Here is a 72,089-nt window from a genome sequence, read left to right on the forward strand (position 1 = left end):
TCATCTAGTGCTTGCACTGTTGTTGTGTCTTTTGTATACGGTGCTAAGGTGGGTGGTGGTCTTGTATATAGTGTTTGAAATGGAGTCATTTTAATGCTGCTGTGGTAGCTTGTATTGGTGCAAAATTCTGTCCACCCCAAGTATGACGTCCAATTGGTTGGTTTGATGTGAGTAAAAGCCCTTATGTATTGCTCTAAGCCTCAATTCATTACTTCTGTCTGCCCGTCAGTTTGTGGATGGTATGATGTGCTTCTCTTCAGTGTTGTGCCACTTAGTGTGACCTTCAAAGTATGTAACTGTAATTGCTCAGCAATTTTGGGTTGCACAAAGTTATGGGTGCTGCCACTATCTATTAAAATCTGTAACTTTCGGCCATTAACTTCTCCCAAAAGTTTAAGCGATCTGGGGTTACCCGGGCTTGCCAATGAGTTTAGACTGGAAATATCTCCTGCGATTATGTCATCTTGCCCATGCACTATGGTTTCTTCTTCTAAGATTGGATCTTCTGTGGTTTGCTGTGTCAATTTTGATAATTTTCCTTGGGAATCCTCAAAATGAGACTCGCCGAACCGCTTTGTGATATTCTGTAAAAATTCCTTCCATGTAGTTAACATTCCATTCATTTTCATCCATTGATACCACCCAGAAGCATTCCCTTCCATTGTGAATCCAGATATTCGCAATCGCTGTGTGTCGGGTGTATCATAAAAATAAAAATATTCTTGAGTTCTAAATATCCAACCATGAGGGTCTGAGCCATCAAAGCGAGGTAACTCAAGTTTCATATGAAATCGTTGAGTCCCTTGGCCACTCTCCGGTTGCAAAGATGGTTGTAGATGATTATCAGGTGGAGGCCCTAAAATTCCATGTTTTTGATGTAGATAGGTTGTCTGACATAATGAAGTAGGATTACAGTTTTGAGTGTGTAAAAGAACAAGAAAGATGAGTTCGATGCAATGAAAGCACCAATTGATACGGACCAGTATCAAGCCGGCACCGCTTTGAGTGGATGCAGACTCCAGAGTTGGAATTAGGGGAGGGGAAAATCAGGGAGAGAGGGAGAGAGAGAGATTTCACAGAAGGAAGATGATAGCAGAGAAGAAAAAGATAATAATAATTCGCATGTCTTTCCGCCTAGCATGCAGGGTGATTATATACTAAATTACTCCTATTATGTTTAGGACTATGATTCCTAATTAATATGATATAATAATGTATTAGGACTAAACTAATGTATCCTATTACGAATAAACTTAGTCTAACAAATGTAATCAGCCATCCATGCCGGTTTCCTTCGTTTTCTCCTTGGCCTAGTAGCATGGGATGTTTCTTTTCTTTCTCCCAATTCTTGATTTTCACCTTCTTCTACTGTGGATATACTCGTATCAATATATATATATATATATATATATATATATATATATATATATATATATATATATATATATATATATATATATATATATATATATATTATCCACAAAGGCTTAATGAGTACTATTTCAGAAGGATTATATTGAAGTATATAATTCTGGTAATTTTCCTGCTCATTTTATAAAAAATGAACTAAACGCACAAATACAATTTTTTGTTGTGTAGCTAAACATCGAAAAAAAATATTTTTGAAAATATAATTCATTTTTTTGAAAATATTTTTCAGAAGTGGTTTCCATACTTTGTAAATGGAGCCTAAATATCAAAGTATTTTGGTTGATATAATTTTGTTAGATGCCATTATGGCGTTGGGTGTCACATAAGACGCCGTACGTCAGGGGAGTTAATATGGTAAAAGCATATGAATGCAGAGTGTGATGATGTCATATTAAAATCCAGTGGCGTAGACAACCAATAGGAATCGACAGGGTTTCTGAATGATGATATACACTGCTACGTGTGGGGGTAAACTGGTCACGAGTCATAAATTGGGAAAACGACCCATTTTGGGGACAAGGGCGTCTGAACTCTGAATCATCAACAATACTTATTTCGTTTACTATTTATATGTGCTGTGATTTTCATCCTATATATAATAAAGCTATATATGCTATATATTCTTGTGAAAATTGAATGTTGTATTTAATTTTCACAAGATCATATGACTTTAAGATGTGAAAGTCTTGTGAAAATTAAATGGGTTTTAAGATGTGAAAATTAAATGGGTTTTAAGATGTGAAAATTAAATGCAACATTTAATTTTCACATCTTAAAGCCATATGTAGGGGTGTGCAAACTTCGGATAATTTTCGGTTAATCGACGGAACCGACAAAGTTCGGTTAACCGTTTCCGAACCGAACTTTTTCGGTTCGGTTAATGGTTAAAGGAATTTTAAAATTTCGGTTAACGGTTAATTCGGTTCGAAAGGAGTTTTTGATATATATACAAATAATAATATAAATATAAATACTAATTTGAAGTTATGGATGTTTGGAGTTTATAATTCATGTTTTTTATATTTCGTTATAAATTTATTATGATATGTATTTTATTTTAATTGGATTTATTATTTTAGGAATTATTTTTAGAATTTTAAATGTTAACGTTAAAAAGTTTGGTTAATCAGTTAACCGACCGATTAACCGAAAAAAAATTCGGTTCGATGAATTCGGTAGAGCAAACTTCGGTTCGGTTAACGGCTAAAGGAAAAAAAACTTCGGTTAATTCGGTTCGGTTAAAACGGTTCGGTTAACCGAACGGTTAACCGATTGAACACCCCTAGCCATATGGCTTTAAGAAGCATGCATGCAACCCCAAAGTCCATAAGTTTGAAATTAATATATAGCATAGCTATGTGGCTTAATATTTAAGATTGTTGATGTGCATATTGAGGACTACGGAGACAAAGATGCGTTATTCGTGGATTCATCGGATACTATCCAACAACACTCTCCAACTTAATTGACGTGAAGTAGGCTTAGTAACATTAAGATTATATTCTCGAATTATTAGTTCTCATCTTTTATTGATTACACACTTAATTCGATAGTATTTGGAAGAAAAAAATCACTGTTCTAACTAAGATTGTGATTTTGGTCTTTAAAGGTCAATTGTATGTTGCTACATCTAGAGTTAGAAATCTCAAAGGTCTAAAAATTTTGATCTGTGGTGACTCTAAAATTGTAATTCAATTACTATTGTAGTTTACTAAATTCTTAAATTTATGCATTCAAAAAAAAAAAAAAAGTTCTTAAATTTATAATATTAAATATTATGTACTAAATTTTTAATATAGTTTAAGATTTGTAGTAATCACCCACCTTAAATATTATTTTAATTGTAAATATATTTATGTTCATAATTTTATCATAGGAATTCACACATAATAATTATTAAATAACAAAAATTTTATATATGAATAAACCTCATATAGTGTATATTTTTATAACATATTTTCCGTGCATCGCACGAGACAAATACTAGTATACATAATAGGGTAACTGATAACAGTCGTCTATCAAAATTCATTAATAATTGAGGATATTAGTAAAAAAATAATAATATAAAATCAATTTCATACTGATCACATCTATTTTCTCTTTATTTTTCAACTCTCAACCATTGATCTCACAAAGTTGATAGATCAGATTAGTGTTTTAGTTTTTATCTCGGATCATATATATATATATATATATATATATATATATATATATATATATATTCTACTATATCTATAGTACTGAATATTATCATTATTGAATTTATTGAGCCTATTGGGTGCATGTTGAGGAGGGCAATGATTGAGTCTTTAACGCAATAATAACAATAGTTGAGAAGTAATGAAACTAAATAGAATAAACATTACTTTATTAGTTGTATTATTTTAGTAGCGTGAAAGTTTGAGGAATGTTAACAATTACGAACACAAGTTTTACAAAATTTTACTATTCTCGACATGGATTGTTTACTTAAATTTACAAGCTAAAGCAAAGTCACTATTTGTATGGAGGGAAACTTTTGTATTCTTCCCCCAACCAATAAAAGTAGAGGGAGACAATTTGGGCAGGTATAACCTTTGGTCACTATATACCTCCTTATTCTCACTATTTCTTGGTGACTTGCTCATTTGGTAAGGGGACATGTGTGATGTGTCCCTTCCTTGGGGTTTTGGTCTCTATTTGACTATTTGTTACGAACACCCTTCTCCTTGCTTGATGCCCATGTTTGCAAATGGAATGGGCAATGTTATTGGGACATAATTGATGTAGCAAATATATGATAGGGAGTGTACGAATGTATAATGTCGTATTCAAGTTAAGAAATTGGGGTTAGATGTAGCAAATATATATATATATATATATATATATATATATATATATATATATATATGATAGGGAGTGTGTGGGTGTATAATCTCGTATTCAAGCTAAGGAATTGGGGTTAGGCACATAATATATGTAATAACGTACAATTAATTAGTCACTAGTCTTAAGAAATTAACAAAAAACTAAGTAACCGTAAATAAGATAGAACAAACACATATAAACAAGAGATATTCAAAAAATAAAAGAAATATGACGTACTCAAGTTAGAGAGCACAATCAACTAGATGCAACAAACCTATAGGATAGGGAAGATCACATAACCGATAAATTGAGGGGATGCATGTAGGAGTTCTAGTCTAAAAGTCACTCTCGTGATCATCTATACAATAATTAGGACTATAAATTGTTTCAATCTCGTGATGTATCAACATCAAGTTCTTCAAGCACACAAAGCATCAAAATTCTCATATTTTTCATAATTTTTAGTGGGAAATAGGGATTATGCAAGGAGTGATTCAGAATCTTGACCCAAGTCTCATTGTTGTCAATAATCCTTTAAAAAACATGATAATTAATGTGGCCAATCAAACATTAACAAGACTTTATCAAAAATCCTTCAAATCGATCTCAAAGAACCCTAGGTCGTTAGGAAATTCTACCCACTATGCAATAATCACAAATAAAATATCTAAATAGATAATGCAATCCTAACCCAAGCCAGACCATAAACTAATGATCGCACTGCAATATAGTGGATTGCGGAACAAAAAAAAAAAAGTTTTAGATCGTCCTCAGGGATTGGGGTTTGAATAGCCAAATAAAGAACTAGGCACAAGGATGAAGTATTTGATGGAAGCTAACCATATAAATAGATGGATGGTGGGGGGGTAAGCAACGAGATAAAAGTAAAGAAATAAAGACAAGAAATTAAAAACAAGGATTGGAATGGGTATATATTGGTCTAATGCTGTCAGAACAAAAGATTGAGGGTTCTGAAACTTTTTTCAGGTTCGAAGACTGCCAACAACAATCCAGTGTACTAACACGTCACTCTCGTGATGCAATGTTCGACCGAATCGGAATATGAGGGTTGTCCCACTCTCATGACGCTACCAATTTCCATCAATACGTACAAGTAGTCTTGACCTTCAACGTTCCCTACTCTCGTAAGTAAACCTAAAGGTTGTGAGATGTGGTCTCAGAAAAATTGACAATTGAGAGACGAGTTTAGGAGTATTCTAACTCGTGGAGTCATTGCTTGAAGTTATGAAACAATTTCACATTCTGAATGTATAGTTATGAAGTTATAGATGTGTAGTTATGTAATTCTGAATGTATAGTTCAAATTATGCACAACATAATGCCGTTAACGGCAATCGAAACTGATTTTTTTTCTTTAAGTCGGACGTCAAAACGACGTCGTTGCAACTGTGTGCCGTGTGCACCGTGCATTACTTTTCATAGCATAACGCTCCATTTAAAGGGTCTTGGGCCCTATTAATCCAACATTACTTTTCATATTCGTTACTCAATTTTAACCCGGTTTTTATAGTGATTTGTTTCATTAAAATCTTTTTTTTTTTTTTTTGAAGGTCAATCTTGCGATTGTATTAATGAATCAAAGCCGAAATAGCGTCAGGTGGGATAGCATCCCAGTACATAGCTTGATCCTGAGTAAATGCTAACGTAGCTAAAGTATGCGCATGTAAATTAACCTGCCTAGAGATGTAATCCAAAGTAATACGATTAAACAACGACATAAACGTTCTGCACTGGTCAATCGTGACCCCAACGTACGAATGGATCAGCGTGTGATGGTGCCTGATTATCGCAGCCAATTCCATGCAATCCGTGAGCAAACTTACTGATATGTTGTCCCGGTCAAGTAGCCAAGACAAAGCCTCCTTGTATGCCTGGGCCTCCGCCATAAGTGGTGAAAAACAAATTGGTAACTTGCCATTCCTTGCTGCCACAAACGAGCCATCTGGTGCTATAATAATCATGCCGTAAGTAGCCTCGCCCGTGTCGTGCCGGAAACCTGCGTCCACATAACATCGTAGACCACCCTCCCCTAGATCGTTCAAGTGGTCCGTCGCCAGTGCCGGCTCGATTCGGCGGACATGGGCAGCGCCGTACGCCTGCAGTGCTACGGTGGCTGCTCTGACCAATTGGGTAGGCCGCATCATTGATCCCTTCCAGACAGCTGAATTCCGGGTTCTCCAAATATAATATAATACTGCTGTCATTAACCGGGTCTGTTCCTCCGTCAGGGCCGCCATAGCCCCTTTTAGCCATGATGTAAACGAGTCTGCAACAATATTAATAATAGGCAATTGTGTTATATTCCAAACTAGTCTAGAATATTCACAGAGCACTAAAGCATGCAACACATCTTCATGATCCAAACCACATATAGGGCAAGTTGGGTCCACCTCCACCCTTTTAAATATCAAGTTAAGGGTTGTTGGCAAAACGTCACATATGGCTCTCCACAAGAAAGTTTTCCATTTAGGGGGGACTTTTATTTTCCACATTGCAATCCACTTATCAAAATTCGCTGGGTTATTCTCATAATCACCCACTATATGCCTATAAGCATTTTTGACTGTATATATCCCCTTTGGGTCACTCATCCAATACCATGAGTCCTCATACTCAGGACTAACAGGGATCATATTTATTCGCTCTACATCCTCAGGATTAAATAAATCTGACAAAATATGCGGATCCCAGGTATGGGTCTGTAAATCAATTAGTCCTGCAACTCGTGCCTCTCTCAATTGCTGTGGCATTTCTGTTTGAATCAATGGGCTAGGATTATCCCGTAACCACGGGTGCCCCCATATTAAAGTTGTCTGTCCATTTCCAATCCTCCTTCGCACCCTGAGACTACCATTGCATGGGCTGCCATTATACTTCTCCAACAGTAACTTGGGCAATTACCAATAGTTGCATCTGTAAAACTGGTTGTGGGGTAATACCTTGCCTTATAGATTTTAGCTACGAGTGTTTCTGGGTCTGTTAAAAATCGCCATGCCTGTTTACCCAACATTGCCAGGTTAAAAGCCCTCAGCTCTTTAAAACCCATACCACTATACTTTTTTGGTATGCACATGTCCCATGCCTTCCAATGTATTCCCCTTTCTCTTCCACTACCCCACCAATATTTATTCATAGTTCGCTCAATTGACTGACAAACTGTCTCAGGTAACAAAAAAACGCTCATCGAAAAGGTAGGCATAGATTGCGCTACACTTTTCAATAATACTTCCTTACCAGCCTGAGAGAGTAACTTTTTACTCCACGAAGCAATTCGTTGCCTGATTTTTTCCTCCACATACGAAAAAACAGCTCTCTTATTTCTCCCTACAAAAGATGGTAGACCCAAATATTTCCCAAAATTGGGTGCTTGCACCACCCCCAGACAATTCGCTACCTGTGCCCTGTCAGCCTCCTGGGTACTTCTGCTAAAACATATATTAGATTTATTATAATTCACCACCTGGCCTGACAATTTTTCATACCTTGCAAGGCAGTGCCTTATTACTCCTGCCTCCTGAATATTTGCTTTAAAAAACAGGAGACTATCATCCGCAAAAAATAGGTGTGATACAGGCGGCGCCCCCCTTGCAACTCTGCATCCATGTATTGAACCTGCCAACTGTTCATACTGTAATATCATCGAGAGAGCCTCTGCACAAATAATAAATAAATACGGAGAGAGCGGGTCTCCCTGCCTGAGTCCCCTGGTTGGTTTTACATGCCCCCTGCTATACCATTAACCATTACAGTATAGTTAACAGTCGTTACACACATCATAATGAGCTTTATCCACTTCTCACTAAAACCCATAACAGTCAGCATCCTTTCTAGAAAGCTCCACTCCATTCTATCATAGACCTTCGACATATCTAACTTCAATGCACTCCATCCCACTACACCACATTGCTTTCTATTCAGATAATGCCCCACCTCTGCTGCCACCAGGATGTTGTCAGTGATTAGCCTTCCCGGGATAAAAGCACTCTGGGATTCTGATATCAATCCTCCTATCAGTGTTTTCATTCTATTCGCTATCATCTTGGCCATAATTCTGTAAAGGACATTACTCAATGCTATCGGCCTTAGATCTGCAACTATCTCAGGCATCTCCTTTTTCGGTACCAAGACAATGTTAGTATCATTCAATCCCTCAGGGAATACACAGGAATTCAAAGCATTCATTATAAAGCCAGATACATCTCCTCCCACTATCTCCCAAAACTGCTGGTAGAAACCCGGGTTTAAACCATCCGGACCCGGTGCCTTATCCGGATACATTGAAAAAAGAGCCTCTTTAACCTCATTAGTCTCAAAAGGGCGGTCTAGCATCATATTTTGCTCTAACGTTACTCGTGGGGTTAGGACTACAAACAGTGGATCATCACAACTCAATCCATTAGAGGCAAAAATATTTTCAAAGTAATTCTGTATAGCAGTATGCATATCATCCCCCTCCACCCAGTTACCAGCATCACATTTAATAGTAGAAATAAATTTTTTTTTTCCTACGTGCAGAGGCATACCTGTGATAAAATTTAGTATTTGCATCAGCCCCACGTAGCCAGTGCTGCTTGGCCCGCTGCCTCCAAAACACATCCTCCTGGGCCTCTATTCGTCTCATGGTATTCTCAATCTGTTGGTACTCAGCTAACGCTACCATATCTTGTCTATTCCGTATGGCATCTTGTCTCCGTTGCAGGTGGTTAATTCGTTTTCCGAATCTATGAAACTGATCTCCACCCCACTGCATCAACTTTTCTCCACACAACTGCTGGCAATGCAGCAATCCCTCCGTTCTCCCTTCTTGCCAGGCTGTTTGTACTACTTCTTTGCACCCCTCATCTAATAGCCAAGCCATTTCAAATCTGAACTTCTGCGGCCCCCTTCTCCTCGGCATGCAAAACGCATTAATACTGAGGAATAGGATCGAATGATCCGAGGCCCGGGTTCGAATATTCTCCAGCCATGCATTCTCATTAAGTAGACCCCAATCATTCGTTATTAATGCCTTGTCCAATCTTTCCTCTATCCAATTCGGCGTTCCCTTTCCCTTCTGCCACGTATACTGGTGGCCCCTCATTGGCATTTGCACCAAACCACAGTCATCCACAGCATCTCCGAAACCCCTTAACAGATTATTAGGATACGGATTTCCCCCCTTCTTCTCATGCTGGTATAGTAGATTATTAAAATCCCCTATCACCACCCAGGGCAACAAGGATCTAGTCTTGAGAGTACCAAGTAAATCCCATGTCTCCTCCCGCCTGCCACATTCGGGGATACCATAAATGCATGTCATGCGCCATATCTTATTAAACAAGCTTACCTCCACATCAATATGACTCTGTGAGTAGCTTAACAGCCTCACCGTATTATTCTTTTTCCATAAAAGCGCCATTCCACCACTCAAACCATCGTTATCAACATAAAACAAACCTTCATAACCAAGCATAACCCGGATCCGTTCTGCATGTATCCGTGGTACCTTGGTCTCCATCAAAAACACAAAATCAGGCTTCTTACTGGACGCAAGGCCCACAATCTGTCGAACTGTGCGTGGATTGCCCAAGCCACGACAGTTCCAGCTCAGAGTACTCATGATGATGGGCGGGGCTGGACACCAGCTCCCGCCATGGACAAGTTTTTTGAAACAGTTGCAATTGGTACCTCATCGTTTCCACCATCCTCTCCCCCCTCCGTTCCATGCCTACGACGCTTTGCCGTAGCCACCACCACCTCATCCTCAGACATACTTGTGGGTGTGACACCCCCGCTTCCCTGTCCCCCATCCACCACACGTGGCTTGACTCCCAATGGTCGTGGTTTCCCGCCTACCGGAACAAGCCAGCTATCCCCAACCGCTCTAGGAGCGCTCCGGGATCCACCAGCTCGCAAATCCGGACCGTACAGGTACCTTTCGACCGGAATTCCAGCCTCCCTAGCGTGTATGCAGAACGTATGCAAGTGACCCATACAGCCACAAAAATAGCAAAACTTATGCAGCCGTTCATATCTAAAATTTACCCATGCTGTAGTCCCATCTCTCTTCATCAACCTCATTCTCCTCCTAAGCGGCCTATCAACCGAAATTGACACCCTAATACGGTGAAACGTTAGCCATGGCGCCCCCTCAAACCGGTCATCATGTTTAACAAAAGAGCCCAAAAAAAATTCATTAAAATCTATTAAATGCTAACGGATTAAAAAATTGACTTGTAAATAACTTGAATTAAAACTCAGTAAACGAACTTGAGAAATGGGAGAGTATTAAATAAACACAAAACTTCAATTCACAAATAACATGTCTTACATTTCGACTTATAATACGTATAACACTAACTTTACTTATAATACTAACTACTGTATAGTATCAGTGTATCACAAGTATAGCAAGCTGAGATGAATATTCAACAAGAAAATAAGAGACGAGTTAAATTATATGATTAAAAAAAATATTATTAAGTCATGAAGGAAATAATAATAATAATAATAATAATAATAATAATAATAATAATAATAATAATAAAGGCCCATGTCTACATAGACTCTTCACTATTGTGGGCGGCCACTTGTAAACAAAATAGGCCCATGTCGGTTTTCAAAAAAATAAAAATAAAAAAAGGCCCATGTATACATAGACTCTTCACTATTGTGGGTGGCCCAATCCAGTCCACACTAGAATAGTAGAATATTGGGCTCAATTTGGTTCAACTCGTTTTTTTAACAATAGTTATGCTGTGGAACCGTGTTTACCATTGTGTGAAACATGGTCCATATAGTGTTATGTGGATCATAATAAAATGTATATTTTTAATATACTAAATGTATATTATTTGTGTACTGTATGTACATTATATAATATAATATACACTCAATACAAAAATAATGTACATCCCTTAAATACAATGTATATTATTTTTGTATTGAATGTACATTATTTTACAGTATAAAAATATGGTCTATATAATTTGTATGGACCATGGTCTACACAATAATGATTGTGGTGAACACGGGATAGATCCATAATTTCTAAACTGTAGACTTATAATTTTTATACTGTAGATTCATAACATATATATTGTAGATTCATAATTTCTAGATTCATAATTTCTATACTGTAGATTTATAATTTCTATGTTGTAGATTCATAATTTATATACTGTATATTCATAATTTATGTACTGTAGATTCATAATATCTATACTGCGAAGACGAAATAATGCGGTTGCGAAGAGAGAAGCGTCGTTTAGAACAAATAAAAAACAAAATTATGAATTTACAGCATAGAAATTATGGGTCTACCCTTGTGTTCACCATGCGCATGGTGAACACGTTTCCACATACACATGTACTAGGGTCCACAGTGCACTGTGTACCCCGATCCATGGTATAAGGATTGGCTTGTTCAAATATGGCCATATGGGTGGCAGGTGGATGAAACTAAAGCGCAAATTATGTTGTGCAGCTGTGTGCACAATGCATGGTGTACATGATTGCAAAAACAACGTCGTTTTGATTAAAAACGACGCATTCGATTTAAAAAAATAATCATTTTCGATTGCTGTTAACGGCGTTATGTTGTGCTATATATCCATAATTGATGAACTATATATCCAGAATTAATGAATTATATAATCCAGAATTAGTGAACTATATATCCACATAGGTTACTGGTATTCTATTTTGCCTTATAACAGTTCACTGTTGATGGATACCCAATATTGGGCCCTGTTGGACTGCCTAACCCCGACTGGCCCATCTAACCCAGTTAGACCACCTAAACCCGGTCCAACCTCTAAACCCCTCCATAACCCCCCAAAATAAATATCCTATTAAACTATCCATAAAACCCAAATTATTACCCCATGTTAATCTCCTAATTATTACTACCACTTAATACCCACTAATGACCTATTTACTATCATATTAACCCCTTATTAAAGGCCTCAACGGCTATAATCTTAACCTTGGATAGTTATAAAAAGGAGAAGAATACAAGAAGAAAGGGGACATCTCATTCACCCTCACATGGAGAGTAATCTACTCACATCACTCTCATTCATCCACATGGAGAAGACCACATATTCACTTTCCCAAGCACTATTCCCCCATTTACTATTCTTTCTCTCATAAAAAGACATATCACTCTTCCACAACCACTCTCCTAAGAAGACTCCATTCCACAATACAACAAGAGAAGACCACATACTATTCTCTCACCTCCAGAATACTCCATCACTCTCCCGAAGAGAAGGCTTTCTTCCACAACCACTCTCCACTCATCTAAGCAAGAAGACTCTACCATTCTCCCAACAAGAAGATCAAGAGGAAGACTCCCTCTCTATATACAAAGTATATATCTTCCCTTACACAATATTTCTATATACAAAATAACCATACAACTTGTACAACACAATCTTACATAATAGTGAATTTAGGCTTGACATCGCTCAAAAAGGCCCGTGATTTTCACCTTTCGATTTTCACGTAAAAATCATTGAGTGATACTTCTTATATTTTAGTAGCTTTATTTTTTGTGGTGAATCCACCAACCACGGTTGTGTTGGACCTCCTTGGGCCCAAAAACCCTAAAACCAACAGTTGTATCTGTGTATTCAGAATGAATGAACTATATATTCAGAATTTATGAAATATAAATTAAGAATTAGTGAACTATATATCTAGAATTTTTGATTGGTGTAGTTAAACAGTGCCATTAACAGCACCGTTACTCCACCATAGTAAAGCAGCGTCGTTCGCATGGTGCACACGGTTACACAGCATACCGATTGAAACTAAAGGATTTGGGCCGGTTTAAACGATTTTGGACAAGTTAAAGCCCTGACAGCTGAGGCCAATATGAAAGACCCGGCCCATCTAATTGAATCTAAAAAATTTCTGGTTTACAACTAAAAGTTTTAAAAACGATTGCATTTCAAATTTGGAGCCCAAAACGCAAAAAATCGCCACGTCATCTATCCTCATAAATCCCTTAGGCTCTTATCAACCGTCCGATATTTTCAATCATCGGCACTGAACTTCCCATTTACCACTATCCAGATCGAGCACATAACCGACTTTCCACTACGTCATCGTATAAATACTGCCCCTTCACCCCTTACCCGAATACACTCTCCATTGTCGTTGCATTGTGAGCTCGAGGTCATTCTTCGTCTTCTATACATTTCTCAGATTTAGGTTTGTAAATCTCTTTCTCTTTCTATATCTCGAATGTATGCATCGATGTGTATTTTCTTATCTCCATTTATTTATATTGATTTGCGGTTAGATATTTTTGAACCCTAGGGTTTCTGTTAATTTAGTGATATATATGACAATCAGAGAACAATGGATTCAGTATTGTGAATGTACTGTGTTTTCCTTTGAGTTTATTGAAATTTGGTTGAAATTGTTACAGGAATTTGTAGAGTGTCGGTTCAGAATGTCGGGTCGGGGAAAAGGAGGCAAGGGATTGGGAAAGGGAGGAGCGAAGCGTCACAGGAAGGTCCTCCGCGATAACATCCAGGGTATAACTAAGCCGGCCATTCGTAGGCTGGCCCGTAGAGGCGGCGTGAAGCGTATCAGCGGCCTCATATACGAGGAGACTCGCGGCGTTTTGAAGATCTTTCTGGAGAATGTGATTAGGGATGCCGTTACCTACACCGAGCACGCCCGCCGCAAGACGGTTACTGCCATGGATGTGGTGTATGCGCTGAAAAGGCAGGGTCGGACTCTTTACGGGTTCGGCGGTTGAGCGTTTTGGGCTGAACCGTTTGTACTGGTTTTTGTTATGAGTCTTGCTGTCAAGAAAATTAGAACTGTCAACAATGGCTCTCTGCTTTCTGACTTTTTTGTAAATACTCTTCAGTGTTGGGTATTGTCTTCTTAGGTAGGTAGTAGTTTGTTCACTTTACTGGTGATGTTGAATGCTTCATGTTTTGTTTCTGGAATGGGAATTTTGTTGTTGAATTTATATGCAGACAGATTAGTCTTACTATATATATGAGTTTTCAATTTCTTCTTGCAAGAATGTTACTCTTTTCAAATAATTTGGTTTGGATGGCTAGGCTAAGGATCAAGTTTGACTTCACATTTGCTTACTTGTAAACATGCTCCACATGGATTCTACAATCTTTCCTAATCTATTTCGTCACGTTTTCAAGTCAAATTAAATCACAAGTTTACAATATCCTTGTTCCATACCCATTGAACAGAGGTGGTTGTGGTTTAATTCAATCGGAGGATCAAAGTTGAATCGTACGCTATTTCACTATTTGACATATAAAAAGGTTATGGTTAAGGTTTAATTTTGATAACTATGGTTAAGGATAAGGTTTATATGTTTTTGTGAATATATATATAGATTTCAGCTTAAATGCGGTTAGGCCTTAACGTGCTGTTCGTATGAAATGTTCTAATGTACCATTAGGTACGCATAAATGCACCATTAGATGTGGAGAGGTATGTTGCATTCTTTTGAGTGTGTGGTGCACTAGTTCAGTTCATTGTGATGTATTTCCTAACACTATTGGTGCATTTTTACATACCTATTGGTGCGGCTACACTGACCACACATTAAGCTCTGACCATATTGGAACTTGGTTATATATATATATATATATATATATATATATATATATATATATATATATATATATATATATATACACACACACAATTATAATAATATTACTCTTAGGGGGCGTTTGGTTCAGGTCATCTTAGATTACCTAGGTAATCTGAGTCTGGTAATGTTATATTACCTTGTTTAGTTCAAGTTATAAGATTATCTGGTAATGTTATATTACCTGAAAGCTGATGTGGCGGTAATGTTTCAAGGTAATGTGATTACCCCCATTTTTTTAGGTAATCTTAGATTACCTTGAATTATTCCAACTTTGCCCTTGTTAACTTTTTTTTTTTTTGAAAATTTGCCCTTGTTAACTAATCCTTATATAATAATAATAATAATAATAATAATAATAATAATAATAATGAAATTAATATATGTTTATATAATCAAATATACATGTGTATATTTATATATTTAGTTTTTTTTTTTTAATATTTAAGCATTGATATACATTCATACATATAAATAAGGAATAAGGGTCAAATTAGCCACTGAACGTAACCTGAAAGTGCAATTGGGCCATCGAACGAAAAAAAAGTGCAATTACATCCTTCAACAAGCTAAATATGTTCAATTTCACCTCACAGCCGGTACTCATCCATCTTTTCCGGTAAACCTGCTTAGCTGGAGGGTTACGTGGCATTTTCTTTCCTATTTTTTTTCCTATGCATGCAATTAGGTTGAGTTGGCATTTCTTTTTCTTATTTTATTTTCTTTCCTTTCTTCTTTCTTCCTTTGCCTGACTTTTCACTGGCTCACTGCAGAGCTCTTTCTTCCTCACGCAGTCACGCCATCGCCGCCTTCATTTTGTTTTTTTTTTTTCTATTTTTTTCCTATTATATTTTGTTGACGATGTTTCCACCTGCTTAGCCATTGTTGCAGCCCTGTTCGTGGAAATGGAGTTCCAAGGTACGGTTTTTTGGCTTTTCGATTCTCTCCGTTCAAGTTCCGTGCGTGGTCCTTCTTTTTGTGCTTCTCCGTCGTCTTTTCCGATTTGATTTTGAGAAAACTTGCTTAGATCTTCAGAAATGGCGAATTAGGGATTCTCTGTCGACTTCTTCGAATTGATTTTGAGAAAACTTGCTTTGATCTTCAGAAATGGCGAGATATCGGCGAGAAGAGCTCTGCAGGTCCCTGAGTCATATTATTTGCAATATCAAGGAGCCAAAACCCTACAATGAAGGCGGCGATGACGCCTACCTTAACCTGGCCGCGATCGGCTGAGCAGCCAGCCAATACTAGCGGAGAAACCGATGACAAGCACGGCGATCATGATGGAGACGGTGCCGCCAAGGATGAAGGGGCAGCGGCTGTCGAACTTGCTGATGCATCGATCGCTGAGGACTCTAATCAGCGGCTGAACTAGCAGGCCAGAAATAAAATACGAAAGAAGAAAGAAGAAAGGAATGAAAAGAAAATAGGAAAAAAAAAATGCCAACTCAACCTAATTGCACACATAGAAAATAAAATAGGAAAGAAAATGCCACGTAACCCTCCAGCTAAGCAGGTTTACCGGAAAAGAGGGGTGAGTACCGGCTGTGAGGTGAAATTGAACACATTTAGCTTGTTGAAGGGTGTAATTGCACTTTTTTTTGGTTCGGTGGTCCAATTGCACTTTCAGGTTACGTTCAGTGGTTATTTTGACCCTTATTCCTATAAATAAATACACACACATTATATATATATATATATATAATTGAGGACATTATTGTAAATTGATCCATATAACCTAAAATATAACCTTAAACCAAACAAGGTAATATTATATTACCCTATCCAAACCAAACACACAAGGTAATCTTACATTCCCAACATCTCACATTACCTTCCTAGAGGTAATCCTATTACCTAAGGTAATCCAAGATTCCGTGAACCAAACGCCCCCTTAAGATGTAAATATATGTTAGATGTAGTACTTTATACTACTAATAGTCTTATAGACTCATTATTAAGTATGATGCAAACTTGAATTAATTACATTGTGCAAAATTTGAAATTAAAAAAAAAAAAAAAGTTAACTAGAGGTTCATGAACCGGAGCCGTCAAATCATGAATTGTTAATAAATCGCATATTAATGGTTCAAGTTATGATTCATGCTATTTATAAAGCATGAATTATCAATTTAGAATAATGAACCGAACAACCGCCACCTCTACTATTGAATGGAATTGCCCATCCCTCTGCTTTAACTTCTTAAGTTACATATAATTACGATATAGTTATCCTCTATATATGTAATTGTTAATAAATCGCATATTAATGGTTCAATTTATGATTCATGCTATTTATAAAGTATGAACTATCAATTTAGAATCGTGGACCGAACAACCGCAACCTCTTCTATTGAACGGAGTTGCCCATCCCTCTGCTTTAACTTCTTAAGTTGCATATAATTACGATATAGCTATCCGCTATATATGTAGATTACCACACAATTGATAAGAGTTGTGTGAAACTCTAGAGATTGGATGACATCAATCACCTTTTCTTTGAGTCAATTCGTTCAATAGAAGTTATAAATCTTTACTACAATTTTATTTTTAGGACTTTTAATTTAGAAAATTAACAAATGAAAAATATGAATAGACAAAAAAAAAAAAATCATGAGAATGATTAAAAGTGTCCAAAAAATAATAGTTTGAGATGTTAAATGACAAAAACGATAGTTTGAGACTAAATTTGAAATTGTCACCAAAGACAAGAGATCTTTGGTGAAATTAACCCTTATTTTATTATAAGATGATGGATTCCAAAGACCATCTATATATTTAGTGGAACTTAAAAAAAATTAAAAAATTTACCGCCAAACACTCCATTGCGAATTTGCAATCAAACGTCTTTACTATTTAGGCGTTAATCGTCCCGCCCAATTTTACAAAATTTCGTTTACAATAGAAGTCAAAATCGAATGCGTTTCAAATTTGGAGCCCAAAACCCAAAAATCGCCACGTACCTACTATCCTCGTAAAATCCCTTAGGCTCTTGTCGACCGTCCGATCATCGGCAGCGATCTTCCCATTTACCACTACCCAGATCGAGCACATAACCGACAGCCCACTACGTCCTCCTATAAATACTGCCCCTCTACCTCTACCCCTACCCGAATACACTCTTCATTGTCGTTCCAATTTGAGCTTCAGGCCATTCTGCAACAACTTTTATACACTTCTCAGTTTTAGGTTTGTATATCTCTCCCTCTTTCTTTCTCTTCTACGTATATATCGATAGATATTTGCTTATCTGCATTTATTTAGATAGTGATTTGCAGTTAGATGTTTTTGAACCCTAGGGTTTCTCTTAATTTAGTGATATATATGATAATCAGGGAGCAATCGATTCAATTTCGTGAATGAGCTATGTTTTGCTTTGATTTTTATTGGAATCTGGTTGAAATTGTTACAGGAATTTGTAGTTGGGTGTCTGTTCAGAATGTCGGGTCGGGGAAAAGGAGGCAAGGGATTGGGAAAGGGAGGAGCCAAGCGTCACAGGAAGGTCCTCCGCGATAACATCCAGGGTATAACCAAGCCGGCCATCCGTAGGCTGGCCCGTAGAGGCGGCGTGAAGCGTATCAGCGGTCTCATATACGAGGAGACTCGCGGCGTGTTGAAGATCTTTCTGGAGAATGTGATTAGGGATGCCGTTACCTACACGGAGCACGCCCGCCGCAAGACGGTTACTGCCATGGATGTGGTGTATGCCTTGAAAAGGCAGGGGAGGACTCTGTACGGATTCGGTGGGTGAATCGTTTGTACTGGTTTTTTGTTATGAGTCTTGCTGTCAAGAAAATTAGAACTGTCAACAATGGCTGGGCTCTTTTCTTACTCACTTTTTTGTAAATACTCATTGTTGGGTATTGTGTTCTTAGGTTGGTTGTAGTTTAGTCACTTTAGTGTTGGTGTTGAACGCTTTATGTTTTGTTTCAGTAATGGGAAATTTGTTGTGGAAATCACTATTTTTGCTCCTGAAAAGATTTAATTGGTATAATTTTAAATAATTTGAGTATCAAATTGGTTGAAATTGAAAATTAAAGAATACATTGATAATTTGAAAATAATTCAGAATCAAATGGTGATTAAGTCAATAATATCTTATGAAAACAAACTCAATAATTTAATTGCATGTTTTTAACAACTTACCACTAGAGAACATTTGATAGTGTTGTGTGAGATTATGTTTGATGGCTTTTAGCTTCTAACGGATGAACTTTGCAAAATTGATAATATTGGAAAAGGAGAAAGAGAGAAGGAAATATCTAAAAACATAATAAGTGTTAATACAAGTTATGTCCTTGATTTTTGTCCCTTTTTTATATGTTAATAAATATATATACATTTTACTTTAATTGTTGTACATTCATTTACATTGGACAAAATATCACCCTTATATTGTTTTAACACCGTTAATTTTTAATATATCTACCAATCTTACTATACACTTACATCTATCATATCTTTTTTCTATTTTTAATTATCATTTTATTAAAATTATCATATAACAATTAATTTAATTATAAATTATATTTTAATTAAATATTTATATGAATGTTAAATTATATATGTGTATAATATATATATATATATATATATATATATATATATATATATAGATATAGATATATAATGTATGTATATTATTTGTGTATCCATATCAATATATCATATATGTGAGTGTTAGCTTAGTATTACTTGTAAATTATTATTATATAAAAATATAATTTTTTTTTTTTTTGTTTTGATCACTATATTATTAAAATATATGATAATTCAAAAGTATCATCACTTTAAGAAATTGCAAAACATAATTTTAACTAATTTTTTAAATTTTGTTACTTACAAATATTTTAATATTGGGCATAAGTTTTCGCGCATTGCGCGTACAAAATGCTAGTATAGAGATAAAGTGACAATTTTCATATATATATATATATATATATATATATATATATATATATATATATATATATATATATATATATATATATATAATAGACTAATAATAATGACAACAATAATGTTGACCGTTACATATTCTAATTATAATGTCCACACTTAATATTATTTAAAACACTTATCCTTGGACATTGTCTTATTATAACCCTGCCTCGTTAAAAACTTCACTAGAAAAATTACGTGGGAAAAATTTAGTTGAAGAAAAGAGTAAATGATATTTGTAAATTCATATATTATACTGATTGTCTCGTTAAAAACCTTAACTTAAGAAAACCTCGTGAGAAAAACTTAATTAAGGGAAAAAAAGTACAACCATAAACTTTCAAGCATAATCTTCAGAATTTTGGGGTTTGTCTCTTTAAGTATTTATATACAACTCCCCCCTTTAATATATCATACTCATACCTCGTTAAAAACCACACTAGAAAACCCATTGTGAAAAATCTAGTGAGGAAAAGAGTACATGGTATGTATATGCTGCAAAAAGTATAACTATTAGTCCTTTTAAGACCCATTCTACAGGATTGACTCGAGTGAATATATATGCTGCAAAAAGTGCAATTATTAGTCTTTTTAAGACCCAATCTACAAGATTGACTTGAGTGAATGTACTTTTCGTCTCCCCCTGGAAATAACAATGAAGTTCTAAATAGCTTAAAGTAAAGTCATTTTTCCAATAGAGTGTAGAGAGGGGATATAGTACAATCTTCAGGATTGTCATTAGAATTTATCATATTCTCTCATTATCATCTGAACCAATGAAAATATTTATAGTTTATATTTTGTTGGTCCCCCTAAATATAATAATTTTTCTTTACCTACACATATCAATCTTATGGATATTTTGTAGGTATACATTTGCTAACTTGTCACTAGAGCAAACTTTCTGAACAAATATTTTATCACTCTTCTAGCTTTCATGTGGATCAAGGTATTTTATATCATGAAAAACTATATATGTTTTTATCTGTAGAAAGTATGATGATTTCATGCCAAAAAACATCAATACGAATATTTGTACCTTGATTTATCTCATCTCATAACTTAACATCATCAAGCTCTTTATATATTTCATTGATGTTTACACCATAAATATTGACTGAGATAATAAATAAGTCCATTATCAACACTTTATTGAGCACATAATAGTACATATTATTCCTTCTATATGAGGATAATAACCCCATTCGCAACTCTTTAAAGAGTAAACAATGGCACATAATAATATTTAAATAAATTCTCATTTCGGGAGTTATAAATCCATTAGGGATTTTTTTCAAGATAAATTTAACTGCATATCTAAATTTATTATTTTGTCAATTGTATTATATAGCGGAACTTAATGCCATTTACCGTGGGAGAGTATATTTGAAAAGGGTCTCTGCATGAACCCGTAAGCTACAAACTCGCTTCATAATATATCCATTTTAGCGAGTCGAGCTATGCCTTCAATTGCTCTCTTTATACGTTAATCAATCTAGGGGCTTCTGGCACCTGGCTCTGGATCCAAATTCTCGTATAATATGAGCAATTTTGAAGGCAATTGTGTTGTCGACAACTTATAACATTTTTTCAATAATTTCTCCCATATATATATAAAAGATTTTCAAAATTAGCCAGATTATAGCCATTTCCAGGATATTTATATCTGGTTGTTCCGCAACCCAGTATTATGAATATTTGGTGCACCTATAATTTTACTGGGTTTTTCTCGTTGTTTGGACGATCGTCTTAAAGATATAACTTTTTAATATTTCAAGAGCTCTAAGAGTTTTCAAGGGTGACAAAAAAAACTTTACTAGTCTATTTGTTTGTGGATTCACTTCTGACGTCAAGGAGTATCGATAGATATATATGGTCCAATTTTGGGGAATGTGTATGGGACCTAGTCACTCTTTTTATGAAATAGATTTATTTGGCAGATTTCTTTCTGAACTTCAAGTTCAATCTAATTGGTACGTGGGTTTAAGTTTTGAAGATCATTTTATTTCACGAAATTTCTCGGCATTCTATTTCAATTTTGATCATATATCCCCCTAATGTCATGAACCAGTCTTCACGCAGTCAGCGTATCCATCGCGTCTCTCTCATGGGCTTTAAATATTGGAGACAGTAGATGGAGGTTTAGATGGATACGCTATAGTGGTTATGTAATAGATTTGACTGCATTCATAAGAATAGAAACACAGATTTGGGAAATGTTTGTTTGAAAACCATGTATTAGATGTAAGGAGAATAAGGATATGCAGTGTGCCGAAATAATTTGCATAAATATTGCATTTCCCCACCAATAATTTGCATAAATATTGCATGGAGCTTTAAATAATGTTTGTCCATTGAATATATTTATAACAGATAGCCTTTTTAGCCATTTAGTTTAATAAATTTATAGTTTCGGTAGATATAAAACCAATTGTTATGTTGTGAAACCGTGTATATATACTTTGCGACATAGACATGGTTATATGTTTAGAATTATTGAATTTTATATTTATAATTATAAAATTCTATATTTATAATTTTTGAATTTTATATATTCATAATTATTGAACTTTATATTCAAAATTACAAAATATGTTCATAATTATAAAATTTTATGTTCATAATTTTTGAACTTCATATTCACGATTATTGAACTTTATATTCACAATTATAGAATTATATGTTCATAATTTTTGAACTCTATATTCACAATTATGACAATTTTGAAACCGTGTCCACCTTGTAAGGTAGACACGGTTCTACAGCATAATTAAGTTCCCCTCGGCCTTCTTAGGTTTTTGGTCTTGACCCAAAAGTAATACTCGTAGTTTGGTCGGGCTAGGCTTCGCAAATTATGCCCTGGAAATGTGTTCACCGTGAATGGTGAACACAAGTCCAAACGACGTCGTTTTTACACAAAAAAAAAAAAAAAATCGCGGATGTGGAGTTAACGGCGCCGTTGGATCAAATTATGAATTTTCTGTTATGAGATTATGAATTTTCTGTTATGAGAATGAGATTATGAATGTAATGTAGATTCATAATCTCATAACAGAAAATTCATAATTTCATAACAGAAAATTCATAATCTCATAACTGAAAATTCATAATCTTATAACAGAAAATTCATAATCTCATGGTTCCAAAGTGAATGTGTAGGCATGGTTCCAAAGTGAATGTTCAGGCATGGATTCATAATTTATGAATGTCCGTGATTTCGGACGGGAATGTGTAGGCATGGTTCCAAAGTGAATGTGCAGGCATGAATTCATAATTTATGAATGTCCGAAATCATTGCTCACCTCAAATTAAAGTGAAACCGCGAAATGTGAAAATGAAGAAGAAAAGTCACGCAATTAATTAAGAAAAAGAAAAAAAAAAAAAAAAGAGATAACGGTGTACTAACACCGTTGGAACCGTGTTCACCATGAATGGTGAACACGGTTCCATGGCATAACGATTGGCTAGGCTTCCTGATAAGTGTGGACCATTGGCCCAAAATATAATGACTTAAGAGTTGAGCCACAAGCATGGTTGCAATAGGCGCTAGGCAGTAGGCGCTAATCAGGCAGTAGAGTAATGCCTAGCGTCTAGGCGCGCGCGCGCGCGCACACACACACACACACACACACACACACACACACACACACATATATATATATATATATATATATATATATATATATATATATATATATATTTATATAAATAAATAAAGATAAATATATATGTCATATAAATGAAAAAAAATTAGCAAGGCCGAGTCGGCTAGGTTAACTCGGCTAACTCGACCGAAATGGACGAATTAACTCGACCGAGTTAGGCGCTAGGCGGGCGCCTAGGCGATCGGTCATCTAGGCGGGAGCCTAAGGGAAAAATCGCCACGGTCTATATATATAATTATATAAATAAATAAATATAAATATATATGTCATATAAATGAAAAAAAAATTAGCAAGGACGAGTCGGTCAGGTTAACTCGGCTAACTTGACTGAAATGGACGAGTTAACTCGGCCGAGTTAAGCGTTAGGCAGGTACCTAGGCGACCGATCCTCTAGGCGGGAGTCTAAGAGAAAAATCGCCACAGTCTAGACGCCGATTAATCGGTGCCTATAAGAAATTTTTGCAACACTGGCCATAAAACATCTTTAATTATGATTATAAAAATTAGACATATCTAGAAATTATGTTTTGAGAAGTCCTTACACTTGAAGAAACTATGTGGCCTAAACCTTGGATGCCAAATCATTACAATCTTGGGAGCATCATATATATGATATGGGTAAATATCTAATATACTCATCGATTATAGTGATTTTACTCAATTTAGTTCTAAATTACTTTTTATGCTTAATTTAGTCATCGATTTTGATGATTTTACACAATTTAGTCTTTTGTTACAAATTCTTTTGGGCGTTTGGTTGGAGGGAGGGAATTATGTGGGAAAGGAATTGTAATTCCATGGGAGTTGAATTACTGGGAATAAAGTGGGAATTTAAATTCCAGTGTTTGGTTGACAGGAATAAAATTACTGGGAATTGAAAGGGAATAAGTAGTATAAAGTCAAAAATGTCCATTATTGTTGTTAGACATTAATTTTAGGTTAAAAAATGAAGGAGTAATTTTGACTCATCACTATCTTTTTTTCCCAGGAATTAAAATACTAGGGGGGACATGGGATTTTAATTCCATGAAAATGGGGGAATTGCAATTCCGGAATTGCAATTCCCTCCAACCAAACTACGGAATTTAATGGTCTTTGGAATTAGGTGGGAATTAAGTGGGAAGAGAATTTAAAATCCCTCCAACCAAACGCCCTGTTAGTTGACTGTTAGAAATAGGATATTAATGGCAATTTCTCATCCTTCATCCCATTTGGGATGATTCCTTATGATCTTCTTCCCCTTATTAAGCTTCATTTAGAAATGGAGATATTCATCTGATCTCTAAATCAATTTCAACCCTAAATAAATAAATATTTGCTTATAGATTTTTTTTAGTTGGATTTGGTCATTTGGGTGCACAGCCCTTAGAGAAGCAATAGAGAAGTAGCAGGGAAGCAACATTAATGAGAAATTACCATTAGGACTTTATTTCTAACCGTCTACTAACATAATTTTTAACAAATGAGTAAATTGTGTAAAACTATCAAAGTCAAATACTAAATTGAGTATAATTAGAACTAAATTAAGTAAAATCAGTATAATCCAAAAATATATTGGGTATTATTAACATATATATATCCGCAATCGCCACCAAATCCAAATGCATAAAAGCATAGTATTGACTCCTTCAAGACCCCAAACATACCCTCCCCCTCTGATCCCTTAGCTTCTCTCCCGTCTCCACACACCCTCGCAACCCCATCATCATACGGACAAACTTTTCTTCAACCCTAAGTTTGTTCCTTCAATTCTTTCGTTTTCATTCTTATATACAATACATACTATTCTGTTTTAATTTCCTCACTGAAATCTGGGAAAAAGGAATAAGAAACATGACATCTGTTTGCATATCAAATTGTGTGAAAGATGCCCGAGTCCCCGTCAGAGCCACCTACGTAAACCTCTACAAGTGGCCGGAATCCGACGCCGAGTTCATCCGCTCAATGAGCTCTAACATGCGCGCCGCCGGCGACGGCGGCGTCCCCCACCCTAGGGTGGTGGATAGCATTTCATGCAGGCAACTATACCTCAGAAGCTACACTTTCTCCCGGGAAGAGAATAAGAAGGAGGAGACGGTGAAGTGCTACGGGAGAGGCAGAGAGGGGGTTGGGGAGAAGCGGACAAGGAGGAGGAGGAAGTCTCGCGGCCGTGAAAGTGGCAGCGACGACGGCGGGCGTCGCCGGAGAAAGAAATGCGTGGGGTTGGGAAAGGTAAAGGAAGTGTCGTCGGCCGTTGTGGTTTCCATCTTCCGGAGGTTGCTATCTTGCACTACCAAAGTTGATGTGGTTGGTTGACCACTTCTAATTTTCTTGTAATATTAATTACGGAGTAATTAATTAAGGTTGCCCATTTTCCCTTTTCTTGATTTTATTTAATCCTTTTGGTTTAGATCACCTGAATCCTGCGTCCATCAAAGTGCTTCTTTTCAATTATTTTAGAACATATATGAACATTATATTATGGATAATATATGTACGATAATGTATGCTTACGTTGATCAAATGTTATTTTTAAATAATAGGTATATATAAGAGATTTTGGGATTGATTTTTTTTTATTTTTATTTTTGTTCTTAATACTTACATATTCTGTTGGGTACATTATGAATTTATGAGGAAGTATAGAGAATCAATAGCTCCAAGGCATTTTAGTTTCCAAAAACACTAACATTCTTATAGTGCATGCTCGGCTTCTATGTAAAAGACAAAAAAGGAAAGCAAAAGAAGAATTGGCATCTCTAGACTATTTTTGTCCTTTTTTTTTTTTTAAGGTGACGAAAAAGATCTGCACCCAGTGAAGGTGTGCACTAAATTTCGCTCATGTATAATAACCCACAAACTATATAGGAAAGGTAAATTGAACAATGCAGAATTTTATTGTCCTTTTAAAGTTTATTGTTCTCTTCTTAATCCAAAGTTGAGCAAAACTTAATTAAATACTAAGAAAATAAATATTCGAGAACGTAACGATCAATTACCAATATTAATATTTCTCAGAAACATTATTCAATAAGTTGAATTTAGGCCAAACAAACACCAAGATTGGTTTAGAGTGATACATTGTGACTAATAACAAAACAAACTGTTAATCTAGCTTACTCTGAATTAGTTATTCAATTGAGTTGTGTATTCGGGGGCGGAGTTCTTAGTGGAGAGTATGATGGAAGGGAAGAAGTAGCTAGGCCGAAAGAAAAAGATGTAGAAAAGGGACGGACAGATCAGAGAAACGATGATCATAAAGCTAAGTTCAAATTATGAAAAGAAAAAAGGTTAATTAATATAATGTTATGTAGCTTACAATGTAAGTTTTCTTGTGTACATCGCCACTGTGTGGCTGTGTTCATTTTATTCTGATATGATCTTATCTTTTCTGTTTTTCACCTTCCAATTCATAATGTTGTGCCACTGCATGCAACATGTCAGGATATATCATTAATACTTCCACGCAACAAATTAAATCATCATACAGGTCCATGTCCACAAAATATATATTAATTCCCAACAATAATATTATATAAATCTTGATTATATAATATGATATATCGTCTTAATTATAAAGTTTTTCCAAAATCAGTGTTTGGAATATATAATTTAATGATCTTATATTGTTCTTAAAAAGTTGAATCCCCAACTCCAAAGATATGGATTTGTTCTCAGATTATTGTTCTTATATTTTACCCCTCTGAGCAACTGAGCTGCTCATACAATTATAAATTGATACGAAGAAAAGTCATGGTAGAAGTGTTTTGTTACCTATTTCCTTTTTGGCACAAGTGCGTTGGATAATGATGCAGAGAAGAATAATTGTTGTCCTACATTGGCTAAGAGCACAATTATTTACGCACTTGATTGCAGTGGCCAAACTATTTGCCCACGCCATCATGCTTAATAAGTGAACTAATACAACCTGGCCTGGCTACCTCACAATATAATGTGTAACACCTACCTCATGTGATTGGCGGCAAATTATATCGTGCACCGTGATACATAATCGATTATGCACCGAGTTTCAAAACGACGTCGTTTTGTTTAATGAAAAGAAACGACACTTGTTTCGCGCCGTTCTGTAAAAAGTAACTCTGTTATTCAGTTTTATTTTGTATATACAACTACAGTTTCATTTCGACACAACTACAGTTTCATTTCGATATAACTACAGTTTCATTCGATATTTATACACTCAAATATGTGAAAATGTTATTTAATTTTATTTTATATACACTATAGTTTCATTAAAACACAACTACATGATCATTTGATATAATTACAGCTTCATTGAACAATATACACTGAAATATGTGAAATGTTATTCAGTTTCATTTTATATACATTGCAGTTTCATTTCACCACAACTACAATTCATTTTGATATAACTGCATTTCATTTGATAATATATAAAATAATACGTGATGCAGTGTCGGTTTAGATACACTGTAGTTTCAGTTGATAATTAATACACAAAAAAAAAATGCGCGCTCTATTAACAGTAACGGTGCGTCGTTTCTTTACTTAAAGAAACGGTGCCGTTTTAACCGCCGTCCACGATATAATGACTGTGTGATTGGCATTGTACGTGATTAATGTTTGACTATATAATTTTTGTAAATATATAAAATTATTCTCACCTAGTACATATAATTATAATGAATCACAAAAATCTATCATATATATATTATTGTACACTTATAAAGAATCGAGGGTGTCAACGTTTAGTAAAAGTATATTGAGAGTTCAATTAGAAATATTTATATTAGAGAAAATGACTCCTTTTGTCTCTTAATTATACCATTGTTACTTTTTATCCTTCAATTGTCAACAAAGTAATTTTGTATATATCTTCCCGACAGAGTATGTTGGAGAATGTAAATCACGGTGACTCAATGGTTCGTGTCTTTCCTCTACTTTGCTATCTCTTTCTCTATAACTTTCTACTTTTGTTTTCACAAAATTTTGTTTGACAGTGGGAGTGCGTTACTTTTTGTTCTACTATGCTCCCTTTTGCTTTTTTTTTTTTTTTTTTTTTTTTTTTTTTTTTTTTTTTCTTTTTTTTTCGAATATTTCTTGGCCTCTGAGGTTTTATTGGTCTGTTGCTTCGTTCTGTTTGGCCCTTGTGGGTATTCTTTGAACAGATCATGCCTCAACGTTGGTGCAAGCGGTAAGAAATTGCATCCTGGCCCGGGCTGAACGGTGGCCGGGTAGGGGTTCATCAAATCCGTTGGCGGTTTGTCCAGGCTTGCTGCTGGCCCATAGTAGCTAATCCCGTTAGGGTTCTAGTTACTGAGTTGGTGTTGTGTTCTTGTTTGGTCATATGAGACTTTATTGCTATTGGTTGGCCTGCGTGTCATTTTTTCGGGCCTGCGTGGCATCTTGCTTTATTTTGGCATGTGTGCCCTTTGATTGCTTATTTGGCAGCCTGTGTAACCTCTTTGTTATGTTTGGCAGCTATTTGGTCTTTTGGGGCTCCTGTCTAATTATGGATAGTCCTAGAAATCGCCGTTATGCTGCCGGATTTTTGCAAAATTAGTGCACTGCAAGATGATGAGCGTATTTTAGCCCGCCGATAGCCTTACGCCATGAGGTGACATACTGGTAGACCTGAAGTTTAGAGGAGGATTGTGCATCACCATTTCTGCAACTTTTTTTTTTTTTTGGTTTAGACTTGGCCTATTATTTGGGCTTGCGACCATTCTTTTATTTCTTTCATTCTTTAATTGGACCTGAGCTGTTACTTGGGCTTTGGTCCATTCTTTGTTTAAGTTCCTCTAGATTAGTATAGGCCCCTTCTTGGGGTCTCAGTATGTTTTACACTCACTTTTTGGCCATCATTTGTAAGAACTTTTAATTCCTTTGATTAATAAAGTGTTTTGTTTGATAATAATAATAATAATAATAATAATAATAATAATAATAATAATAATATTTAGGGTTGAAGAGTTATTTAGAAAAAAATAATATTTATGAGATAAAATGTACTCTGTAATATTTATGAAAAATTTGACCCTATGTGAGCCAGTGTCATAAGATCGATTTTTTTTTTTTTTTGCTAGCATGTGTTTAGCTCACTGGTTCAGTAGGAGTATATGGGAGAAGAGACCAAGGTTCAACCTCGGCTGGCAAATCCCTTGTGCGCACCGACGTTTGGCCTTATATGCCGAGCCATTGAGTTACCATGATTTATATCCTCACAAATGTTCTGTTGGACCGGGTAGAAGATCGAATTTTTGTCTTAATAAATTACATATAAATAAGCGTTGACTTGGTGAATTAAGCAGGTAGACTTATTCAAAGTCAAATGAGTATAGAACAATGTGCATATCAGCAAGTGGCATTATGAAAGAAATATATAAGCTAAGGCACATGGTTTCCCAAATGTTATGCTTTGACATTCTGTCACCTCTCTTAGCAACGAAGAATTTTAATTTAAAGCCAACTCACTCTTTTTTATATCGTCCCAAGTCTTTGCCATGATCTCTATATATAAACGCATGCAGCTCCTACCATTCTATACTCTTGTATCAACCCCTCGTTCCTAGCCCCGACCAGCATGGATTACCATATCCTTATACCCATTGTAGCTCTCCTTGTCGTGTCCGTCTCAGCTTTGAGTATGCTCAATCTTAACTATAATTAAATTTTTTTTTAGCATTATACTTATAAGTACTGTGAAACTAGCTAGTGTCCTCATAGTAAGGCTATACAAAAAGGCCTTTATAGCATTAGAAAGGGTGACCAGTAGGTGAAACATGATTCTCGTATCTGAATACTCACGTGTTTGATTGTGGCCAACACCTTCTAGGTCGAACACTACAGGCTATTACATAGGGTAACACTACAACTATTACATAGATTTGGGCCCGATCAGCTATGTACAACTTAAGTTAGTTTACCTCTTTTTAATCTTTTATCAGTTAGAGTCGACAAAATTTATCCAGTAATGCATACCTGAATAGTGGTTGCAGATTCCCTCGTGAACCAAAAAAACCTTTATTTTGAGTTGGGGTTTAGGTGGATTGACAGTACCTACAGTATAGACTCTCGGATTTTAAACTTTTTTGTTTGGATTTGTAATGCAGCTTCTGTCAACATCGATTGTGGCTCATCGTCCTCCTCGCACGAAGACGAAAACGGGATTTCATGGTCGGGCGATGACGACTTATTCCTGCAGAGTGGGGGTTCGCAGGCGGTGCAAGCTACCAACTCCATTAACTCTCCAGTCCTGGACTCTCTCAGAGTTTTCACCTCCGGGAAGAAGAACTGCTACAACGTGGAAGTCGTCGAGAATTCACAGTACTTAATACGTGCGAGCTTTTACTACGGAAACTACGACAGCAAAGCCTCCCCTCCAACGTTTGACTTGCTGCTGGACGAGAATCTCTGGGCGGCAGTTGTGTTTGAGAAGGATGAACCGGTTCATGAAGAAGTTATCTACGTGACCAAATGGCCCATTGTTAGCGTCTGCGTTGCTCAAACGAAGCGTGGCCAATTTCCATTCATGTCAGCTCTTCAAGTTAGTAGCTTGGATTCATCCATGTATGCTGGCTTTTCGTCCCCATCTTTTCTTCAACTGGCAACCAGAGCTGCTTTTGGATCCAATAAGACTATCAGGTAAAATATTATGTGTTAGTAATTATCAAGTTATTTGTTTACCTATAGAGACTGTTTGTTGAGCATATAATTATTAATGTGCAATCCAACTATCAGCTTAAACTTTTAGTTGAGATGAAACACATGTTTTAATTTGGTATCAAACCAGACCAAAAGCTAATGTTTTAATTCTGTTAACTGTAAAGACAGAATGTGAACAATTGGACTAAATTTGATAATGATGTCTGTAGATACCCAGATGATGCTTATGACCGAATATGGGATCCTAATGGCGGTAAAATGATCCTTGCAAACAATGCTCCCTCCATAGATATATCCATCGCCGACAATCCACCGGAGGCGGTTCTGCGAAACGCGTTGACAACCTCAAACACATCGATCCGGACCGCCATTCCGGCAGTGCCCTTCCCGCTCTACATAAACATGTATTTCTCCGAAGTGGCTGAACTCAGATCAACTCAACAGAGATCCTTCGTGATGTACTTGGGCAAAGAACCCGTCTCCGACACCATATCGCCGCCCTACGGCGGCGTACATGAAGAGAGTTTCAACTTCACGGTTACTTCCGACACCGTGCTCTCCCTGTCGGCTACTTCCGACTCCACTCTCCCCCCTCTCGTCAACGCCATGGAGATCTTCTTGGTTCGCCAACAAACCCAAGATTCTACCAGCATAAGTGATTGTAAGTTATAAGAGAAGCAAATGCGTTTATACTTTATAATGCCAATTTGACTAGTTTTAACTTGTTTATTCAGATATGAGGTGCTAAATAATTGTTTAACTGATTGGGTTAGTGAGTTTGACTAGTTGATATCTAAATTAGTTGTTAGTTGATAACTGATTACATACAAAATGACTTTCTCAAAAAGCTGATCAAAAAATCTGCTTTGGAGCAATAAGTTGTTACAAAAAACTAATTAATCAAATACTCATATTGGTTGTTTAACCAAGTCAAACAACTAATAGTGGTCAAGCAAACAAACTAAAATTGACTGAAAAACTAACTATTTTACCAAATAGAGCAATGATAAATCTGGGCATGTGATCTTAGTTGGTAAATGCATAAATCAACATAGATTGTCTATAATTAACTGATTCAAATAAAAAAAGTTAATAAGTCACTCTAACTATCGTAAAACTTATGGTTACCGGTAAACAATCTGACCAATTTAACTGTATTGTCCCGATACAATCTTAAATCTTAACACTATTATGTTGTCTTGTCTGTATCAGGGACAGCATTAGTAGCCCTGCAAAAGACATTCGCAGTGCTGGAGGAGGGGAGTGATCCATGTCTCCCGGCGCCGTTTTCTTGGGACTGGGTCAACTGTAGCACCGACGCAGAACCTCGTATAACAGCCTTGTAAGCAAACCGGAAACCTGGCTTGCTCTCATTGGTCGGCTCTAAATATTCTTGTACAATTAAATCTTTAATTACGCGTCTCTGATCTTGTGAAATTGCTTTGTAGGCATCTTGCAGGTTATAGATTGTCAGGGGAACTTCCAGAAGATCTTGGTACAATGGATGCCCTTGAATCAATGTGAGTTAAATATATTTTATATGCATGTATATATGTATCACCATTTCTGTGCTTCCTCGGATCATCAAGTATTCATAAATTTTCTGGAAAACACAGAGATCTTGGGAATAACAGTTTACGTGGTCCTATTCCAGAGTTCCTCGGCAACCTGCCAAACCTTAAATATCTGTAAGTGAATATGCATGAGATTATGAACTTTCTCCATCAGTTTATTATTGATTTCATTCTTGAAAATTACTGATTGGAATTTCTTGCTCTTTTAATAATCTGCAGAAATTTGGCAGATAATGAGTTCAGTGGTCCTATTCCTGCTTCCCTGTCAAGCAACAAAAACTTACAGCTAATGTAAGTAATACAGTTAGCCTTCATTCTTGTTAAGAAAGTAAAGAACACAAGATTTATGTGATTTGACAATGTGACAATGTGGCTTCTGTAAACGTAGACACATTGTCACTTTCAGTCTTTCATAGTCTAACAATAATGTTATTGGGTTTTCGATTTTGTAGAGTAACTGGAAATCCAGATACGTGTGCCACCGGAAAGTCTTGTGAGACGAAAGATATTCCGGCGTCTCCTGGGAGTCCACCGCCGGCTAAATCTTCTACAAGAAAGAAGAAAAAGGGTGGGAATAAGCTTGGACTAATACTAGGCATAACAATTCCGGTAGGAGTTATAATCTGGGGTTTGGTGCTTAGTGTCGTTATACTGCACTCGAGGAGAAAAAGAGCACCTGTTTCAATGGCGGCACCCAGCACTGAGCTTGCTAATCAGCAAACCTCACAAAAGGCATAGTTGTTTAGTCAAATTTGTTTAGTAATTTGTAATTTCTTAATTTCTTTACAAAATATTTGATTATTATAAAGTAGTAGAAGTGAAGTTATTGGATCAAACGTTTACCAATATAACAGTTAGCTCCACGTTCCACTAAGCCAAAAGCTATAATTATTAGCAAAGACACAACTTCATTTCTTTCTACTTGCTCAGAAATCATAGCCGTATTTAGATGACAGAATGCTGGACTGGACCCTCCCAGTCACCGCGGAACAAAGTTGATTAAGCAAAGTGAGCAGTCAAGAGAGATGAGATATATACATAAATGATGTCAAGTAAAGACCATAAACATCCATGACCCCAAAGAGCAAAATATGTGTTGGGGCAGTGATGATGATGATGATGATTATATAGCATACATTTTCCTGAAATCATTGTTGAGAATTTCAGAATCTGAAAGAGCTGATACAGAGAAGGACCTGGATCTGCTGTGTTGAGAGTTCATTTGGATGGTCTTCTTGTTTGCAGACTCAATTCTATGCATAATCACCCAATAACACATTGTGCCCAGAGTGGTAGCCAAGATGGTTGTGCCTATTACTGTCACCACTATTGCCATCCATCTTTCTTTCTTTCCAACGACCACGAATGACAGAGCCAAGAAGGCGACCGATATGAGCACACAAGCCAGCCACATTAGCTTGTTTATCACGGCCATCAACTGCTTCTTCGCCTTGCTTTCGATCACTACAACCGAGGTCTGAACCACCACGACAGCCAGGGATATGAATAGAGCAATGGAGTCGAAAACCAGGAAGATTATGAACGGGGCCTGTGGCGCTATGTTGGCTTCTCCCAGGGACAGCCCCGGGGGGACGTTGAGAGGATTATCAGCGTATTGCCCCGGGACAGTGAAGATGGCGGCAAAGGCCACAGTGGCTATCAGCACTGCCACAACCGTGTTCGAGTTGATCGCGTTGTTTAGGCCTTCGGTGTGCATCTTGTTCAGGCGTTTCGCGATCCCTTGGATGCGTCTTCTGGTCTGTCGCGTGTGCTCTAACTGGTTGTGAACTTCGTGCTTTATGTCGCTCACGGTTTGCTTCAATTCCTTGGCTGGATTCGTCACTTTAGGCTTCTTGATAGCTTTAGCACTCTGAACCCCATGCTCCTGCAGCATTGCAGCCACATCAGATTGCCCCATTTTCTCTGCTGTGTCAAGTGCTGTCTCACCTGACCTATTCACCATTACTGTATCTATTTGCCTCTGGTCTAACAACAGCTTAACAATCTGCAAAAAAACACTACAACTATCAGCTTAGACTTTTAGTTGAGACGGAACACATCATTCAGTTCAGTTCTGCTGAACATAACAAAGAGTAGGGTAGTCGGGTAGCAATTAAGTTACCTTAGCTCGGCCTTTTCGAGTTGCTATGTGCAAATATGTATTCCCTTTGTTATCTACAGTGTTTATGGATGAAGGATCAGATGTGATGAGCTCCTCCACCAGTCCAAGATTTTGGCCCTTGACTGCCATGTGAAGAGCTGTCTGCCCCTTTTTATCCACCCTGTTAGCCAGCCCGGGTTCTTTACTCAAAATCGCCTTCACAACCTGTAAATGCCCGTTTCTGGCTGCAGAATGCAAGGCTGTTTTGCCATTGCTTTTAGCTATGGCTGCCAAGCTGCTCTCTCGCTCCAGTAGATAGTTCACCACCTCTATGTGCCCTTGCGTCGCAGCCGTGTGCAACGCCGTGGTATTCGACACGTCCACCGTCATCGACAGCTCCGGGTGAGCCTCCATTAGAACCTTCACAACATCTACAGAATTAAGAAAACAGGCATATTATACCGGATCGTGTCCAATGTACAATCCAACTATCAACTTCAATTTGGTATCAGAACACAGAATCAGAAAACAGCAACTATCAGCTTAGACTTTTAGTAGTTGAGATGGAGCGGTGGAGCGGACATCATTTAAATTGGTATCAGAGCAGAGAATCACAGAAAACAGAGATGATTGGTGATAAGAAGGGAATGAAACGCACCTAAATCTCCTTGTTTTGCAGCAATGTGGAGGGCGTCAAAGCCGTTCTTGGCTTTGATTCCGGCAGCCACAAGGTCGTAATACTTGATCATTTCTCCGACCAAATCAACATAGCCGTACTCGGCCGCCACATATAAGGCTGTTTCTCCGGCGGAATTTTGCTTCACTAACACCTCTGCCAATTCTTCTTCTCCAGAGTTTTGAACTATCTCTTTCATAGAAGCAATGTTCCCGGCTCTTGCTGCAGAATGCAAGGCCGTATCCTCTCGCTTTCCGGTCAACTGCTTCGTCATCTTTTTCCGGCCAACGGGTGGCTCCGCCGCCGCCTCCGTCCTATCCATCAATTAGCCTAAAACTCTCCTCCTAAGCTTTAACACAAACCCTCTTTTCTCCCCTCAAATACCCAGATCAAGAATCGCATTCTTTACCTCCAACAGAGTCAAAAAATGAAATCTTGAATGCCTTGCCAACAACATTGTTCATCACATCAAAACTCTTGATTGCATATTTATACTCTAAACCCAGTTGAAGATCTGAAGGTCTTTCCTTTATCCCAGTGGCAGATTATATATCAATGGCGCACAACTAAAACCACTGTAAATTTACTGGAAAAAAGTAAAAAAGATGAATTCACCTTGGCAAAAACTGCACCTTTATGCTGCTATTCACCACATAAAAATAAATCAAGAATCACACGTATATAGTATAATAAAGTGTCTGAAAATCACAGTGCCACTCTGAAAGCTCCTGAGTTAAAAATGGAGACTTTTTCTTGTAAAGTTGGTCATGATGAAGATGACCCATGGGTTTGAATACATTAGAATCCTAAACTAATCATATTATTATTACTATTATTGTATTAATTATTATTAATATTTATTAATATTGTCTAAATTGGAAAAGAAAAAGATGAAGCCAGTGGTGGGTGGCAAGTATAAATGAAGAATAACGATAATACCAGAACTATATTTGTGGGTTGGCAGGGAATCAGAAAATGGCAAATTGTGCAAGCATAATGGCTCCAGCATTTTTTATAAAATGAAAATAAAGAAATAGAAATATGTATTATTTATATTATATTATATTATATTTCCCAGGAACCACCGAACCTTTTTTTGTTTTGATTGGATTGATATTGTTGTTGTTTTGTCTCAATGAATTTGATTGATCCCCATTATTTTCGATACTTTACCAGAATAAACCACGTAGGACTATGGTTGGCCATCCATCACATACTCGCTCAGAAAAATAAAATGTGAACAATCCTAGTCAAGTTGGTCCGACAATTAGCATAGTAATTACAAGGTTTCACGACACCTAATGAGAGCGGCCTATTGGTTTACAGTTAGGTTTAATAACAACAAAATTTCAAGTTCGACTTTTAATTATTTAGTATACATTATCAGATAGTGGTTACAAGTTTTTTTTTGTTAAAAATTGAAGATTTGAAGGTAGAATTAGGTTATTTTCCTTAGCGTAGAGGGAAATGAATTGAGGGGACCCCGCAGAATCAGAGTTTTAAAGGTCATCTTTTTTATATATGAAGGGTGCATGTGAAGTTAATGCGATCCAATCTTTTTAAATACGAATTTTGCCCCTCTTCTTTTCTTTATATTCTATTTTAGCTTCACTTTTCCAATCTCCACATTAATATATTGTAAGTTGAGATATATCTTCGCAAAGAAGGTATCTTCTCAGCTCCAAGAAGAATCAAGAATCCTAGTAAATGGTGAATTTTGTGCCGTTTGCGTTGTAATTTAATGATAAATTTGAATTAAACTTTAACATACAGTACACTTTGGTGTGTATTATATGTATGATTCTTTATTAGATATTAATAAAGAGCTATAAATAAGTAATTCGAATTTTGTAAACAATTTTTTTTTTTTACTATCAACTTCTCTTTTTATAGAGCACTTGGTAAAATAAAGATTAGAGTTGATATCATTTCCAGTGGTTTGAGTGTAATGACTTTGTCATTTTAGATAATGAAATTACATTTTTTATCTTGTTTAAAATGACTACTTTGATTTAAGAAAAAAAAAATCACTAGAGGACTAAAAGTAGCTTGGAACCAATACTAGCTTGAACGACCAAAATAAGTTTTAAAAACAAAAATCAAAAGTGATAAAACTACAATATATACTCGGAGGACTAAAATGGTACGGGTAAAATAAATTGCTAAAAATTTAAATCTAAGTTAAAATGTATGTTTTGAATAACAATATGATACAAGTAAATTAGTTCTTTTTTTTTTTTTTTTTTTTTTTTTTTTTTTTTTTTTTTTTTTTTACGTACAAAATATTTGAGAAAATGGAGAGAATAAATACAAATTGGATTATAAGTATTAAATATGGTTGTTTGAATTGGCTGGTCAGAAATTAAAGATAGATGTTAGATTGTTGAGGAGGTATATCTAGACTTTATCACTCATATATTAAGAAAATACAACACATCTCGTATACTTATCTTTATATATATATATATATATATATATATATATATATATATATATATATATATATATATATATATATTTTGAAAGCAAACAGCAAAAATTGAATTGCTGCAAAAGGGATAAAACAAAGTCAAGAGGGACAGTTCCCAGTACAAAGAACTAACCTGAGTAGAGACTTTTGAAGTTAAAGAGTGTGCTACTGAATTCAATTGTCTAGAAACAGAAAATAAAGAACATGAAATAAACGAAGACATCAAGGCTTTGCATTCATCAATTACCACCCCAACATACGATCTAAGTGTAGTTACCGAACAAGAGATGTGGCGTTGTAGGACCAAAACAATCGGTGTGGAGAGCTACTGAGGGAACCGAACGAGTTATACTTATGTTAGATTAAGTGACTATCATTATGCCAAAAACTGTAACTAGTAACGAAAACACAACTTTATTTTCGTATACTTGTATAACAATCAACGTCACATCTCAACAACATGATATTAAACTCGACTCTCTAATTAGCCCGGTTCAACACACAACACACATAGTTTGTTATTGACCAAAATGCCAAGATGCATGCATATATGGGCCATGCAATGAAAATTTTCTTTGAAGTTTTGGGGTCCACGGCACGGAAAAGTGAGAATGGATATTGAAAGGATTCATCCAGATTGCCAACAAAGCACGATGCCTTGCATGGCAAAAAGGAAATGTTTTTGTAGAAAGTGAATGAAAATTTTCACACTTGGACCTACCTACTATACATTTGTTTCTTTGCCATATTAACCTACATCACTGTATAATAATCATGTTTATTTTACTTCTATCATATGCAAACAAAACAACATAATGAAGATTAACGACGTGACCCTTACAGCCTTAGTGCGATAATGATACACACAAATCGAAAAAAAAAAAAAAAGGAAAAAGAGTCAAATAGACCCTTAAATTATAGGTAAAAGAGCAATTAGACCCTTCAACTTTTAAAATGTACAATTAGACCCTTCAATTTGTTATTTTGGATCAAATAGGTCCAATATACCCGGCAGTTGCTGGACATATAACTATCCAAACTAATTTACCTAAATTGATTTTGATTAATTGCTTAATCCAATATAAAATTCAAAAAAAAAAAAAAAAAAAAAAAAAAAACAAGATTCTCCAAAAAAAAAAAAAAAAAAAAAAAAGAATTAACAGCATTATTCGTGACGTGATTTTATAGGTATACATATTTTATTCCTGAATTTGAGCAATTAATTAAGGAAAAAAATGAGGAAAATTGAATGAAAACATAATTGTGTCCCCTTCTGATCGGCAGCATATGATATGAAGAATAATTACAGAATCGGAATCTGCAGCATGCCCATGGCAGATAATGGAAGTTATTGTACAAACAGGTTAGGTTTCTGAATCATTGACCTTTTTTATGGGCATAAATAGAAAACATGTATGTTAAGAGTAGGATTTGAACCTACGCCCTTTCGGACCAGAACCTTAATCTGGCGCCTTAGACCAACTCGGCCATCTCAACATTGATTAAATATTGTGTGTAAATAAAACATGGCCTTATTTTTTAAAATATTTGTGTGTAAATGGAAATTGACTTCTAATATAGGTATATAGCGCTGACGTACATAGAATTTAATTCTTATTTAAGGAGAAATTCTAGTTTACAACTGTTTAACATGACGCTAATGTATACATTAAGAATGTAACATTCGCAGTTGTATTAATAAGCCCCGATTATATGATTGAATAAATATTTTCTTAGTTCAAATTTATAAAAGATAATGATAGTTTCGAGGTCCTTGTAATATAGTATTTTTTTTTTTTCAATTTAGTTTTTTTACCTATTTTGTTAATTTAGTCCATGTACCAAATACCCTTAAAATAAATAATCAAATATAACTGTTGGAGTGGAATAATTTGATTTTTGAATTCTTAGCAGTTGTAGCTTGATTTGATAAGTTGACAATTTAATCTTCACCTTCGGCTAAGTTGTTAGTTGCTTATCTGACATGTTGAAATTTCATGTTTTGTTGACTTTGATATCCTTTCCTTGGAACTTGCATAAAGAAACTTGTATTCTAATACAAGTGAGAAAATTTCAATTTTGGTCATCTGACTATAGGGGCTTTGTTAATTTCAGCACCTGACTTTCAAAAGTATCAATTTAGTACCTTGACTATGCAATTTTTATCAATTTTGGTCATTCTGGTCAAATTGTCGGCCAAATTTCGTCAGAAAATTTTAACAGTTAAAAGTTGAATTCGTCGGAAAAGATGAATTCACCGGAAAAAATACTCTCATTATTTTAACTGTTAAAATTTTTCGGCGAAATTTGACTGACAATTTGACCAGAGTGACCAAAATTGATAAAAATTGCATAGTCAAGGTACTAAATTGACACTTTTGAAAGTCAGGTGTTGAAATTAACAAAGCCCCTATAGTCATATGACCAAAATTGAAATTTTCTCTAATACAAGTTGATATATTCTGATGTGTAGTGATCATCCTCTCTAATTAATGATCTCCAGATATACTCCAATCTTTATTCTTTGCTCCAAGCTTTAATTTTCTACCAATCCTTGCTACCATCTTTGCTACCAAGTGTGTTGTGAACCTTCAACTTCTTCTACCATTTCGTCTACTTCAACTTCTACAACCTTTGCTATCAAGTCTCTTCTACTTGATTTATTTATTCCATGCTCCTTCTTCATCAAACTTGTGCTACCATGCTATATATATATCAAGTCTTCTACTTTAATTTTTTTGCAGTCGAGACTCGAGATTCGAAACTTGCTCCATCTTCTTCATGTTTTCCTATCAAGTCTTCTACTAACTTGGCTACTTGGATAAATTGTCTCCATTGCTACTTCAATTTATTTGATCTCCATGGGATTTGAACAAAGTTTCTTCCTTCTTCAAGAATTCATCCAAGTTGACACTAATACATTTATAAATTTTGGGTTTCTAATTTTTCAAATTAAAGTACATTTTGACTCATCAAAATATAAATACAATTATTCCTAACTATAATCTTGGGGAAGGATGCGTTATTGATGAAGTAATTCATCGCATCATCTCTCTAATTACCACATTTTACTTTTTATGTTTATTTTTTATGGATTAAATCAATTATTTCTTCTTTACTTATTTCTTTAAAAAATATATTTTATTATTTTTAAAATTTTATTTATTTTTACTTACTTTCAACATATAAATTTTATATACTAATATTAAACTTAATATTATAAAAAAAAAAATTATTTGTAAGTAACTTCAATTAAACATTTTTAATTGAATTAGACTCAAATAAAATTCGGTAATAATAATTTCTCCCAGTATTATTAATTTATAATGTAAGTTGGAAGATAGATAAGATTTGCAGCAGACACAAACCCCAAAAAAACTGCAGCATACAGCGGTATTGTTCGGCACACGTGTAAAACCCACGTGACATATTCTCTCAAAGAATTCCTTCATTGACTCGCTCAAAGCAGATATCAGACAGTCAAGAGTTTTGGCGCAAATTATGCCATGGAAACGTGTTCACCGAGAATGGTGAACACAAGGCAAAACGACGTCGTTTTTAGGCAAAAAAACAAAAATTCGCGGATGTGGAGTTAACGACGCGCGTTTGATCAAATTATGAATTTTATGAAAATTCATAATCGCATAACAGAAAATTCATAATCTCACAACTGAAAATTCATAATCTCATAACAGAAAATTCATAATCTTATAACAGAAAATTCATAATCTCATGGTTCCAAAGTGAATGTGTAGGCATAGTTCTAAAGTGAATGTGCAGGCATGGATTCATAATTTATGAATGTCCATGATTTCGGACGGAAATATGTAGGCATGGTTCCAAAGTGAATGTGCAGGCATGAATTCATAATTTATGAATGTCCGAAATTATGAATGTAATGAAAATTCATAATCTCATAACAGAAAATTCATAATCGCATAACAGAAAATTCATAATCTCATAACTGAAAATTCATAATCTCATAACAGAAAATTCATAATCTTATAACAGAAAATTCATAATCTCATGGTTCCAATGTGAATGTGTAGGCATGGTTCCAAAGTGAATGTGCAAGCATGGATTCATAATTTATGAATGTCCGTGATTTCGGACGGGAATGTGTAGGCATGGTTCCAAAGTGAATGTGCAGGCATGTATTCATAATTTATGAATGTCCGAAATCTTTGTTCACCTCAAATTAAAGTGAAACCGCAAAATTTGAAAATAAAGAAGAAAAGTCACACAATTAATTAAAAAAAAAAAAAAAAAGATAGCGGTGTACAAACACCGTTAGAACACGGTTCCATGGCATAACGTCCCGAGTTTTGGTTCGCAAAAAAAAAAAAAAAAAAAAAAAAAAAAAAAAAAAAACCTCCAATCTTATCATTTTATTTATTATGAATAAAAATTTTCTGGGCCGACGCATCAAACATAACGTTGGATGTTTACGTTTGACTAATTACCACATTGCCCGCAAATTGAAGTCAATGTTATAACGAGTATTTAATGCTTCTTGTGTGTATCATTTATTTCAATATTTCAATAATTATCACTTGGAGATTTCTATGGTCTTTTTTAATAATAAAATTGTGAAAAAAAAACATTAATTTAACATATAAGTTGTCTGGTACTCTGCTCAAGATTTATGTGACACAAACGGAAGAAAATCAAATAAAGGGGGGAGGAAAAAACAAAAGAAAGAAGAAGAAAGATTAGAATTTAGAAGTATGAAATTACACCTTTCAAAAAAAAAAAAAAAGAGTATGAAATTACACTGCTAAAGAATTTATGTTTAATCCTCTAATTAAAGGTCGCTTTCAATTGTCAGTCAAACGATACTTTGTGTATGCTAAAAGGGCTAATTTTCCGGTCAAAGCGTGGCTAATGAACAAACATTTCATTTAGGGTGTGTTTGGAAACCTGGAAAATGAGTTCTGGAAATTATTTTCCAAGTTTTCATTGTTTGGATGTGCTTGGAAAATCAAGTCAACGGAAATCATTTTCCGTTGACTTTGGAAAATAAGCTTGTTTTGGAGGAAAATAACTTCCCCTTTTTTCGGGGGAAGTCATTTTCCAACTTTTACACCAACATCACACCACCACCAACATCATCAACACCATACCACCACCACCTCACTACCACCATCACCACCACTACTGCATCACACCACCACCACCGCCGCCGCCACCACCACCACTACCATCATCGTCGCCGTCGTCGCCACCACCACCGCCGCCGCCACCACCATACCATCGCCACCACCACCACCATCACACCACCGCCGCCGCCACCACCATCACATCACCGCCACTACCACCACCATACCACTGCAACCACCGTCGCCGCCGCCACCACCATACCACTGCAACCACCGACACCACCACCACCACCATCACACCACCACCGCCGCCACCACCACCACCATACCACCGCAACCACCACCGCCGCCACCGCCACCACCACCACCACCACCACCGTACCACTGCAACTACCGCCACCACACCATCACCACCACCACCACTGCTACCACCGTCATACCACCACCAGTTATTATTATTATTATTATTATTGTTATTATTATTATTATTATTATTATTATTATTATTATATAACAAATAACACCACTACCACTACACCACCACCACCACCATAATATTTTTGATATATTATTAGTTATTTTTTAATATATTTAAAATTATTATTATATTATTATACATGTTGTAATATTCTAAATAAAATAATTAAAATGTTTAATTATACAATTCTACTCATTTTCCAGAAAATGAACCAAACACACAAAAGCAGTTTTCCAGAATGCAACCAAACACTGGAAAGGAAATTGTTTTCCGGAAAATGACTCATTTTCCAGAAAACATTTTCCAAAATTCATTTTCCTGCTTTCCAAACGGACCCTTAACTTATACGAAAAAAAAAAAAAATTATACGTATGGTCAGAGACAGCCAATTGAAAACAATAATCTTCAAATAATAATAATATATTTAACAGAAATGCTTTTCATTCTTACAAAAATCACACAATTTCCTTGATGTGGTTATTTTTGTATGGTTAGTTTTTGTTGTTTTCATTTTTTATTGTAAATCATAACTAACTATAAATCATGAGGAAAGTTTATATCAATGGTAGATGTAAGAAAATGTATAGGTTAATAAACCACAAATGTAACATTATTTTGTCAATTTAAAATACCTCATCATAGCTTTTATTTTTGTTAAAAACAATAAAACCCAATTGTATTATTTAGGTTTGATGGGAAAATAAAAAGAGTAAATACTCAAAATGGTCCCTCGACTATAGCTAAATTCACAAAATGGTCATCGACTTTCAATTTCAACCAATTAAGTCCTTAACTTTACAATTTTGACATGATTTGATCCTCCATTTATTTGACCGTTTGTTAACCGTGATCGACGATCTCCAGAAGAACCTTCAGCTCTCGTCGGAGCACGTGGAGGCCTCTAGGATGATGTTGCACTGGTTCGAAAACACGCTGTCTTCTTCGCTCTGGTACGAACTCAACTACATTGAATCCAAACGGAGGATGAAGAAAGACGACCGAATTTTGCCAGATTGCTTTCGACAGTGGATTCAAATGTAACAGTGCGGTCTGAAAATGCAACCGGAACCTTAAAAAACCGATGGTGGACCATAAAATTACATATATATCCTCAAAAATCACAGTCAACAAATGGTCAAATAGATGGAGGACCAAATCGTGTCAAAATTACAAAGTTAAGGACTTAATTGGGTGAAATTGAAAGTCGAGGACCAATTTGTGAATTTAGCTATAGTCGAGGGACCATTTTGAGTATTTACTCAAATAAAAATAAAATTAAGACATCATTTTCAACTTTCAACTAGCATTAGTCACATCGTTTGGGTAATTGGTTCGCATTAGTCTACACAATTGTCAATGCTTATACCATGACTAGAGTTCATGTAACAAGATAAAATTATGATACAAGTTCATTTTCAGTATAGTGTATGCTTTTAATATACTACAAGTTCATTTAGACTTGCAGTACACTAAAAATGAACATGCAGTATTCTCAAAATAAACCATATATCAAAATAATGAAATATAATGAATCAATTAAAAATGTGTATCACAACCCATCTTACAAGGTGAACTCCAAGGTGCACGATATAATTTGCCCACAATTGTATCACAAATCTTAACTGTTTGATAAATAATTTATAATAATAAATAAAAGAAAAAACTAATGAAAAAAGTTCAAAAATCATAAGCTAAAAAAGCCCTGTAGGTTAATCGACTTGGACTGTAATAATTCCACTGGCAATAATCAGAGAGCGACAAAAATCAATTCACATGAATCATGCATGAACATAAAACGCAGAACAGCTAGGTTGACTGAGGAACCTTATAGCAATTAAAGAACCAGAAACGTTTGAACTGAAAGGGACATCCACAGACTTACCTGGTTATGTATTGACCTTATTGAGCTGATTAAATAATGTATCACTAATCAAATTTCTTTCATTTACATTACCCACACTGCACATATAATAATTAGCAATAAGAACGAAATTAATGATAATGAAAGCACCTGGTAGTCATCATCATCGACTAAATTCTTGAGAGAGACGTCCTCTATGTGATTCCTTTTACACAAATCAAGACAAATTTATTAAAGCAAAGTCGAAATACAACTAGGGACAGAAGAAGAATCAATTACCCGTGCAAGCACATGAGCCACATAATTCGCTGACCTTTTGACATGACGAACCAAAATGTTCCTGATGTCACAAGCAATCATACGACACTGCTTAATAACTAAACCAACATGCGAAAAGTCTTGTCTATCAGAATTGAAACTAGTACAAAAATTAAAACAATCAGACTCCACAATAAACCATTCACAGGGCGATTAAATGAAATATGTTCATACTACACCAGCCTAGCTACCCCCACTCAAGCTCATCAGTCCAATAACCTACTTGGAACAACAAAGAAATCACAGCTTTAATGAGTCAAAATTTCAGATATTTTTTTAATTATAAATATTCAATGGACTGACCAATAAACCAACTGTGTAAATTATATATCAGCAATTAAATGATATCACCATTTAACAGTTCTCAACAACCCCAAAATTAAAAATTATATATTCTAGTATTGTACCTAGACCTTTAAATGCTTCTGGTTGACCATGATGAACTAACCTCCATAATTGACTGAGAAACAAACAAATCGTTCAGATCAGACAACTGAAGCAAACTGCAGTATAGAATGTTTTCCTCATAGGCTCATCCAAAAATGGATATTTGATTATGGGCAGTGTTCACATACTAGTCATGACAAACATTAGGTCCAAAAGGGTTAGCTTAGCTTTGGACTTATCCCTAGATTTGGGGAACTCTCCCAATGCACAAGGTTCAGACCTAATTAATAGAAATGAACAAAATTGCTGAGGGTTCCAAGAAATACAAAAGAGAAACAGATATATAATTTGTGGATCTGTAAATAACTGCCTCCACCAATGGTGAATCCATAGTTATCACGGCGCCCTGTTAAGTCGCGGCGCCCCCAGACCGCCTTGCCGCCTAGGCGACTAGGCGACAAGTTAAAAATTAATATAATATATATATATATATATATATATATATATATATATATATATATATATATATATATATATATATGTTACAAGTGGTAGGCAGTGAGCACTGCCTCTGCCCACTACCGTAATATATATATATATAATATACAAGTGGCACTGCCAGCATAAAGTAATAACCCCACTGCCAGCCTTAAAGTAATAATTTTATTGGGTTTATAAACCCAAACAAAGAGAAAGAATGCTCTCAAGTCAGCGAGAAAGAAGACTGCCTACTGCGAAATGAAGAAGAAAGAAGAAACACCAGTCGGAGTGTCGGACGGCGACGGAGCGGGAGGGCGACGTTCTTCTTCTCTCTTCTCTATGCTTATTAGGGTTTTAGGTCTACCATTTTTTAATTTTTTTTTTTTTAAAAAGGGTTGGGTTTCCGCGGCTGGACGGCGGTGGCGACGCCGGAGCTCGCCTCGCCACTTTCAGGCGAGGCGAGCACTCCAGGTCTCCAGGCGTCCTGTCTCCACCGACAGGACGCCAAGGCGTTGCCTAGGCGACGCCATGATAACTATGGGTGAATCTAGCACATTTTGACTACTCCTGAACATTCAACTTATCAACCAAGAAGTATGAAACACAGATTTTCAAGATACCCTCTTTTTTCTAGCTTGGATGAACTTAAATGATTGGTAATGTAACATTGATTTACCAAGATAAAATGAAGAATATAGTCATAAGTTATGAGTTTCAGTCGTAGCTTTCTATTTGTCCTAAAAGTAGACCAAAAACAAAATACCCATGGTATATGCTCCACAGATTTGTTAGAAAACTCTAATCCCATTGAACAAAGTTAATTTTCAACATCAAGGGGTAACTACATCATGCATTGGACTCTATAGAAGTCTCTATTAATACATATATTATATATGTGTGTGTGTGTGTGTGTGTGTGTGTGTGTGAATGAATGTATGTATAGACACACACAATTTCACCAAGTTTGGTTCATGAGATATAAAATATATCCAATTGCTGAATTGATGTACATCAAATGAAGCAATGCTTTTATGACTAAGGAAAGACACTGACATATACACAGAATAATATTCTTAGTAAAATTTTAGTAAATGCATGATAAAGGGCTTGAAGTAATAAATACATCACCATCTTGACTTTGTCCAAGGAAATAATTAATAACTAATAGCATGATGCAATTGCATTTACCATCAATTTATACAGAAGAACAATAAATTGACATGCCAACATAAGTTTCTATATTGGTGTCATGATGTGTACCTGTTTACCAACTCAGTGGCTGACACAGGAAGAGATTTTCATAGAAACTCACAATTACATATTAATAGATCGAGCTTTATAGGATAGAAAAACCATTAAGGTTTGATTCCACAACATTAGTTCTCTGTCAAGGCTTGTGCATTAATTTGTACAGTTCAAGTCCTCCACTGTGGCACCCTGGCATTTTATTTCCCATGCTCTCCAAATCACTCTGATACAAAGAACAGTTCATGAATGAATATTTCATAACAATCCAATAGAGGGAAAACAACATGGCAGGGGAGAAAACAGAGAAATATGAGCATATTTGTGGTTGTTGTAGTAGTTGTTATTATTAACACATAATATTAATTTAGATCAAGAGAACTAAGCACTGCAATGTAGTTCCTTGTCAAGTACAAGAACCCAAATTAACATCAATTGAAAATGGTAAACATAACCTACAAATTAAGTATTTAAAAAATAAAATAAAAAGAAGCGCTTTTAACCCAAGTTGTAGTTAATGAACTTCAATCACAATTTCTATAAATGAGCTTCATTTCCAATTAGTATTCTTGTATCAAAAAGATGACTTCTTATGCTGGTGTTGTTACCAAGAAGGTGGAATTGCAAACATCTTACCAAAGTTCTAATAGTAGAACAAGCTAAATATGTCATCAAATGTGTATATATTGGTTAATAGAGATAAAATAAAATCAGAATTTGAGATGCCAAATGAAACACAATTAAAAGGAGATGCATAGATTAACCATTGAAACAGCTTGCAGTTGGGTTGATTCGAAACTGTCTTCTGCATTACAATATAGATGCTGAATTTCATTTGACTGAAGATTGCATTTTATGAAGAAAAAAGCAGTTGGTCTAACATTCAACACCCTTCGTGATACACCAATAAAGATGGGACTGGACTGCAACCAGAGAAAAATGTATCAGGGACTGAAGTTGAAACTTATAACTGCAATCTTGCATGAAAAGTTGCAAAAAAGTAATTTTTGTATGCAGATCTCAGTCTCCCTACAATAGGAGCATGCAATAAATGTTTTCAATAATTAAATCAGAGATCCTTTAATAATTTAATAATCGATTGATCACTAACTCCATAGATGGCCAGAATTAATTTTTCAATTACCTAACAAAGTAAAAATAAAAAGCCAATTTCTTAAGATGCAAGTTTTTGTACTACTGAAATTGGAAAACAGAATACTTATATTATTCTAGGGCGTTTGGTTCAGGTAATCCTAGATTACCTAATGTGAGTCTGGTAATGTTATATTACCGTGTTTGGTTCAAGTTATGAGATTACCTGGAAATGTTATATTACCTCAAAGCTTATGTGGCGGGTGATTACCTTTATTTTCTTACGTAATCTAAGATTACCTTGAAATATTCCAATTTTTCCTCAACTAAAATATAACCCTTAACTAAACAAGATAATATTATATTCCTACAATCCAAACCAAGATAAGGTAATTTTACATTCCCAAAATCTCACATTACCTGCTTGTATGTAATCCTATTACCTGGGGTAATCCAAGATTCCGTGAACCAAACGCCCCTAAAAGTAATTTTAATATCCTCACTATAATTGGAAATATCAATGCTTCCCACCCAATTTCCAGTGAAGTTTAATTTTGCCAAGGTTAGAGAGGCATTTACAAGAAATTAGGTAAGTTTTAAGTTGTTATCACCAATAGCTGCTGAGGTGCAGGGTAGATTAACACTTACCTAGGCGGAAGGCATTTAATCAAGGGACACAAGGCAACATCAGGCTAATACATAACATATAACTTCTTTTCTTAAATGGGATAAAAGGCCTCTTTTTGTTAAAGACGGTGATGATTACAACTCAATCACAAAGATTATAACTGATGAATGCCCAGCAATTACAATTACAAAAGCCTCAAGTACAATTAAAGTCTTATGCAATACTCCAAATTAAATTGGGATCAAACACCGTAAATGCAGAGGGATAAAGTTCAACTCCCATCGGTGTTCCAGGTAGGAGTTGAACCCATGAGCTCTCCAAGTGGAGAGGACATGGGACCTCCAGCTTTTTGCAATTAGGTCAAAGGCCTCATTAGCATAAAAGGGCCTAACTTATAGGCATAGTAAATTATATAAACAGACACTAGAAATAAATACAAGTGAACAAATTAAAACCAAAACCAGAGTTCTGGCAAGTAAAAATAATGGAACAGCATTTAAAAGGGAGAGAGAGAGAGAGAGAGAGAGAGAGAGAGAGAGAGAGAGAGAGTGCAAAATGAGTTTCCACATACTAGATTCGCTGCAGGCACTCCTGTTTCTTCTACAACTTCACGGACAATGCTATCAAACATTTCTTCAGAAACCTTCCTGTTAATTATATCACTGTGATTCAGGTCCATATCACTCTTATGGCATGTCACTCCACCCTCATTGGGCTGTTAAATTGAAAAGTACACCTAATCAACCAACAAATATTTGGAGAGCATAGAGAGTGCAGCTAATCTAACTACAACAACACTATAATACCCAGTGCAATTGAGGATTTCCAAGTACAGCATAACATTGAAAAGCCTTTAATCAACTGTGACTGACAAAGTCAATATTTATTGTCTAGCAAATAATTAGACATGGAAACCCTTTATACTGTTAACTCATGAAGAGCGCAGGTACAAGAAACATGAATGAAATAGAGAACAAAAATTCTAAATTAATAAGAATAACCATTATTCCAATCCTAAGAGAATTTCTACTCTCACATTGTTAGTTATGTGCGAGTGGAAAACTACATCAAAACAACTACCAGTAACTAAATATTAACATTAGTCAGTTTTTTTGTGGTTACAACTGTATAACATAGCAAATTGGAATGGCAGCAAAGGGAGGACAAAGAAAACCATGTGGGAGGAGAATAGAAGATGACATGTGAAATAAGTGAATGTCTAGATTCTCCTTAATTTGACAATGCATTGGAAATTGAGTCCAATATTTTATCTTAGTCACACGGCAACATGCATATAAGAATGTGAGATTCTAAAGTGTATCCTGCAACTAATTCTTTATTACACTGGAAAATCTTATATACCTCTGGGTGGCCTCCAGGGAAAACAAGATATCCTGGAAATTCTCCCACCCTATTACTTCTTCTAAGCACAAGTATCTTTTTGTCAGATGTCTCAACAATTGCACCATTGCCAAGAGGACTTGATGTATGCTGACACTGCTTGCAGTCATCTAATATGAAGGAAGGAATTGTTTTGAGCACATAACTGGATTATATACTTAATAATTATGTAATTCAGACAAACAAATCATGTGGCATAGGAATGCCACATATATGCGTATATCCATCAAAACTGAAAATTATAAATTTGATGCTATTGGGCACTTTTATGCAATACAGAGATAGAAATCAGCAGACTGTTGAAGACTTAAACAAGTACACCAAGTTATGTACTAGAAACAAACAACATGAATTTCATTCAGTTTCTACCTTCAGATTGAACAAGAAATCTTTCCCACAAAGGACTCAAGTTGGTGCCCACAAATGTCCTGCATAAAAAAGGTCATATTCAGTATAAGAGGATAAGTTCTTTCAAAGTTTCATGATTTTTTATGTTGTCCAAGGAAAAGTTGCAGAGAAGCATTTTAACATGAAGCTGACCAGTGAAATAACTGTTACAAGTAAAATGCATCCACTTAGACTGAAACAGAGCAAAGTAAATCCAATTTTACCCTTCTCAAAAAGAACCTCCCAAAAAAAAAATCAATTATAAGCTTGCAGCATCCCCCAACCCCAACCCCAATATTTATTTACTTGAGAGATACAAAGGGAAAGTTAAAGGGGCAATGAATGAATTGAGGGAAGAGACAAATGAGAACCTATAATCCGTCAGACCAAGATGAAGGGAAACATGGGGCTCTTGCTGAGAATCATTCATGGAATTGAAAGTGAATCCTCCATACTGAAACAATAAATTGTTTTTTTTAAGAAAAATAAGGTTTACAGATCATTGAATTGTACACATCCTGTTAAGAATAATCCAATAAAAATTTAATAGATCATTCAGGATGCCAAAGTCTTTTAGTCACCAGCTCTACTACTCTCCTAGAAATCATTGCAATTGCAAAGATAAAAACAAAAAACAGTGGGGATCTAGATGGCATCATAATGTTTGGTTAAATATAAAAAATGAGAACTGATCAAACAAATCATCAGCATTTCCTAAATTGCAAGATTTGCAACCAATGAAAGAGAGAAGTGGCATACCCTAAACTTTAGACCATTGAACAATGACGGGCTTTGTTGAACTCTTTGGTCCCATATCTAACCAAAAAAACACACTCCAGTAAGAGTTAGACATCATAATGTGTCAGTAGGACTGTAGGAGCAAAACTTTCAGTATGCTTGTACAAAAAAGAACATAAATGAACTATACTTATGATGAGGGGCAGAATATAAAAGATTATACTTTGCATACTCAATGAGATAAATCAATCATCTATTCATCTTACAATCTGTTGCAGTAAAAGAGGCATTGGAATTCAAAATCGTGCTTATATTCACAAAATATTCAAGCAAAGAGGAGAAAATGTTAACCTCAGAAATGGAACTTTCCAATGCAGGATCTGGATGCGGAATCCTATCGTAAGCTTGATCGAAAGCCACTGACATCTTTAATCATTCAAAATCAAAATCAATATACGCACAAATATTCTTCTAACAAAGAACATAAATGCAAACACTTGAAATTAAGCTATACCTGAGCAGGGGAGATACCGGAGGGGCACGAGAGCAGAAGCTTGAATTCGTGACTTTCGATGTTCTTCTCCATTATATTGCGAATTTACACTCTCTCCTCTAAGCTGTTAGATCAAATTTCTGATTAAAATATAAATACTCCGTTCTGTAGAAATTTGAAGAAGACGAATGCAATTTTAGATATGGCAGTTGATTGAGAGAGCAACTGATGAACAATTGTTATACTCTGCGCCAGTACCTCCAAAATGACGTGGTTTTGTTAAAATTAAAAAAAAAAAAAAAAAAAAGGAAAAGGGTCAAATAGGCTCTCGAACTTTAGCTTAAAAGTCAATTAGACCCCTAAAATTTTTAAAGGTGTAATTACACCCATCAACAATTCATTTAGGTGCAATGAAGCCCAAAATCAGGTTAATGACCTGCTATCACAGGTCATTAGGGTTCAGGCCACCTTCTGACGAATTTTCCGGCAGAAAAAAAAAGTTACCGGCGACCGACCGACGAAATTTCCAGCAAAAAAAAAGTGACCAACGCCCGACAAACGGTCGCCGGTCACGAAGAATGTCATTTTTTTTTTGTCGAAAAATTCATCGAAAGGTGGCCTGAACCCTAATGACCTGTGATAGCAGGTCATTAACCTGATTTTGGGCTTCATTGCACCTAAATGAATTGTTGATGGGTGTAATTGCACCTTTAAAAAGTTTAGGGGCCTAATTGACTTTTAAGCTAAAGTTTAAGGGTCTATTTGACCCTTTTCCCAAAACAAAAAAAAAAAATCTGAATGCATATAAACTCATAACATAATACACATAATCTAACATAATAATACATAATACATATAAACTCATAACACAATACACAATACACATAAACTTTTAACTAAATACACATAATGGATTTTGTTAACATAATACACATAAACTCTTAACTGAATACACATAAACTCATAACATAATACACATAAAATTTTAACTGAATACACATAATGATGTTTGGTCTATTTCGGATAGACGAAGTGACATCAACATGAACGCGCGCATTTTGTGCCTAAGCGCACATTACTATGTGCGCCATGGTACACGATATAAATTGCCACTGATGAACCAAACAATTAATAACACTCCGCTTTTAATTAAAAGCCCAAAACGACAAAACCTATTTGTTGACAATTTTTACAGCAAATTATTGTGTGGACCATAGTCCATACAATGTTATATGAACCATAATAAAAAGTATATTTTTAATATATTAAATGTACATTATTTTTGTATTAAATATACATTATATAATATAATGTACTCTCAGAACAAAAATAATGTATATCCTCTGAATATAATATATATTATTTTTGTATTGAATATACATTATTTTTATACTGAATATACATTATTTTATAGTAGACAAAATATGGTCCTCACAACTTGTATGGACCAATAATGAATAAATTTTTACTACCGGCTATGGTCCAAGTTTCATTTTATAAACACAAGTTAATTATAACAACAATAAAATAACATTTTAATTATGTTACAAATTCATTTCACAATGTACATATTTGTGGTTTATCACTATGGTTGTGTGAGACTCCATTGTTAATCTTTGCGGTAGTTTAATGGGCTAGCATTCAACAAACTTTATTCCATTTTGGGCCATTTTATTCCTCCTTTTGATTTACGAAAAAGCATGGAGTCATTACGCGAAGATGAAACTCATATTGTGATCTTAATTGGACATATTATTGTGTGAACTATAAATATCAGGTACATTTTTAATATATTAAAAATACATTATTTTTATATTGAAGGTACATTATATAAAATAATGTATCCTTAATATATTAAAAATGTACTTTCAAAAAATGTACATTTAGTTTATTAAAAATCTACTTTTTATTTATGATTTACACAATTGTGTAGACCATGGTCCATGTAATAATGATTGCCTTAACTGACAATGAACCACAAGGAGGTAAACCAACCTAAGTTACCCATAAGGTCATAACTGATTGACTCATACTAAGAATGCCAATAGACATATCCTATAAGGAATTAAACTTAAAATTTTGTGGTTATCAAATAAATTAATTATCCGACCAACTCAACTAGAATTGTCCTCCATTTTATTCCTTCCCTCAATATATACTCCCATGTATTATAAATAATTAATTAATAGATAAATATATTAATGATTATATTATTTTGGACACCCAAAGTGCCTTTATCCCTGACCGGTTAATTACTGATAATGTACTCATAACATATGAGATTGTGCATTATCTTAAACGTAAACAGAATGAGAATGCGGGTTGGATTGCCCTTAAATTATATATGACCAAGGGCGTATGACCGAATGGAGATGCACTACTTAAAGGAAATCATGAGTTGTATGGGCTTTTGCAGATGACTGGATTGAGCTTATCATGATGTGTGTTTCCACAGTCAGGTATCATGTGGTGGTTAATGGGGATCTTTTTGAGTTGATTATACCGTAAGGAATTTACGTCAGGGTGACCCTCTCTCGCACTATTTATTCATTATTTGTGTTGAGGGTCTTTTGTATCTTTTGTCAAAGACGGTCCAAGCTAAGTCTATTTGGGGGGAGGGGGGGGGGGGGGGGGGGGGAGGGGATTTCTCACTTATTTTTTGTTGATGAAATGTTAGTTTTCATTAAAGCTAGTGTTCTGGTGATAACCAGTTAACCACCATTACCAAGTCTGAATTTGTTTTTACTTGGTGATAAATGCTATCAGGACCGTGTAGTTGAAGTAGAGATGGTGCAGAAGTTAAAGGATGAAATCCGTGTTCTTTCTTCACAACTAGCCAATGTTGACTTCACATACAATGACCCTGTGAAGAATTTTGATAGATCAAGGGTGAAGGGTGTAGTTGCAAAACTCATCAAAGTGAAGGATAGTTCTTCAATGTTTATTTGGAATGCTGCCATCTTTGACTGGTTCTTGTTAGGAATATAGCGGAATAATGCGGAAGCGAAGAATCGAAAATTGAGAATTATAGAAGTTAAATAATAGGGAAAATAATATAAATAACAGAATAAGGCAATTGCTAATTTGGGAGATTATAAAATATATATATTAATCTCTAAATAGAGAATACAAAGAAAATATATATATTAAATATATACTCTACGTGAGAGAAGATAAAGAATTGAATGAATTAAAATTGATGCCTGATTACAAAGGAATTCTAGCCTATTTATACATTTCAAACTAGAGACAAATGTGGTGATTGTAAGAAGACCCAAGAAATTAGGTGAAGATGTGAAACATGGATGCTAGTTTCATGGTGAGTGGTCTTCATGATTTTGAGCCACACAATTTGAGCCACATATTATATCTAACAATCTCCACCTTGGATCAAATTCATTGTGAGAATTAACAATTGGAACAGCCGACTAAACTCAAGCACTACTTGAACTTAGCAACAGGAAGAGCCTCATAATAGCAGGATGGATCATCATCAACCTCCTGTGCGACTGAAAGAGCATAAGCAACCAAGTTGGTTTCATCATCACTAGCATACCTAGCAGGTTTTTTAATTGTCCTCCTAGGACGATCCATAGCAATGGAATACTCTCGTTGTGGCTCGACGAGAGGTGCGGTGCTAGTAGATGCATCATCTTTAGTATTACCATCAGCAGTAGTAACACTATCAATAGGCATGAACTCAAACTCCACCTTCTCACCAGTACTTTGCGTCTCATCTGTACTGGGAACTTTTCCAGAAGAACGTAGTGCATTTTCATCAAAAGTGATATCTCGACTCAGAATGATTTTCCGAGAATCAGGAGACCATAGACGATACCCTTTTGACTCAGAGGCATAACCAAGGAAAATGCATTTGACAGCTCTCGGGTTCAATTTACCCGTACTGGAATGAGCATAAGCAGGACATCCAAAAACTCTTAAGATAGAGTAGTCAACAGGATTACCTGACCAAACTTCCTCTGGAATTTTGAAATCAAGGGATGAATGTGGAGATCTATTTACCAAATAGCAAGCAGTAGAAACGGCCTCGGCCCAAAAATCACGCCGTTTCCATAACCCAGCATTAGAGAGCATACAACGAGCTCTTTCCAATAGAGTCCTATTCAAACGTTCGGCAACACCATTTTGCTGGGGTTTACCAGGCAAGGTCTTGTGCCTGGCGATTCCATTTGCCGCACAAAAGTCATTGAAATCTGACTCACAGAACTCCAAGCCATTGTCTGTCCTGAGCTTCTTGACTTTTTTACCTGTCTGAGTCTCAACAAGTATTTTCCACTTCTTGAAAATAGAAAATGCCTGATTTTTATGTTTCAGGAAATAGACCCAGACTTTACGAGAAAAGTCATCAATAATAGACATAAAATATCTACAACCTCCCATAGACTGGAATTTAGTTGGTCCCCATAAATCGGAATGTATATATTCCAATACATCTTTGGTACGGTGTGTAGCAGTAGAGAAACTTACCCTCTTTTGTTTCCCAAAAATACAATGCTCACAAAATTGTAATTTACCCGTACCTGAACCACCAAGGAGGCCTTTTTTGCTCAGGAGATGCATGCCTTTCTCACTCATATGCCCCAGACGCATATGCCATAATTGAGTGAGATCCGCATCAGACATCGATGAGGATACCGCTACTGAACCCGTCACAGTACTGCCATGCAAGACGTACACGCTTCCAGAACGAAAAGCTTTCATGAGAACAACAGAGCCTTTTATGACCTTCAAAACTCCACCTTCAGCTATGTACTTGTATCCCAGAGATTCCAAGGTGCCCAATGATATCAGATTGCGTTTCAAATCAAGAATATACCGCACATTGGTAAGAGTCCTGATAACGTTATCATGAGTTTTAATCTGCACACTTCCAATTCCACTAACCTTGCATTGGGTATCATCACCCATCAAGACAATTCCACCATTAACCGGTTCCAGAGAGATGAACCAGTCTTTGTGAGGACACATGTGAAATGTACAACCAGAGTCTAGAATCCACTCGGTTTCGCTCCGTTTGCAACCGGAGCTAACAGATAACAAAACATCGCCTTCTGAATCACTTTCAAGAACACTAGCTTCAGCGGACTTCTTTTCTCTCTCTTGCTTGTTTTTCAACTTGAAGCATTCAGTCACATCATGACCATGCTTCTTGCAGTACTTACAGGATTTGTTGGACTTATGTCCTTTGGACTTGGATCTAGAATTTTTATTGCTACTCCCTGATTCAAGTGAACGACCCCTTACAGTCAAGCCTTCACCTTTGTCCTCAGACTTAATTTCAAAGTCAAACTTTTCTTTGGACAATAGGTTCGACTTAACATTGTCGAAAGTAAGGGTATCACTACTATTACCATACAACATAATTTCTTTGAAATGCTTGAATAAATTAGGGAGAGAGACAAGCAATAAAACAGCACGATCCTCATCGTCAATTATGACATCAATATTTTCCAAGTCCAATAAAATAGAATTGAATTCATCCAAGTGAGATTTAATAGAAGTACCTTCCGTCATACGGATTGTGTACAGACGCTCCTTCAGGCGTAGCGTGTTCGCCAGAGTTTTGGCCATGTAAAGCGTATCCAGCTTGGACCATAAATCTGACGCAGTCGTCTCACTTAACACCTCACGTAGAACCTCTTTAGACAGGCACAAAAGAATGGTTGAACGTGCCTTGTCATCCAGATCTTTCCAATCTACATCTGTCATTGTAGCCGGGTTCTTCTTCTTCCCAGCTAGCGCTTTCTTCAAACCGTTCTGGGTTAGAACGGCTTCCATCTGAACCTTCCAGATAGAAAAGCTAATTTTCCCGTCGAACTTCTCGATATCGAACTTAGTAACAGTTGACATCTTTGAAAATAATTCTCAAATAAACTTGGCTCTGATACCACTTGTTAGGAATATAGCGGAATAATGCGGAAGCGAAGAATCGAAAATTGAGAATTATAGAAGTTAAATAATAGGGAAAATAATATAAATGACAGAATAAGGCAATTGCTAATTTGGGAGATTATAAAATATATATATTAATCTCTAAATAGAGAATACAAAGAAAATATATATATATATTAAATATATACTCTACGTGAGAGAAGATAAAGAATTGAATGAATTAAAATTGATGCCTGATTACAAAGGAATTCTAGCCTATTTATACATTTCAAACTAGATACAAATGTGGTGATTGTAAGAAGACCCAAGAAATTAGGTGAAGATGTGAAACATGGATGCTAGTTTCATGATGAGTGGTCTTCATGATTTTGAGCCACACAATTTGAGCCACATATTATATCTAACAGTTCTCTTTAGCAGTCAATATTCACTGCTGCCATTGATTATACTTGACTATTTTACAATGTTATGGCTGGTCATTCATGTTGTTGTGTTTATATATATAGCTTTCGAATTTAGGGACTTATAAGCATGATAACTTGGGTTACTTCTGGAGTATTTACTTCTTTGGCATTCTGTAAAATCTGAGTCTTTTGTGATTAATTAGAGCAAGAAATTATTTGCTTATGTTGATAGCGTAAACAGGCGGTGGCGTCGTTGTGATGCATGTTGGAAATTTATATAGTAATGGAGTTTAATGTTTCGGATGTACTATCATGAAAGTTTAAATAATATTTGGAATTGTGGAGTTATAAATATTATTTTAATTTGGTAAAAAGTAATTAGGAAATATAAATATTACCTACGATTGGAACCGAATAATACTCAATAATATTTGAAGTTGTGTCTTTGCTTAATTTTTGGAGTGATTTAATTATGCATGGGGAGCAAAGTCACAGTAGCAATATTCATATTCATGTTGATGCAGCAGTATACCCTGGTGAGGAAGATGGCTATGTTGCCGCGGTTGTTCATGATGGGAGTGGTGGCTACTTGACAGCGAGAAGCTCTATTGTCCGTTGTTTACATGATTCTCATCTTGTCGAAGCTATGGCGGTGAGAAAGCTCTTTCTTGGACTATGGATTGCGGTTGGCATAAGTTGATTATTTATTCTGATTGTCAAATGGTTTGTTCACGGTTGAAGGCGGGCACCCTAAATTTATCACACGCACGCTGTGTTCTCAAAGATTGTCATAACCTCAAACGACATTTTGATACTGTGTCGTTTAGATTTATTTTTAGATCAGCGAATAAGTTGGCTCATGCTTTAGCTAGGGCGGCTAATTCTCATTATGGTTCTCATTGTTGGTTCTCTTCTTTTCCAGCTAGCTTGTATTCAACACTTGATTAATAATAATTAATTTTCCGTTTGTTTTCAACAACAAAAATTAATGATTATACATAATGGAATGACCTATTTGACACTTTTTTCAAATTTATACATAAATTTGTACACTGTATTTGTAGGCTTTCCAGCAGGGCTCGCGTGCACATTTAAGGGACCGATTGGGCAGATTCGACGGCATTGATAGCCGAGAATTGCGGTAAATTACTTTCGTTAGCAAAACACTTCCATTTTCTATATTAATTAGGAATGTATTTTAGGGAGTTTGTTAGCGCCTAATCTGGGGTCTAATTAACCGGTGATTCGTGAAATTTAATGAGAATATTGCTTTCTTAATTTGGCCGAAAGCCTGGTGTATAAATACGTTGAACAAAAAAAAATCAAAACAAAAATTTTAAAGTACTAATTCAAACTTAAAAATTAAATTATCAAGAAGATAGAAAAGTGTAGGGAGTAATCAAATCTAATAATTATGTTTTAAAATATTTTAAACCAAACATTAATTATGATTTTGATTCTAATTCGTAATCTGTAAACCTATGAACTAAACACATCCTTAACAGGGCGTTTGGTTGGAGAGAGGTAATTACGTGGAAAAGGAATTGCAATTCCATGGGAGATGAATTACTGAGAATAAAGTGAAATTTAAATTCAAGTGTTTGGTTTACAGGAATAGAATTACTGGGAATTTCAATTCCAATGTTTGGTATATATGGGAATTGAAAGGGAATAAGTAGTATAAAGTCAAAAATATTCATTGTTGTTGTTAGGCATTAATTTTAGGTTAAAAAAGGAAGGGGTAATTTTAACTCATCACTATCTTTTTTTCTTCTTAAAATTCCAGGAATTAAAATCTCAGGGGGGCATGAGATTTTAATTCCATGAAAATGGGGGAAGTGCAATTCCTTTAAACAAAACAAAGAAATTTTGTGGCCTTTGAAATTAAGTGAGAATTAAATGGGAAGGGAATTTAAATTCCCTTCAACCAAACGTCCTATAAAAGTTTTATGAGTGGAAAATATATCATTAATATATGAGCGAAGATTAATAGGTTCGTTGGATTGACAAGTGTAAAATTGTCCTTCCCTGCCAATGTTCTTAATTGCCCAAGTTGGCTAGCTGGCTTTACGTACAAAATAAATAAACATGCCCAAGCTCAATAGTTATGGTATGTACCGTGGTCCACGCAGCTATGTGGACCACAACCTATAAACGACATCGTTTTGCGTAATTTTACTACTGGAAATTATGAAATTTTCGACCACTTGAAAGTGATCTTAAATCAAGTCGAAAGTAAAAAGTGGTCGGAAATAGCAACAAAGATTTTTCCGGATACCAAAAGTGGTCGGAACAAGGCTTTCAACTTGATTTTAGATCACTTTCAGGTGGTCGGAAATTCCTTAATTTTCAGCAGTATTTTGTTATGTGACCCGCTGTAATATATATTCATAATGTACATTATTCTAACACATAATGCATATTATCTTATCCCAGAAGTTTTACTATTCTAATACAAAATACATTATTCTAACAACATAATGTATATTATTCTAACACATAATGTACATTATCTTACCCCAAAAATTTCATTATTCTAACACATAATGTACATTATTTTAACACCTAATGTACATTATAATGTACATTTCATAAAATTGAACAACATCATTTTTTTACCATGGTTCACACAATAATTTGCCGCCAAGCTAAGGTAGAATATGTTCCTTTAGTAGGGTTAACTGTTTCCTAAAATGTGTCGAACCAAACAATAATATTGTGATCATGATTTATTAATTTAGTAGATACACACCGGTACGGTATTTATTGGTACACATTAATTAACTTTTATATACACACCGGAGTATTTTTCATCTTAGGATCTCGTTCTTATTTGAGAAGCATTTATATATCTTAATCGAATTCTAATAAAAGTTTTGATAGTCACATTTTATCTTGATTCGTTGAATAGTGAATAAAATTTTTCTCTCCAAACTTATCATCTTAGATATAACCTTTTAGCCCATCACAAACATCATAAGCTAGCTATGATATATAGCATCCACACAGCATTATCAATCGTTATGCTCTGGACCCGTGTCCAGCATGCATGCTGGACTTTTTTTTTTTTTTTTTTTTTTTTTTTTTTTTTAATTTCAGATTCGTTATAGGAGTATATGTTCATAATTTTATTACTATATGTTCATAATTGTAAGTTCATATGTCAGCGCTCTATGTTCATAATTCAATAACTGTACATTCATACTTCCATAACTGTACATTCATAATTCCGTAACTGTACATTCATAATTCAATAACTGTAAAACTTCATAATTTTCGAAGCTCTATGTTCACAATTTTAGATTTCTATGTTCATAATTTTATCACTATATGTTCATATTGTAAGTTCATAATGTCAGAGCTCTGTGTTCATAATTCCATAACTGTATATTCATAATTGCATAACGGTACATTCATAATTACATAACTGTACATTCATAATTCTGTAACTGTACATTCATAATTCAATAACTGTAAAATCATAATTTTCGAAGCTCCATGTTCACAATTTTAGAGCTCTATGTTCATAATTTTATCACTATATGTTCATAATTGTAAGTTAATAATGTCAGAATTCTATATTTATAATTTTATAACTTACATTCATAATGTCATAACTGTACATTCATAATGCTATAACTGTACATTCATAATCCCATAACTGTACATTCATAATGGCACAAACAAATAACGCCGTTAACGCCATTAACGGTGAGACAAAATCAAAAATTTATTTTTTTTAACTGGAATGACGCGTTTTTCTTAAAAACCACGTCGTTTTGGACTCACGGGTCCAGGGCATAATTTGCCCAGCATTAGCGAACAACATATATTCCAGGCTGGGGGATGCCATCTTCACGGCACCATAATTGGCATGATTTAGCTCAATCACGCACTGCATGCATGCACTGCTGTTTCTATCCATCCCCACCCCCCACCTAAAACAGACAATAACATTCATTAAATTTCGGCTCTTAACTAGGGTTCGGAGAAAGTAGGAATGGATAAGGTTGCTCTGAGCAACTCTCCACAAGAAAACTTTTACTCTATCTACTAGTACAAGGCAAAATCCAAAAGTTTGATTTTTTTTTTTTTTGGAATACATTAGTTTTCGTCAGCTTACGCAGTTACGCGGGCTTTGAGCAATGACCCACATGCCTTCGATGGGAATCGAACTGCTATATGTTGGAAATTTTATCTAAAATGATAATTTTGAATGGTTATTTTGGGGTGGGAATATATGTGGGGTTCACGTCTGATTTGGGTAAGATGAAAGTGGATTCACACTCTTCGTAGTGAAAAGAAAAAATTGATATATTATACACTTAAAATGGATAATAGGTGAATGAGAAATTGATTCTCAAATTAAACTTATTTGATAGAAGTCAAAAGTTGATTATTAAGCACCCTTCGGTGCTTTGTGATGTTACTCTTCGATGGTATTAGTGAATTAGCACTAATCGGTGCTAATTAAAGCAAAGAGCCGTTTGGTGCTTTATTTCACCATTAGTGCTTAATTAATTAAGAGTAATACAAGAAGTGCTTCTTTCATAGCACCTTTTTGGTGCTTTATATAGCACCTACGAGAGGTGCAATTCAAGATTTTAACCTTTTGGATGTGGCCAAAAGATTGTGACTTCTCGGTTAATTATGAAAGGTCCGATAAGTTAATTTACTTCTTGGACTGTATGTTGGCTACTCAGATGTTTTGAAACAAGTTATTAATGGGTTGGTACGAATTAATTGTATAATTAATTTCAAAATTATTGATATTTATTTTGATATTAAGTATGACCGTTTAAAACGTTATAATCCATTTATTAAATTGAATTTATCTGTCATACAAAATGCTAAGATTTATTACATCCCTTATATACACCTTGTGCATGGACAAAATTTTACAAGGCCGGATTGAAAAATCATTTTTCTATTCATACGTTGTCTTTCTTTCCCAAAATCCTCTGCTCATTCATATTCCTAAAAGTTTTTGTGTTCAAACCTTTATTCTAGTTTGTTGAAGGTGATGCTACAACGCTCCTAGCACCACCAAGAGGTAGCGAATCGATTTAAAAAAAAAAAAAATGTGTTTCTCACGACTTGGAACCCTTTTTCTTTCTTCTCATTTTTCTTGTTCGTTGGATTATTTTTGTTAGATTATAAATCCCTTTATATATATATATATATATATATATATTTTGTAAAATCAAATTATTCACCAAACATTATATTCTGTCACCAGAGTAAAACTTTCAAAATAACCCAAAATTTGCTTGTTTTATCAAACATGAATATTTTTTTTTGAATGCTACTGTCTCTATTACATTGTAGTATCTGTTCAAACATACTTTCTCAACCTAATGAAAGACACTTATATTTTATATATTATGTGCTCTATTATTCGGATTTATTCCAACCAATTATAAAGCTGCTTGATAATGCACGGGTCATAGTCATGCATGTGATTAAATAAACAGTATCACATTTATTGACTTATTTTTCATAATATTTCGATATGACACTTATTTTGACCATATATAGGATATATAATAATAAATCCACTCCAACGAACCATTATTTTACATTTATTTTTGAAAGGAAAATATCAATTCATTAAATCATCAACTAAAATATTCCTAATGGACAAAGCGGTGCATGAAGCCATTTTCCACAACTTGACTTAGAAAATGGCCCCCTAGCAACAGTATCATAACCAGCACGATTCGCAGATCGTTTGACAAACTAAAAATAAATATCAATAAAACTAAAGTAGAATGTAAAGCATAATAAATTTACTGAGCATCAGTTTCAACATCAAAATGATCAAAAATTATTTTACATTTATAATCACCATATATCACACTTATAACCAGGCCACTAGCGCACTATCATCATCAATCAATCAATACTATAATGAAAGGGGAAAGTGGGGAAAAAACAATCGAAATAAATAAGTAAAAGGCAGTAAATGCGTTTGGGGGTTCGATCCCCGATGTGAATGGAGCAAACCATTTGGCCAGTCCTTATCACTTAGTGCGCTGACCGTTGAGACCTTTCGGCTAGAGGGATATCTTTGGACAACCAAAAAAGGCAGTAAATGAAAATTTTGAAAGAGAGAAAATAAAATAAAATCATGAGACGCGATAGTCATCTGGAAGAGAAAAGCTGGCAGGATCTGCATTCTGAAGCCATCCATATTTGTCCAAGAAAGGGTTAATTAGGGTTTGTGGTGGGTAGCTATGAATGCAATCTTCCCAAACATTTGCATCTTCCAAATCTCGAACCACTTCCCACACACAACTGTTGCACTTAAACCCCGCCCCGAAGCTAATCATGAACACCTTATCCCCTTTCTTAAGCCTCTTCTTAGCTTCCATGTAGGCCAGCACGTACCAGAGGCTGCCGGCCGACGTGTTCCCGAATCTGTGCAGCGTCATTCTCGCCGGCTCCAAATCATATTCGCTCAGGTTGAGGCTCTGCCCTATGCCGTTGATCACCGCTTTCCCGCCGGTGTGGATGCAGAAGTGATCGATTCCAGTCTTGAAGTTGATGGCCGCCGGTTTTGAGGTGGTTCCGGGTTTTCCGGAGTTTGTCGGGAGTTTTTGGAGGAACGAGAGGGCGGCGTAGCGGATAAGCTCCCGGACGGGGAGGATTCTGGGCGCGATTTCTTTGAGGTTGTCGAAGAACGCCATGGTTGCGGCTTTTGGGAGGGTTTTTCCGAGGTGGAACCCGAGTTTCCCGAGTTCATCCTCCTTTTGTATGCAACAATTATAGGACTCATCTTTCCCGCCGTGGTGAGTTCTCACTAGGGTTTTCAGCTTGAACATGGCTTTATGCTTCACCGCCGGTTTGTTCGTTAAAAGTATAGCGCAGCCGCCGGACCGGAACAAACAGTTGGCGAGAATCATGGACCGGTCGTTCCCGGAATACCAGTTAGGACTCAGGCACTCCGAGGTTATAACCAAGGCCGACAGGTTTTCGCGAGTTTTAAAGATGTTTTCCACGATGTTAATAGATATGAGGCTCGCGCTACACCCCATGCCAGAGAGATTATAAACCTTAATGTCCTCTCTCATTTTGTACCCGTTGACAATCCGGGCCGATAACGACGGCACGGAAGCAAGCATGGAGACATTCACGACCAAAACATCAATCTCCGACGGACAAATCCCTTGCCTCTTCAACATCTTCCCAATGCTGTCGTGGAAAAACTCTTCCATCTCCGACACCCCATCCTCGTACGCCGGACACTCTTCCCGGCCCTGGAACACCATCCTCGGCCCGTACGTTTCCTCGCCGATCCCGGAGCTCACGATGGCCTTCAAAAGAAACTTATACTCGCTCAACCCAAGATTCTTGTTCCTGAAAACCACCTCCCCACTATGTTTCGTGCTCAGCATTCGATCATCCGTCGGTTTGTAGCACTGATAATCCAGAATGTAACACGCTCGGTTTGTCCTTCGATCCATCATCTTCTTCAGGGAGAAGAAGATACAGAGGAGAGGGAGAATGTAGATTACCAGAACGGAAATGGAATCCATGGGAAAACGAAGGAGAGAGGGATCTGAACTATATATTATTAATGCATTAAACCAAACCAAGAGAGAGAAGAAGGTTATTGTTGGATGGGTTTTGATGATAAAAATCTTAGTGGATTTATAAGGGGTACTTGTGTTACGATCGTCACTTTCGTGTGAAATTGCAATTTTGACTTTGGAAAAAGCCTGCTTGGCTGGCTAGTTGGCTCCATGCCTTAAAAGTTTCAGCTCTCAACTCCCACCAAGAATGGGTTGTAAATAATAATTAGACAAATGAAGGAGAATACATACCTAATTACCTATATGTATATATACTTGTAGTACAGATTAGGATAGTTGAACCTTATTATTCTTAACAAACTTAATTATTTAAGGTAGCAAGGCTAACCTAACAGACAACATATATAAGTTTGAATGTGAAAAGACATGTGACGATGATATACCAGATTATATGCATGGGGCATTATATATGCATTGATGCAACTTTGCAGGCGCTATTAAAGAGGGAGAAATCATAATAATGGTTGTACTATGTTCCAGTTACAGAATTGATGTATTTTGTGGGCAATCCCAACGTATGTACCAAGTTGGTTAGGCTGTTGATTTGGTAAGTATGGTTACAAGTTCAACTCCCTGTAAGAGCAACCTATTGACCTGGCTAATTTACCTTTATCTGACTTTTTTGTGGTCATTTGCCAGCTAGAGTTACAAGGCGGAATTTGTTAGCTGCATATTCTTGCATAGTGATTGTTGGTTTCCCGTCACCGAAAAAGAAGAATGGATGGTATTTTGAGGTTGGGGGCATTTAAGAACCGTGAAGGGAGGTAGATGGAAATCTAGAACATAAATTTATTGAGGATAGCCAAAAACAGGCACACACTGTAAAGGTTATACGAGTCTGTGTGTATATATGACTTTAATTATTGTTTTGAGCTGTTAGTTAGCTAGGCTTGGTATATAGGCGCCCATTGGAATTCATCCCAAAGAAATTAAGCATTATATATGCTCTTCAATATATACAAGATTATAGCTATATATATATATATTATAGGTGCACTTATAGGTGAAAATATGTGCACCCAATTAATAAATGCAGATAAAAACTACATGCACTTGTAGGCGAAAGTAGGTGCACGGTGAAAGTAAGTGCATCCGATCAATGAATGTTGACACGTGACGCGCACTGATTGGTTCGCATTTCTCTCCTAGGCACTTATTCGCCCTTGAACGCGACCCTATATATATATATATATATATATATATATATATATATATATATATATATATATATATATATATATATATACTGATTGGATCCTGGCTGATAGGGATGGCAATCAGGGGGGACGTACATTTTCCATTTTCGAAACCCTCCCTCATTCAATTCCTAGCCCTCGTTAGGGAAAGGAAATCCTTCATTATCAGTGACCGTGGAGAATTTTTGGAGGTAGAATCCAGTCCCCAATCAACTCATTATAATCAAATTACCCTTCCCAAAATGTCTTGGACTCAGTTTGAATCTCTGTATTAACTGATGAAAAGATAATAATGTGGTCCATATGTTACTTAGAGCTTTTCAAAAAATAATCAACTTGCACATGGATAGTGATGGGGATAAGGGTTTTGGATCCGGAAGAGTGAACATAGCATAGAGTAATGAGGGCAATTAGGGGAGAGTTAATGGCAATGATGAGGCCAACCGTTGAGGAAGGCGGTTCGACGCGGAAGAAACAAGAGAGAGTAAAGGCGATCTCATGATTATGGTATTTATAGCTTCATTTGTGGTGTTTATAAAACATTAATCGTTTCACTCTTCTTGTATATGTATAAAAGACCTGAGAAGCTTGATCAGTAAAAAAAAAGGTTGAGCAATTTGAATATACAAAGTTAATAAGTACACAACTACAACAACTAACACTGTACAAAGTACATGCATTCATTCATTGTATCATCATTACATGCACATGCAAAAAATGCAATGGAAATGGATAAATATTGACGTATATGTTTAAACGATTGCACATAGTAGTGCACATCAATGCACACACCAATACACAAAGATGTTATTGTTTGCATTCATACCATGAATAAAATTCCTATAAATATGGTGTTGATATTTTATCTATTTAAATTCTTTTAAACATCCTATATTAGTTTACTATTTCACCCCATTTATTTATTTTAAGTAATTCTCAACTTGAACTCTTATCAAGTCATAGCCATTAAAAAATTTTAAATTGATGCCCATGATTTAATCTCACAATCTCACCTAAAAAGGTGATCTCATATGATCATATATATATATATATATATATATATATATATATATATATATATATATATATATATATATATATATCACACACACAAGTTAGTTAGTTCACATTATTATAATAATTATTATTATACTTGTTGGTTTTAGGACTTTTGGCAGTCCACGGGTCCAACACAATCGGTAGATTGGTGAATTCACTGAAAAACTAAAGGTGTAAAGATTGATAATATATATATATATATATATATATATATATATATATATATATATATATATATATATATATATATATATATATATATATATATACACCCACACACACACAAGTTAGTTCACATTATTATAATAATTATTATTATACTTGTTGGTTTTAGGATTTTTGGCAGTCCACGGGGGTCCAACACAACCGGTAGATTGGTGAATTCACTGAAAAACTAAAGGTGTAAAGGTTGATAATTTATGCTGCTAGAAGTAGAATATAAAAATAGATATAGAAAGAATATGAAACGAGGATTTTTACGTGGAAATCGAAAGAAAAACCACGAGCCTTTTTGGGCGGTGCAAAGCCTAAATTCACTATTTTTGTAGGCGTTTTGGTACATGATATTTGTATAGAGTGTATGATATAGGAATGTAGTTGTCTCTCTTTCTTTCATGTAATGGAACTTCTCTTCTAATACAATGGAACCTTAGTGAGAGTGGAAGAGTGATGTGGGAGAGAGAGTCTTCCCATGTAGGAGTGGAAGAGTGATTGAGTGATAGGGAAGAGTGACCTCTTATGTGAGGAAGAATGATCCCCCACTTTTTGTTCTTCATCCTTCTTTTATAACAATAAGAAGTGTACGTTGGGTTTCAAAAAAAAAAAAAAAGAAAAAGAAAAGAAGTGTACGTTGGGTGACTTGTCAATAGGGACATAATGAGCCATTTAATAAGGTAGTAAATAGGATGGATAACAAAAGATAGTAAATAGGTAATTAATAGGTACTGTAATTGGTGGTGATAATGGGCAGTTATGGGTAGTTATGGGTATTTAGTGGGTGTTTATGTTTAGATAATAAGGGAAGTTAATGGGTGATAAATAAAATAAAGGCTACTTATATTTGAAGCTTTATGGGATAATAAAGAAGTATTTATTTCGGGGTTTTGGTGGTCGACCGGGTTTAAGTGGTTTAACTGGCTTGGGGCTAGGCGGTTTAACCGTGTTCAAATATTGGGTATCTATTAATACTGTACAATTGTTTATTATTGGAGAAAAAAAAAATTCTACCCTGGCGGCTCAAATCGATTTGTACATGCATATCCATTTCAACTCCTAACTAAATCATTGGTTTTAATTACCCCACTTGGCTATTTTTTATTATTATTTTTTAATTTAGGTAATTCCGCCCCGCCACTAGAGTCAAAGGCACTACGGAGGTAAATCACGAGTAATCGCGCAATCAACTTACCGGTCAGATCCTAGTCTTCCTGTGCGCATGCACAAGTGATCCAATACAAACCTTCCAACATCCTTGGACCTTTTTCCCATACATGTTTCCAGTGAGATTCGAACCCTCACACTACCGCCTCCAGTCATGACGTTTAAGTCAAGTGACGAACCAACTATATGCTAATTCTTCGGGGCCCCACTTGGCTACTCTTGTCCAAGGAGGTCAAAGACTTCAAATTTTATATGTATTAGAAATCGTTGTAACACAATACAATATTACAATTATTAGTATAAAATCAACCATTGATCAGTCTGACACTTAACTCCCACTCGAGGAGGCCAGTTCCATGATTTACCATAGCTTCCACACCCGTCTTCAAGATAGAAACAATGAAGATCCTCAAGTTTGGAGTTTAAAGTTAAGAAAACAAATAGTTATTGCTAGGAAAACATGGCATGCAATTGGTGACTCCCTCTAAGACTAGCTCTGAAAATGATTTTTGGTAAGGGGTTCTAACTTTCAGTAATACCATAAACTTATTAATTTGAACTTGTTTCGACTGACATGAGCATCGAGTGACATGAGCATCTTGTGTTAATTATTGGACCAACACTTCGATCTATATTCAATATTTAAGCCATCAACTTTATATACACTATAATTCTAACAAATTGTTTTAATTGAACCCTTAGGATATGATTTTAAAACACCAACAAAAATACCAAGTGGCTTGTGGTCTACGGGTATCTAGTTGTTCCTTTAAGTGGAAGGTGAAAGATTCGAACCTCAATTTTGAGGCAAGTAGTTTGTATATAGAGTATCCCCTTTCTTATAATAATTTAAAAAAAAAAACAAAAAAAAAAAAAAAACACCCCAACAAAAATATAATAAGATAGATTACTATATAATAATTGCTATTCTTTTTTTTTTTTTTAGGTAAAGAATTAAATGCCGAGTATAATGTAGCTAGAGGCCATGTGGAATTATGACGGGCATCCAGTTCAACACTTGTGTTGCCCCGATAGATATATTATCTAATTTGTCTTTATTTAAAACAAATTGTGTTTTCTAGCAAGAATTGAAAAATGTCAAATAATCATGTTTTCTAACAAGAAAAATCTGTTGATGTGCGCATGGGTTTAGCTCATTGATTCAGTATGCAGTATTTGAGATAAGAGATCAAGATTCAAACCTCGAGAGTGACAATGTGGAGATTTCTCTTAAAGTGGATAGATTCCTTGTGAGTATCGACATTTGACTCTATCTGCTGAGCCATTAGGTCACCGTAATTTACATCTTCCCAAATACTCTATCAGACCGGGATACGGGAGCCCTTGGTGTTTGGAAATTCAACTTTTTCGGAGAAGAAAAATGTGTTGATTATTCAACCTTCTTTGTTTCCTAAGTCTTTAAACTTAGTCACGTCAAAGATGGATGTTAAAAGATTTTTAAAAATGTGGTAAAAAGAAGTATTTTAAATCACCTTAATTAGATTATGCGTAGGACTAAATACTAATAACTAACACTGTACAAGATACACTCATTATATCATTATTACAAATTCAATGGAAATGGAAATATCTTCACGTACAACATTGATTATATCCATCACAACCACCACTAACTCCAAAACCTATTGATAGCCAATAGAGTTAATTACTAGAAATTGTTAATCGTTGATATATTTATTAGTTAATTCACATTATAATTATAAATTATTATTATTATTATTATTATTATTATTATTATTATTATTATTATTATATTATACTATATTGTACAATTGTTTATTATTGGACGATTGGAGAAAAAATATATATTTTTATACTCTGGCGGCTAAAATTGATTTGTACATATCCATTACAACTCCTAACTAAATTAATGGATTTAATTACCCCACTTTTTTTTTGGGAAACTCGTAATTATTACTTGATAATGTCTATTAC

The 72,089-nt window shown here is 35.4% G+C and overlaps 8 protein-coding genes and 1 non-coding gene across 12 annotated transcripts; 4 read left to right on the forward strand and 5 right to left on the reverse strand.

Moving 5' to 3' along the window:
• Positions 1 to 8,016: 8,016 nt before the first annotated feature.
• Positions 8,017 to 10,275, reverse strand: LOC109192874. The gene is made up of 3 exons (XM_019343583.1): positions 9,970 to 10,275; positions 8,897 to 9,787; positions 8,017 to 8,754 (listed from the first exon to the last, which is right to left on the reverse strand). The coding sequence occupies exons 1-3, from the start codon at positions 10,273 to 10,275 to the stop codon at positions 8,017 to 8,019; spliced, it is 1,935 nt and encodes a 644-aa protein (XP_019199128.1).
• A 3,128-nt stretch (positions 10,276 to 13,403) lies between these two features.
• Positions 13,404 to 18,882, forward strand: LOC109193165 (histone H4). Of its 2 annotated transcripts, none has more exons than XM_019344010.1 (2): positions 13,404 to 13,500; positions 18,339 to 18,882. In XM_019344010.1, the coding sequence occupies exon 2, from the start codon at positions 18,366 to 18,368 to the stop codon at positions 18,675 to 18,677; it is 312 nt and encodes a 103-aa protein (XP_019199555.1). In that variant the 5' UTR covers positions 13,404 to 13,500; positions 18,339 to 18,365; the 3' UTR covers positions 18,678 to 18,882. The 2 variants fall into 2 exon arrangements, with proteins under 2 accessions (XP_019199555.1, XP_019199556.1); XM_019344011.1 differs by lacking the exon at positions 13,404 to 13,500 and adding an exon at positions 18,019 to 18,115.
• LOC109193166 (histone H4) lies at positions 13,722 to 14,278 on the forward strand. Its single transcript, XM_019344013.1, has one exon. The coding sequence runs from the start codon at positions 13,745 to 13,747 to the stop codon at positions 14,054 to 14,056; it is 312 nt and encodes a 103-aa protein (XP_019199558.1). The 5' UTR covers positions 13,722 to 13,744; the 3' UTR covers positions 14,057 to 14,278.
• Positions 18,883 to 25,139: 6,257 nt separating the features above from the next.
• LOC109192926 lies at positions 25,140 to 25,882 on the forward strand. Its single transcript, XM_019343639.1, has one exon. The coding sequence runs from the start codon at positions 25,366 to 25,368 to the stop codon at positions 25,825 to 25,827; it is 462 nt and encodes a 153-aa protein (XP_019199184.1). The 5' UTR covers positions 25,140 to 25,365; the 3' UTR covers positions 25,828 to 25,882.
• Positions 25,883 to 30,059: 4,177 nt separating this feature from the next.
• On the forward strand, positions 30,060 to 33,470 carry LOC109192875 (receptor-like protein kinase At3g21340). The gene is made up of 8 exons (XM_019343584.1): positions 30,060 to 30,137; positions 30,606 to 31,137; positions 31,368 to 31,819; positions 32,371 to 32,500; positions 32,607 to 32,678; positions 32,775 to 32,846; positions 32,952 to 33,023; positions 33,185 to 33,470. Exons 1-8 carry the CDS (start codon positions 30,077 to 30,079, stop codon positions 33,468 to 33,470), a joined length of 1,677 nt encoding a protein of 558 aa, XP_019199129.1. The 5' UTR covers positions 30,060 to 30,076.
• Positions 33,471 to 33,719: 249 nt separating this feature from the next.
• On the reverse strand, positions 33,720 to 36,316 carry LOC109193190 (ankyrin repeat-containing protein At5g02620-like). Its single transcript, XM_019344038.1, has 4 exons — positions 35,492 to 36,316; positions 34,855 to 35,264; positions 33,829 to 34,737; positions 33,720 to 33,781 (listed from the first exon to the last, which is right to left on the reverse strand). Exons 1-3 carry the CDS (start codon positions 35,829 to 35,831, stop codon positions 33,856 to 33,858), a joined length of 1,632 nt encoding a protein of 543 aa, XP_019199583.1. The 5' UTR covers positions 35,832 to 36,316; the 3' UTR covers positions 33,720 to 33,781; positions 33,829 to 33,855.
• Positions 36,317 to 39,395: 3,079 nt separating this feature from the next.
• Positions 39,396 to 39,476, reverse strand: TRNAL-AAG. Its single transcript has one exon. It is a non-coding gene; the product is annotated as a tRNA-Leu (tRNA).
• A 5,848-nt stretch (positions 39,477 to 45,324) lies between these two features.
• LOC109193191 (nudix hydrolase 9) lies at positions 45,325 to 52,814 on the reverse strand. Of its 3 annotated transcripts, XR_002056225.1 has the most exons (11): positions 52,608 to 52,814; positions 52,445 to 52,519; positions 52,115 to 52,171; positions 51,727 to 51,809; positions 51,338 to 51,396; positions 50,930 to 51,078; positions 50,139 to 50,282; positions 48,612 to 48,770; positions 47,863 to 48,073; positions 46,184 to 46,402; positions 45,325 to 45,622 (listed from the first exon to the last, which is right to left on the reverse strand). XR_002056225.1 is itself a non-coding variant. In XM_019344039.1 (9 exons), exons 1-9 carry the CDS (start codon positions 52,677 to 52,679, stop codon positions 47,990 to 47,992), a joined length of 882 nt encoding a protein of 293 aa, XP_019199584.1. In that variant the 5' UTR covers positions 52,680 to 52,814; the 3' UTR covers positions 47,735 to 47,989. The 3 variants fall into 3 exon arrangements, 1 of the variants encoding a protein (XP_019199584.1); XR_002056224.1 differs by lacking the exon at positions 46,184 to 46,402 and having other exon boundaries at positions 45,391 to 45,622; XM_019344039.1 differs by lacking the exons at positions 45,325 to 45,622; positions 46,184 to 46,402 and having other exon boundaries at positions 47,735 to 48,073.
• Positions 52,815 to 64,687: 11,873 nt separating this feature from the next.
• LOC109192782 (3-ketoacyl-CoA synthase 12-like) lies at positions 64,688 to 66,666 on the reverse strand. Its single transcript, XM_019343487.1, has 2 exons — positions 64,994 to 66,666; positions 64,688 to 64,869 (listed from the first exon to the last, which is right to left on the reverse strand). The coding sequence occupies exon 1, from the start codon at positions 66,439 to 66,441 to the stop codon at positions 65,032 to 65,034; it is 1,410 nt and encodes a 469-aa protein (XP_019199032.1). The 5' UTR covers positions 66,442 to 66,666; the 3' UTR covers positions 64,688 to 64,869; positions 64,994 to 65,031.
• Positions 66,667 to 72,089: the final 5,423 nt, after the last annotated feature.

This window comes from Ipomoea nil, unplaced genomic scaffold, assembly GCF_001879475.1.
Source record: "Ipomoea nil cultivar Tokyo-kokei standard unplaced genomic scaffold, Asagao_1.1 scaffold1834, whole genome shotgun sequence".
Lineage (NCBI taxonomy): Eukaryota > Viridiplantae > Streptophyta > Magnoliopsida > Solanales > Convolvulaceae > Ipomoea > Ipomoea nil.

Bases quoted from the DNA above. Each gene is read 5' to 3' on its own strand.
- LOC109192874 (XM_019343583.1), bottom strand. From the start codon at position 10,275: ATGGGTCACTTGCATACGTTCTGCATACACGCTAGGGAGGCTGGAATT. The intron at 9,788-9,969 runs GTACCAATTGCA...ATGGAGACCAAG, and splicing joins AGGATGGTGGAAACGATGAG to GTACCACGGATACATGCAGA. The intron at 8,755-8,896 runs GTGTTTTGGAGG...AACTGGGTGGAG, and splicing joins GAATAGAGGCCCAGGAGGAT to GGGGATGATATGCATACTGC.
- LOC109193166 (XM_019344013.1), top strand. From the start codon at position 13,745: ATGTCGGGTCGGGGAAAAGGAGGCAAGGGATTGGGAAAGGGAGGAGCG.
- LOC109193165 (XM_019344010.1), top strand. From the start codon at position 18,366: ATGTCGGGTCGGGGAAAAGGAGGCAAGGGATTGGGAAAGGGAGGAGCC.
- LOC109192926 (XM_019343639.1), top strand. From the start codon at position 25,366: ATGACATCTGTTTGCATATCAAATTGTGTGAAAGATGCCCGAGTCCCC.
- LOC109192875 (XM_019343584.1), top strand. From the start codon at position 30,077: ATGGATTACCATATCCTTATACCCATTGTAGCTCTCCTTGTCGTGTCC. The intron at 32,501-32,606 runs GTAAGCAAACCG...ATTGCTTTGTAG, and splicing joins GAACCTCGTATAACAGCCTT to GCATCTTGCAGGTTATAGAT. The intron at 33,024-33,184 runs GTAAGTAATACA...TCGATTTTGTAG, and splicing joins AACAAAAACTTACAGCTAAT to AGTAACTGGAAATCCAGATA.
- LOC109193190 (XM_019344038.1), bottom strand. From the start codon at position 35,831: ATGGATAGGACGGAGGCGGCGGCGGAGCCACCCGTTGGCCGGAAAAAG. The intron at 35,265-35,491 runs GTGCGTTTCATT...TTAATTCTGTAG, and splicing joins TGCAAAACAAGGAGATTTAG to ATGTTGTGAAGGTTCTAATG. The intron at 34,738-34,854 runs GTAACTTAATTG...GTTTTTTTGCAG, and splicing joins CTCGAAAAGGCCGAGCTAAG to ATTGTTAAGCTGTTGTTAGA.
- LOC109193191 (XM_019344039.1), bottom strand. From the start codon at position 52,679: ATGGAGAAGAACATCGAAAGTCACGAATTCAAGCTTCTGCTCTCGTGC. The intron at 51,397-51,726 runs GTTCTCATTTGT...TTTTTTATGCAG, and splicing joins CTTGGTCTGACGGATTATAG to GACATTTGTGGGCACCAACT. The intron at 48,771-50,138 runs GTATGTGGAAAC...CTCTGGTTGCAG, and splicing joins GAGTGCCTGCAGCGAATCTA to TCCAGTCCCATCTTTATTGG.
- LOC109192782 (XM_019343487.1), bottom strand. From the start codon at position 66,441: ATGGATTCCATTTCCGTTCTGGTAATCTACATTCTCCCTCTCCTCTGT.